The 72089-nt window shown below is 41.0% G+C and overlaps 2 protein-coding genes across 3 annotated transcripts; both read left to right on the forward strand.

Annotated features, from left to right (window-relative positions):
• The first annotated feature begins 5194 nt into the window (after positions 1-5194).
• Positions 5195-31396, forward strand: LOC510382 (guanylate-binding protein 6-like). The gene is given in 12 exon segments (XM_059885332.1): positions 5195-5252; positions 9620-9815; positions 13466-13593; positions 16288-16397; positions 16608-16804; positions 18979-19191; positions 19194-19223; positions 20238-20518; positions 24042-24254; positions 27945-28047; positions 28367-28560; positions 31056-31396. Coding segments are annotated over 11 exon segments (1755 nt in total). The 5' UTR covers positions 5195-5252; positions 9620-9646; the 3' UTR covers positions 31173-31396.
• A 10832-nt stretch (positions 31397-42228) lies between these two features.
• On the forward strand, positions 42229-64844 carry LOC100336669 (guanylate-binding protein 4). Of its 2 annotated transcripts, none has more exons than XM_002686267.7 (11): positions 42229-42659; positions 46550-46745; positions 50898-51025; positions 53177-53286; positions 53488-53684; positions 56766-57011; positions 57914-58194; positions 59656-59868; positions 61078-61180; positions 61506-61699; positions 62553-64844. In XM_002686267.7, exons 2-11 carry the CDS (start codon positions 46556-46558, stop codon positions 62784-62786), a joined length of 1896 nt encoding a protein of 631 aa, XP_002686313.3. In that variant the 5' UTR covers positions 42229-42659; positions 46550-46555; the 3' UTR covers positions 62787-64844. The 2 variants fall into 2 exon arrangements, with proteins under 2 accessions (XP_002686313.3, XP_005204413.2); XM_005204356.5 differs by lacking the exon at positions 42229-42659 and adding an exon at positions 42679-42914.
• Positions 64845-72089: the final 7245 nt, after the last annotated feature.

The following is a 72089-nucleotide window of genomic DNA, read 5'->3' on the forward strand; positions in this document are numbered from 1 at the left end:
TTCAAAAATGGTAAAAGGAACCTTAAGCCAGAAATAACCTTTTCCTTTAAAAATGAGATCTAAAGAGAGTTTAGCTTGAACACTATCAGCTATCCCTTTACCTCGTGTTGCAGATACACTGAGGCTGAATTTCCTCAGGTGATACACCTCCACTCCAGCTTGCAAGCAGAGTGACATACTTATTATAGCCAAATAAGCAATCAAGGTCTATCACCTTACAATTTTATAGTCCTGAATGCCTATTCTTTTCTCTTATTTATTTCAGTGCTCAGCAATATCCAAGGTGCTTTTAATTTTGCACATTTTTACAAATATTTTGTCTCAGTGGCTACTCTCTCCAATTCTACAGCTCCCCAAACCTAGGAATTTTATCCCCAAAGGCTATTATTCCTTTGAATCCACATTTTCCACACCTGATGAACTACACTCATATTTCAGAACTGAAAGTGTGTCAGGTTTGAACTATTTACAATGCAGGTCAATCCACAGCCCATGGTCTTTCATGAAACTCTGAGGATGTGAAAATGAGACTCTTCCTCTCAAAAGTTTCACTAGACACAAAGTTCAGTGCACTAGATGACAAACAAGCACAATTTCTAAAGCAAGATGCAAGACCACTTATTCTGGAGTTCAGTTCAGTTCAGTCGCTTAGTCGTGTCCAACTCTTTGTGACTCCATGAACCACAGCACGCCAGGCCTCCCTGTCCATCACCAACTCCCGGAGTCTACCAAATCCATGTCCATTGAGTTGGTGATGCCATTCAACCATCTCATCTTCTGTCGTCCCCTTCTTCTCCTGCTCTCAATCTTTCCCAGCATCAGGGTCTTTTCCAGTGAGTCAGCTCTTTGCATCAGGTGGCCAAAGTCTTCCATTTAGGAACACATTTTAATCATTCTTAAGTTCAGTTCAGTGGCTCAGCTTTGCGACCCCATGAATCTCAGCACGCCAGGCCTCCCTGTCCATCACCAACTACCGAAGTTCACTCAGATTCATGTCCATTAAGTTGGTGATGCCATTCTTACTTACTTAAGTAATTATTCTTACTTTTCCAAAATAGTATACTTTTGTCAATTATACCTATGGGATATAATTTTAAAAGGATTTTTCCTGAAGCAGTGACAAACCATGGAAACTGAAAATAAGACTCCAAATATATTTGTAAGTAGTAATATATATCATGTTTATAATATGTGTAATATATATTATGTTTCAGAGCCAAACATATCTAAGTGGCCTTATGGTCTTCATTTTGAAACATATATCTTTATACTCACATTGACAAAAACAAAGTTAATGAACACAGTCCCTTGGACTGAAAGGAGATCCAACCAGTCCATTCTGAAGGAGATCAGCCCTGGGATTTCTTTGCAGGGAATGATGCTGCTGAAACTCCAGTACTTTGGCCACCTCATGCAAAGAGTTGACTCATTGGAAAAGACTCTGATGCTGGGAGGGATTGGGGGCAGGAGGAGAAGGGGACGACAGAGGATGAGATGGCTGTGTGGCATCACTGACTCGATGGACATGAGTCTGAGTGAACTCCAGGAGTTGGTGATGGATGGGGAGGCCTGGCGTGCTGCAATTCATGGGGTCGCCATGAGTTGGACATGACTGAGTGACTGAACTGAACTGAACTGAATGAAAACAGAAGAGAATAGGTCAAGAGATCCAGAACAAGACCAAGAGTGAGGGAGGAAAAGAGAAAAATTTCTGGGATCCAGATAACTGAGAAAAGAAAAGTTAATTAATTTGGCTTTAGGTTACGTGCTCAATCTCCCCCTAAATCCATCTCAGTGGCTCAGGGATTGTAGAGCCACGGTAGTTTTCCCAGTTTGGGTTCAAGTCTTGAATCTACCAAGGGAAGTCTCAGAATTCTAGATATATCTGGCCCTGATATTGTAGTATACACATTTAGAGTCATATAACACGCTTTGCAGCTCCAAATATGGTCTCATTCTAATTTTACAAAATAAGCATACGGCAATCTGAACTATGGAATGAGGTTCGTGACATTGTACAAGAGACAGGGATCAAGACCATCCCCATGGAAAAGAAATGCAAAAAGCCAAAATGGCTGTTTGGGGAGGCCTTACAAATAGCTGTGAAAAGAAAAGAAATGAAAAGCAAAGGAGAAAAGGAAAGATATAAGCATCTGAATGCAGACTTCCAAAGAATAGCAAGAAGAGATAAGAAAGCCTTCCTCAGCGATCAATGCAAAGAAATAGAGGGAAACAACAGAAGGGGAAAGACTAGAGATGTCTTCAAGAAAATTAGAGATACCAAGGGAACATTTCATGCAAAGAGGGGCTCGATAAAGGACAGAAATGGTATGGACCTAACAGAAGCAGAAGATATTAAGAAGAGATGGCAAGAATACACAGAAGAACTGTACAAAAAAGATCTTCACGACCCAGATAATCATGATGGTGTGATCATTGACCTAGAGCCAGATATCCTGGAATGTGAAGTCAAGTGGGCCTTAGAAAGCATAACTAAGAACAAAGCTGTGGAGGTGATGGAATTTCAGTTGAGCTCTTTCAAATCCTGAAAGATGATGCTGTGAAAGTGCTGCACTCAATATGCCAGCAAATTTGGAAAACTCAGCAGTGGCCACAGGACTGGAAAAGGTCAGTGTTCATTCCAATCCCAAAGAAAGGCAATGCCAAAGAATGTTCAAACTACCACACAATTGCACTCATCTCACACGCTAGTAAAGTAATGCTCAAAATTCTCCAAGCCAGGCTTCAGCAATATGTGAACCATGAACTTCCTGATGTTCAAGCTGGTTTTAGAAAAGGCAGAGGAACCAGAGATCAAATTGCCAATATCCGCTGGATCATGGAAAAAGCAAGAGAGTTCCAGAAAAACATCTATTTCTGCTTTATTGACTATGCCAAAGCCTTTGACTGTGTGGATCACAATAAACTGTGGAAAATTCTGAAAGAGATGGGAATACCAGACCACCTGATCTGCCTCTTGAGAAATTTGAATGCAGGTCAGGAAGTAACAGTTAGAACTAGACATGGAACAACAGACTGGTTCCAAATAAAAAAAGGAATACGTCAAGGCTGTATATTGTCACCTGCTTATTTATCTTATATGCAGAGTACATCATCAGAAACGCTGGACTGGAAGAAGCACAAGCTGGAATCAAGATTGCCGGGAGAAATATCAATAACCTCAGATATGCAGATAACACCACCGTTATGGCAGAAAGTGAAGAGGAACGAAAAAGCCTCTTGATGAAAGTGAAAGTGGAGAGTGAAAAAGTTGGCTTAAAGCTCAACATTCAGAAAATGAAGATCATGGCATCTGGTCCCATCACTTCATGAGAAATAGATGGGGAAACAGTGTCAGACTTTATTTTTGGGGGTTCCAAAATCACTACAGATGGTGACTGCAGCCATGAAATTAAAAGACACTTACTCCTTGGAAGGAAAGTTATGACCAAACTAGATAGCATATTGAAAAGCAGAGACATTACTTTGCTAATAAAGGTTTGTCTAGTCAAGGCTATGGTTTTTCCAGTGTTCATGTATGGATATGAGAGTTGGACTGTGAAGAAGGCTGAGCGCCGAAGAATTGATGCTTTTGAACTGTGGTGTTGGAGAAGACTCTTGAGAGTCCCCTGGACTGCAAGGAGATCCAACCAGTCCATTCTGAAGGAGATCAGCCCTGGGATTTCTTTGGAAGGAATGGTGCTAAAGCTGAAACTCCAGTACTTTGGCCACCTCATGCGAAGAGTTGACTCATTGGAAAAGACTCTGATGCTGGGAGGGATTGGGGGCAGGAGGAGACGGGGATGACAGAGGATGAGATGGCTGGATGGCATCACTGACTCGATGGATGTGAGTCTGGGTGAACTCTGGGAGTTGGTGATGGACAGGGAGGCATGGCATCCTGCAATTCATGGGATTGCAAAGATTCGGACACGACTGAGTGACTGAACTGAACTGAACTGAATCTGGCTAAGGATTTTTATATTTTTCTAGCTGCTTTTCAACTTAAAGAAGTCTGCATAGGGAATATGTGCCAAAGCACTTCCTCTTGGGAACATTTGGCCATAGAACTTTGAGATTATATTCTGCCTGTCCTTCCTTTCCCTCACTTCCATCTGAAATACAAATGGGATAGTGAAACCCTGCTTCATAGGATAGAAACCTGACACAGAAACTGCAGACTAAGGGAAATTCTTGAGCTCATCTTACAGAATGAGCAGATAAGGGAACAGCTTGTTTGAAAACGCCTTCCTCTTGTAACACAGCAAAACTGTCTGAGGCCAGGTGAAACCAATATAGCTGATCAGAGTCAGAATAGACCCACCTGCCCCATAAGGGACCTAGTGTCATCACAGCCCCTGCAGCCTTACTGGGTTGCCTCACAAATCAACTCTCTGCTGCAAATCTCCTGCTCTCAGTGTTTTGGCTTGCAGCTCCTTGGGCAAAAGAACCTGGTTCCCTAACAGCAGCAGTCAGCCTTTTAACTTACAGGTTAGTACAATGCCTTAAAGGATACAGAAAAGAACGGAAGGAATCTGAATCAACCCCTAACCTCCAAATCTGGATCCACACTAGTAAAAGGAAAGAGGAAAATTCTAACAAAATAATAGTGAAGCTCAAGAGGGAGGGGAAATACATATAATTATGGCTGATTTGTGTTATTGTGTGGCAGAAACCAGCACAACAATGTAAAGCAATTGTTCTCCAATTAAAAAAATAGTGAATATGTCTGGGCTATAAAATTGAGGGTTTTATACACACATATTCATTTTGCTAATGAAAAAAAAAAATCGAGTTAAAACACTTTTTAAAAAGGAAAGAGAAAGGAAAAAATGAAACATTTTTCAAGTGAAGAAACATTAATAAACTCCCTCTCTGACAAACCACCCCTGAGAGACAGACTGTTGAACTCATCCTACCATTGCTTGTACCTCCTTCAAACCAACTGTGGAGGAGGGACAAAGTTGCCCTGACCCAGCCAGGCCTGGAGGAACACCTGTCTCCCTGTCTTTCCTGGAATTCATCCAGATTCCTGCCTCCATTAAAAAAAGAAACAAAGAATTATCCCTTTCGGTTTTGATTTCATTTCCCATAATCGCCACCCATTTTAATAACCAGCTGGCTTTTCAGCTTCCTCCCCCGCCCCCCCTGCCAGCTTCTGAGCATAAGAGTGGTTTCCAGAGGAGCCAGAAACAGGAAGAGCCCTAGGAGCCAGCCAGAGCAACTGACTTGACCCCCAGCTGCAGCTCCAGGTAAGTCTGCTCCTAAACTTGACCTTCCAAGCACACTTCGGTTAAATAACAATAAATCTCCCTGCGCAGACCCCACACTGGGGGAGGAGAGGAGCAGATGGAGGCGCGGGGCCAGCGGGTGGCGCCGGCCAGGCGCATTGTTCAGGCAGCTCCGAGTCTCCTTTTGGATCCCAGGCTGCTTTCAGGCTTGTCGCCCGGATGCGCCGCTGCTCCCGGAGCATCTAAGCAGGGCTGCAGCAAAAAGCAGGAGAGCAGGTATGTCTTCTGAGGAAAGGAAGCTGAAGTCATTTTTGAGATCGAAGACGCAAACTCACCCTCACTCCCCAGCCCGCCCTTCGCAGAGGCGATGGGTGCGGTCTCTTCTCCTAGCCCCCTCTTGCCCTCCTCAGGCACATCCTGACTGCACCCCGCTGGGCAGTGGTCAAACAAAAAAGATGGTCCTACACACAGAGCCAATTTAAATCCTAAAAGATGGACTCGGGATTATTTTTGTCTTAACATTTGATACTCTGAATACATACAGAACTGTTTTCTTTGGAATAATTCAATCTCACTCTTACTAAAAAAAAAAACTCTTAATAATAACTGTAAGATCTAATTATGTTTGTTGATCATGCATGATTTTTTAATGAGTGGCACATACATTAACAGCCTCAGAATAACCTCTGGTACTTGCTGAAAATCTCCAGTGTGGGGTATTCTTGACTATCAGATAATTCTGAACAGTCACCTTTGGAAACTTGTTGGTCATCTTCTGCCTTCTATTAGCACTGTTCTTTTCTATTTGTTTAGTTTATTTTTTATGGCTTTCTGTTGTTTTATATGTATTTATTTATGAGGCCATGCCATGCAGCACGTGGGGATCTTAGTTCCTGGACCAGGGAACCCCTGTCTCTTGCATTGGGAACAGGGAGTCTTACACTGGACTTCTGGGAAAGTCCCTCCAAGTGCTTAGTTTTGAAGTTAAAAGCTTCTTGGTTTTGGTCCCTCAGTATACTTTGAGTTAAAATACAAAATCTTTGTAGACTCATTGACTTACACAAAGCTTTATCAATATTTGGTCTAAGATATAAACTCCACAATTTCTCTTGCTTATAGCTATTCACCTTAAAAATAAGAGTTATTCCCACTGTGGGGAGGGAGGGACGCTGCAAACAAATAACACTGGGGTGTGCTGGCAGCGCCTCAACCACACTGGGCCTGCCCCTGCTCACGGTGCATGCGCCCTTCCTGCCCACACTGCTCAGGCTCTAGGTTGCTCCACCAGGAACCGCCAGGAACCGTCTGAGGCCGGCCTTGGGCTGCATGCACCTCCCAGGTCTAAGCCACTCAGGTTCAGGCACTTGGGTGGTTCTTAGAGGTGCAGACTCAGTGGGGCCTGGGTTTTGTGCCCTTCCCATGTCCGAGCAGCTCAGGTGATGAGGTGTTTGGCGAGCGTGGTCACTGGGACTTATCTCCTCCCCCATCCCTGCCACTCGGTTTTCTGGGTGTACAACCGGCACACCTTCTCAGGCGGATGTTGACTGTCCAGAACCCCAAGAAGTCTTAGTTAGCAAAGAAGCCTGCTTGCAGTTTGGTAGATAATGTCTCTCTGGGGCTGCAACTGCCCCATTCCGGCTCTGGCTGCCTGTCACAGGAGGGGGATGGTTGCAACTGGCTAGTTCTGTTCAGTCCTTTGTTCTGTGCGCAGGCCTGGGGTGTCTTAGGTTAGGGGTTTTCACGTGGTAGCTATCCCACAGTCTGGTTTGCTAGCCCAAGTTAGTTCGCTCAGATTGCCCTTGGGGCATCAGGGCCAGGTCCTTACTCTAAGCAATGCAGCCTGCGCCTCCCTGACCAGCCCCTGCTTGCTAGTGCTGGGTGCAGGCGTCTGCGCTGCTTCTCCGCTGGGGGAGTTACCATTGGGCTCGTAATCTGTGGGTTTTAATTATTTATTTATTTTTCCTCCCTGTTATGTTGCCCTCTGTGCTTCCAAGGCTCGCCACAGACTTGGCAGTGAGAGTGTTTCCTTGTGTTTGGAAACTTCTCTCTTTTTAAGACTCCCTTCCCGGGACAGAGCTCCATCCCTACCTCTTTTGTCTCTTTTTTTGTGTTTTATATTTTTCCTACCTCCTTTCGAAGACAATGGGCTGCTTTTCTGGGTGCCTGATGTCCTCTGCCGGCATTCAGAAGTGGTTTTGTGGAATTTGCTCAGCGTTTAAATGTTCTTCTGATGAATTTGTGGGGGAGAAAGTGGTCTCCCCGTCCTATTGCTCTGCCATCTTAGGACCACCCACCAATCTACTATAGGAAAAAAAAAAAAAGATACATGTTAGAGAGGAATTCTGCTGAAAAAATTCATGACTTTTTTTTTTAAAGGTTTTAGATACCTTGATTATGTACAACTTATTGGAAGCACTAATAGACTATTACATTTTCTAACATGTTCATTGTTAAAACAGTACATTAATGCAGGAAATTTTCTTAAAATTTTCTAAGAGCCTATATGTTATCACATGTACAGCAATGAATCAGGTAGGAATTATTCTTCTTCCTACAACATTGATAGAAAATGGAGGCTTCCAGAGTTAAGTTCCTTTTACAAGGTCTCAACAGCAAACATGTCACGTGAACCCTCTGACTGAACCCTGGCAGCCCAACTCCAGAACTTGTACTTGGACTTGGCCAGGCAGCTCTGAGCTCCTCCAGCCTGACTCTCCCCCATCACCGTCCTCCCTCTCAGCTGTTCCCACTGGATCTCCCCAGCCTGCTCATCTTCCTCTTGGGATGTGTCCTCCCACTTGCTTGCAACCAGGGAGGGAAGTGTCACTGTTCAGGCCAGAGCCAATCCTCCATTTTCATTCAGAAATTATCTTCCCCTTCTTCAGAGGACTCAACTGTAAAGCAATACTTACATAGGATTTACTATGAACCAGCATAATGTTAAGAATAGTTTAAGTATTATGAGGTATTTAATTCTCCTAATGACCCTAACAACAGACTGTTTTTTACTTTTAGTGTCACCAGTTTATAGCAGAGAAACATGAGGCACAGATAAATTAATCTTCCCAGTTGTCACATGGTTAATAAAGTATGGGAACATGTACATACTGCTTAACATAGTCTGAGAAAAAAACAATGGGACTGTCAAATCCCTCAGAGTGCCGTTTGTCTCTTGAGATCATGAAACACCTGATCATTGTGACAAAATCATTTTAAGTAGAGCCTGGCCCAAATGTGAGACTCTGACACACCTAGGCAGACCTTTAAACACCCTGGTTGCTTGCATCTCTTCCCTATCAGCTTAAATAATAAGAAAGTCTTATAATTTCAGCTAATAAATTAATTCGTACAAGCACAACTTTGAGTAGCCACATTAAAGGTCTATCCTTTTGTGTTTGAGAGAGAGCTATGTTCTTTATCTCAATTTTTTTCCCACACTCACTCTTCCAGCTTGTTCCAGATCCCACTGATTCCCTGCATCCATCTGTCTTCATCAAATCATTGATTACATTCGTTTTCCTTACTTGGCACGGTCTTCCCTGGCTACTGACTACATAAATTCAACCCCCAGTGCTCTATAGGCCATTCCTTTATCCTTTCCTTCTGATCTCTTCCCATCCCCTAATATACATATATATGTTTTTTTGGGGGTCGTGGTGGGGGGCGGTTTCCCTGGTAACTCAGTGGTAAAGAATCTGCCTGCCAAGCAGGAAATGTGGGTTTGATCCCTGGGTCAGGAAGTTTCCCCTGGAGAACAAAATGGCAACCCACTCCAGTATTCTTGCCTGGGAATCCTGTACATGGAAAAGCCTGGCAGGTTACTGTACATGGCGTTGGACAAGACTTAGCGACAAAACAACAACAACAGCAATTTTGGTTTTACTTTATTATCTGTCTCCTCTAGAATAGAGCTCCATGGTGCTGAGATTTGTCTCCATTTTGTTCACTATTTGCTTCTGAGCCCCTAGAACTGTGTCCAGCACATGAGAGTTTCTCAATAAATATTTGTGCAATTACTGAGTGACCAAATCATTCAGAATTCCAGAAATGGTGTCTGGTCACTCCTCATCCCCTTCATATCCCATCTGCCTCTAATACCCCCTAAATGCTTTTGTTCTCAAGGCTTCATCATCAGTGCTTTGTGTTCTCATTGTATTCACTGCATGCCTCCCATGGACAGGTTGCTTTCGGGTTCATTAAGGATCCATGAGGAAATGTACATAATTCACGTGTACAGGCCTTAGCACACTAAGCTGAATACTTACCTTTTAGAAACATACAAAGAATAGAGAATTGATGTACAGGTTCCACAAGCAGAAGCCTGGTGTGCACCATGAGAGATGACTTGCGGATCTTGTGTTTTACTGAACTGTTCCTCTGGGTTACAGTTTCGAGTGTCATCTGGGTCCAATATAATGGACCCCATCTGTCTGGTGGAAAACCGGAACAATCAGCTGCTGGTAAACCCCAGAGCACTGAAGATTCTTGAGCAGATATCTCAGCCTGTGGTGGTGGTGGCCATCGCAGGGCTCTATCGGACGGGGAAGTCCTACCTGATGAACCGCCTGGCCGGACAGAACCATGGTGAGTGTTGTTCAAGACCTTTTACTTGGAAGCAGTGATAACACAGTCTGCTGATCCTCCTCCTCTAGGGTCATGTTACTGAAGAGCCTAACTCCCTACTGAAGAAAACGCCTAATTCTCACCACCGAATTTATAACTTCAAACCCATCTCTCCACAATGTTAACTCTTTTATCCAGTAATCGAGAATTCCCAACCTCATCCAAAAATCTACCTCATTTGTCCTGATCCTATCCATTGCCAACGGCTCAGGAGCTCATCTTCAGCAATCATTCCATTCCCTTCTCCTTCACCACGTTTGCCCTAAACCATAGGGTCATTTCAGGTAGCATGTTGTTTTTTAAAAAGGATAGAAGGAAGTACAGGCAGATGAATCTCTGTAAAACTCATATCTCAATGGGGCTACCACCCACCTTTTTTACTTCATTTAATTTGCTTATTTCCAATTTGGTAAATTATACTTTTGTTTTCTCTTTTTCCTACTATCAGCTATAACACATACAGAATGGTGCATAAAATATACATATACAAATATTGTAAAATTGGTAAACATAATGTAATCATCTGTCTAATCACTATTCAGATCAAGAAATAATACTTCAACACCCAAAATCCCAAGTTATGTCCTCTCACACCTTCATTAGACTTCACCAGTGTTCTGATTTTCATGGGGTATTCTTTCACTCTTCCTTTTAAAAAATTGCTTCATATTATGTTTCTCCATTTGTAAAACATGAAGTGAAAGTTGCTCAGTCATGTCCACCTCTTTGTGACCCTGTGGACTATACAGTCTTTCCTTTCTCCAGGAGACTTTCCTAACCCAGGGATCAAACCCATGTCTCCCACATTGCAGGCGGATTCTTTACCAGCTGAGCCACACCCAGGTTGTAAAATATACCTTGAACTTAATACAAGGGGAACTAAAGTGTGCCAATCATTGGGGTCTTGCTTCTTTTGCTCAACAAGAAGTTTATAAGGTTCATCTAGTTTGTCATACTTGACTGTAATTTATTTTTGTTCACTACTTTATAGTATGCTATTGACAAAGGGTAGAAGAATTCACTCATTGTTAATGAACACTGTTATTATCTGTAGTTTACCTTTTATGGATGCTGCTGTCGTGAATATTCTTGTTTCTATCCTGGTGCACATGTACACTAGCTACCCCTGTGTGATATACTCAGAAATGTAGCTGCTGGATCATAGAGTCCATATATTTTCAGGCATTCAAGACAATATCAAACAGTTTTTGAAGTTTTATGTGCAATTTATGTGCTTATTAGAAGTAACTGGAATTCTCCACATCATTAAAAAAATCTGGTAAAAGGCTTATTTTAACTTTGGCTGATTTGGTGTCTATACAGTTGCATGTTATTTGCCTCACTACAAATAAACATCTGTACCTTTGAACATATTAATTTACTCTTTACATTTGCAATTTCATGGAATCTTTCTTTTTCTACCGAATTGCTTGCTTGGTTCTTATTGATTTTAGGGGCAATCTGCCGATGTCTTGGATATTGCTGTCTAAGAAAACTACACACTATTTCTTTCCTAATGCCTTCTTATGTGCCTCAGTGTCTCAGCATGATTAGAGAGTACAACCTCAGCCAACTAAAATCTAAGAATCTTAGCTATTTCTCAATGTCTCTCTCAGACTCTGTCTCTTATCTCTCTTACTCTATTTTCTCCTTTTCTTCCTCTTTTTGCTTTGCAATCTCCCATTGGCCTCAAAAATATTTTATATTTGCTTTTCTTTTAGAAAAACTCTTGACAACTAGTCAGGGGAGGACTGATTTCTCTGTCAGGCTGTATTACTTAATATGTCATTTTTGAGTGATTAGAGATTTGAAAACTGTGAGAAAAGTCATCAGTCAAAGTGTTTAAACAATTAAGGTGTTTAAACAACATTCTTTTTATTCTATTTGAGATAACATCAGGTAATAAGGAGGCGAATGGCATCACTGATACAATGGACATGAACTTGGGCAAACTCCAGGAGTTGGTGAGGGACAGGGAAGCCTGGCTTGCTGCCATCCATGATGTTGTGATGAGTCAGACTTGACTGAGCAACTGAACAACAAATTCTGTTACTAAGGAAATCCCTCACTTAGTTATGTTTTAAAGAACTTGAATTGTGATTCTACCACTCCAGTTGAATGACAAGGAGACAAAAACCAAAAATGAAACAAAATTGGTGCCCAGTCAAAGTCCACGAGCAGAAGCAAGTCACTGCACTCTGCCCTTGTGGTGACTTCTTTGTCTGTCCTTGACCTCACATAACTGACAGCGATGACCCGCAGTTATACCTCATCTTTTCTCCATGAAGGAAATGGGAGCTTATATTTCTCTGTATTAATCGGCAAACAGTGAAAAGCTATCACGATGTTGAAGAGTGCAGATCACCTCAGGTGTTATATCCTCTCTGAACAGAACACACAGGATATGATCATTGAACGGCCTGAGCCGTGCTGAACCATGCTCCACTAGGGATATCATCATATCCATTTCTAGTCTCATTGAAGAGACCATGGGCATCTGGTGGGCACTTAAAATCTTGCACTATGGATAAGATTCACTGCCTGCAGCTTTTAGGCATATACCTCACATAATCTCCCTCTGGGCCTCCCTGGTGTCTCAGCGGTAAACAATCTGCCTGCAATGCAGCAACCATGCGAGACTCAAGTTAGATCCCTGGGTGAGGAAGACGAAGGGAGGAAGAAATGCAGCCCCCTCCAATATTCCTGCCTGGGAAATCCATGGACAGAGGGAGCCTGGTGGGCTACAGACTGAGCACACACACAATCTCCCTCAGTTGTTTTAATACTCTAGAAAGAAGGGCAAACAATTCTCATGGGTCTTTTCTGATTCAGTGCTGTAATATCAGCAACCTTGAGTCAATGAACGAAGAATTCATCATTTCTTGAAGAGGAGAATAGAAATGAGGAAAATACAGGGAGGAAGGGAAGGAAAAATAAATCTATCAAGAGTTGATATATCAGTTCAGGACCTGGAAGAACATATGGAAGTCACTTAAGGGGTAAATCAAGATATTTAATGAAAAAATAATCAGAAAGGAACAAGCAGAGGAAAAGGAATCAATGAAGGATGCAGAAGCAGTCAGAGGGTGGCAGGAACAATGGCCATGTAGCCTTTGTATCTTCTGTAGTGTGAAGAAGCAAGCAATGAATGGATTCCAGAATGTGACAAACACCAGAGCTACTGGATGGAGCTAAACAAAAGGAGATGTGGTCAAGGTGGAGGAACAGAGCTGCTGGGACAACGTGGCTCACGAGGGTGGAAGCCAGCGGAACAGGAGGCTTACTCCTGATCTCCTACTGGTACTGGTGGGACTCCATCAGAAAGTGGAGGATATGGAAGCTCTTTAATATCAGATAACTAAAAGGTTAACAGAGTTTACACTGACCTCTTAATGTGATACAGTATGAGCCATTAATGTTAGAAGGTGAATAAGGGACATTAAATATTTCTTGGGAAGATCCTGAGTATGTGTAGCACTTGTCCTTGCTGAAATGGAAACACCTGTCCCCAACCCAGGCACTCACATTCCAACCATTTTACCCAAAGCAACCCCTGGGTAGCCTGAACTCTCTGGTCTTACTGTGCGTTGCTTCCTCCTCTTTCTGTGCAGGTTTCTGTCTGGGCTCCACAGTGCAGTCTGAAACCAAGGGAATCTGGATGTGGTGTGTGCCCCACCCCTCCAAGGAGAACCACACCCTGGTCCTTCTGGACACTGAGGGTCTGGGTGATGTGGAAAAGGTAAGGCAGGGAATCTTCTTTATTCCTTACTCTACTTACATTTCAATTTCCCACCTCAGTTCAATTTTTATGACATGTCCCAATCAAATAATGCAAAGCAAACTATGAATGATGAGGCTAAAAAAACCTTTGCTTGAACTTATTGTATAATAAATTCAACAGTTTGGTTATTATAGATAGATCTTCTTATTTTCAGCACTGAGACGAAAAATGTGATGTGCTGTTGCTTAGTTGCTCAGTTGTGACTGATTCCTTGCAACTGCATGGACTGTAGCCCACCAGGCTCCTCTGTCCATGGGGATTCTCCAGGCAAGAATACTGGAGTGGGTTGCCATGACCTCCTCCAGGGGAGACGAAAGATACAAGTTAATAAATATTTATTGGGCATCTGAATCCCAGGGCTTTGTGTTGAATGCAACAGGTATCAGAGTGATGGAGCTAAAGGCCCAGAGCTCAGTTGGGGAGGTAAGAAATGTGCAGTGTTATCAGCACACAGAACCATGTTTACACAAAGTGATAACCTATACCAGTTGTTAGTTTGGGAAGTCTGGTGAAAGCTAGACTGGTGGAAGTCTGGCTATAGTCAGAAGATGATAACCAGTCTTTCACCAGTTATAGTGGTTTTATATATATATATATATATATATATATATATATATATATATATAACTGGTTTCACCAGTTATAACTGGTGAAAGACTATAGTTATAGTCCAGTAGAAGCTATAACCCATGGGAACAATGGGCTCTACTAGTTGAGAGCTGTGGAGTTGATGGGGTTGTAAGTAGAAAACATGAAATAGTTTATCTGAATAAAAATCTATTTTAATAAAAAATATATTTAATAAAATAACATTTTTAAACATAAATAAAATTTAAAACTCTATTTAACAAAAATCTATTATATATATGTTTTTTAAATCTCCAGAAAAGCTCCTTCTGTACCCGGAACATTTTAGTCCAAGGCTCTGAGCATTGTCAGTGAACTCTTAACTAAAAAGCTTTGTAAATGGGAAAAATTTAGATATTTTGACTTTATAGTGTTAGTTACAATCAGTTTTTTTCTCCTATTTGTATTAATCTGCATCTAAATTAAATGTAGGAACACTGAATCTTGGGTTTCATCACTGCAGAAAAGAGCTGGGACATGAATTCTGAATTATAAATTAAAATTTAATTTATTCTTAATCACATCAGTGTCAACCCAAGATGGTCTATGATTCATAATAGGTTGTAGTTTGCATAATCTGCCGCCTTTATCTAACCTCATTTGCCATAAGCCAGTGCACAACAAACTGCACACTGATAGTAGCAGAACCACTTGCTGGTCTCACTATCTGTAACGTATCTGGGTGAAAAAAGTGAAAGTGTTAGTCACTCAGTCGTGTCCAACTCTTTGTAACCCCATAGACTGTATCCAGCCAGGCTCCCCTGTCCACGGAATTCTCCAGGCAGGAATACTGGAGTGGGTAGCCATTCCCTTTTCCAAGGGATCTTCTGGACCCAGGGATCAAACCCAGGTCTCCTGTATTGAAGGCAGATTCTTTACTGTCTGAGCCACCAGGGAAGCCCAAGAATTCTGGAGTGGGCAGTATACATATAAATCAGTTCCAAAGTCACTCATGACTTGTTCTGAATATCATTTTCCACCTCGTTATCTACTACTACATGGGTAACACCACTTCGGCCAAATAAAATAACCTGGTAATACCTCTATATAACCACAGTTTCTGGCAATCATGATCAGCTTCTGTGGGTCCTTCCACTTGCATGGTTCCTGAAGTGACTGATGTGAAAGACCTCAGTCGTGTCCAACTCTTTGTGACCCCATAGACTACAGAGTCCATGGAATTCTCCAGGCCAGCATACTGGACTGGGTAGCATTTCCCTTCTCCAGGGGATCTTCGAAACCCAGGGATCAAACCCAGGTCTCCCGCATTCTAGGAAGATTCTTGCCACATTGCAGGCAAATTCTTCACCAACTGAGCTATCAGGGAAGTTTCTGTCAATTCTTTAATGTCCAGTTCTTTTCAACTTCATGTCATCACATCACTGTAGACACAATCACCCTTTGCTCTGAATGCACAGAGTATTTTTTTTTTTTTTCTGTCTTTGTGGTATTACTCCTTTATCTATTACAGTAACACATTTGGTTCTACACTGAGTTGTTTATCATCTTGGATAAATAGGTATGTTCCCATATATATCTGACCCTCCAGAAAGCCATCTCTCTAGGGTAGGGATTATTATGTGGAACTTTATATTCAAGTAAGCAAATGAGTGTCTCCTATTATCTAGATGAACAGTTAGTAGTTGAATTTAATTGATTAGTATTTCTATTCCTAATATCCATCATGATCTAGAAAATGTTGCAAAGGAATCATTGTCCACTTTCTACTGGAAAACTTCTATGTTCCAAGTGCTCTAGTAAACATTCAAACATATATAAGATGTCATTCATTTCTGCTAATAGCTAATCACACAAAGGAGCTTAGATGGGTCAATATAAACACCAGAATGATTTGCATTTAGTCCATGGGGTCACAAAGAGTCGGACACGACTGAGCCACTGAACTGAACTGAGATGAAAATTTATGTTGCTTGCCTTCCTATCGAGTTAGAGTCTGCTGTTACAGCAAATGAACAATTGAATGAGAGCATGAGTAGTGTCCTCACCCTGTAATGTACTTTCTAGGGTGACTCCAAAAATGACTCATGGATCTTTGCCCTGGCTGTGCTCCTGAGCAGTACCTGTATCTACAACAGCATGGGCACCATCAACCACCAGGCCCTGGAACAGCTGCAGTATCCTTCCAGAGCTGAACTAGCACATTTCATTGAGTTTATGGGAATAGCAGCTGACACCGTTTCTCCTTTTCCATGACTCCATTCTGTTGATTGATGAGATGGTAAAATGGGGCAAATTTTAAAAGGGAATATTTGTAAAACTTGCTTTGGGGTAGGATCTGGAAATTTTGTTGGAGAGTGCTTCTTTTTCCTTACCTAAGATCCCAGCTATGTGACTGAATTAACAGAGCTGATCAGAATCAAATCATCTCCCATCTCTGATGATGTAGAGGACTCAGTCGAGTTTGTGAGATTCTTTCCAGACTTTGTCTGGACTGTGCGGGATTTCATGTTGGAGCTGAAGTTTAATGGAAACCCCATCACTGAAGATGAGTACCTGGAGAATGCCTTGAAGTTGATTCCAGGTATCAGAGCAGGGGCAAGGTGGTAGAAAGCTCAGTAGGAAGTGGGATCAAGAGCCCTGATATTCAGCACTTGATGTCACTCTTAATTTGGGGTTGGAATGAGGCTATGCTAATGGTGCCTGGTGAATGACTGGTGGGTGGCTTCAGTCATTGTTGTTACTGGAAGAACTTCAGAGACCAGAGCATAAGCTCACTGAGGAAATTTAGAATCTAGTATTAAACAAACAATTTTAGAAAAATTAATATGAAGAAAAAGTCTCACATATTGTATTACATATTAAGTGCTCTTCTTTTCTCTTTGAGAAAAATAACCCATCAAATTGAAATTGGTAGATGTAGAATCATAAAGTAAATAAAAGGATTAATTTGTGAAATATTGATACATTTCACAGAGTGTTTTTTATTGCCCTATATAGATATATTCTTAATAGACAAACTATTTATACTCTAATTCCTTCAAAAGAAAAACATTGCTACATCCTTCCATTGAGACTATCAGACTTCAAAGGCTTTCTCATAACATCATACTCTTCATTCTAGAAACTTACACCATATGTACATGCATGCTCGTGTGCTCAGTTGCTCAGTCATGTTTGACTCTTTTTGAATGTATGGACTGTAGCCCACCAGGCTCCTGTGTCCTTGAGATTTTCCAGGCAAAAATAGTGGAGTGGGTTGCCATTTCCTCCTCTGGGGATCTCCCCTACCCAGGGATTAAACTCACATCTCCCATGTCTCCTGCACTGGCGGATGAATTCTTTATGATTGAGCCACATATAACCTCTCTTACATGGTATATGTCATATTCATCCAGTAAGTTGTTTACTCAGATTATATTTAGCAGAGAGAATAATAGGTGGTACCTAGAAGCAATATTGACTTTGTTTAATCATATACTTAAACCTTTCAATAAATATTTATTGAACTGATGATATATGCCCCAAAATCCCTCTGTATGATACTGTCACATCCAATAGAAAGTGTTGCAGAGGACTGATGGAGTGTCCTCATTTCCTTTAAGCCAATCTAACCATGAGATTGGTATGCTAAAGTAATCTCAAAACATATTTATAGAATGTGCATTTTTATTCAATTTTATAAAGCATTTCTTTCCTGTATGTCATTTGTTCCCAATGTGATTTCTTTCCCAGATATATTGTGAATATCCTTATTTCCACCATTACTTTTCATGTCTGAAATGGAGATTGTAACATCAAACTAGTGTTTTTGACAGTTATTTGGATTGGCTTAACTTTCAAGAAACACCTTATAGATCCAGTGCATACTATGCAATGGCTGAGGAAAACAAAAGTTTCTTCAGTTGGTATAAATAGTTCTTTTTCCTCCCCAGAAGTATTTCCTTCAATCTTGGCTCAGTATAAAAATAGAGTTTCTATGGTAGATAACTTTAACTTATTTAACTTTATTTTGGGGGGCTCAAAAATCACTGTAGATGGTGATTGCAGCCATGAAATTAAAAGACGCTTATTCCTTGGAAGGAAAGTTATGACCAACCTAGATAGCATATTCAAAAGCAGAGACATTACTTTGCCAACAAAGGTCCGTCTAGTCAAGGCTATGGTTTTTCCTGTGGTCATGTAAGGATGCAAGAGTTGGACTGTGAAGAAAGCTGAGCACCGAAGAATTGATGCTTTTGAACTGTGGTGTTGGAGAAGACTCTTGAGAGTCCCCTGGACTGCAAGGAGATCCAACCAGTCCATTCTAAAGGAGATGGGTCCTGGGATTTCTTTGGAAGGAATGATGCTAAAGCTGAAACTCCAGTACTTTGGCCACGTCATGCGAAGAGTTGACTCATTGGAAAAGACTCTGATGCTGGGAAGGATTGGGGGCAGGAGGAGACGGGGACAACAGAGGATGAGATGGCGGGATGGCATCACCGACTGGATGGACATGAGTTTGAGCGAACTCTGGGAGTTGGTGTTGGACAAGGAGGCCTGACGTGTTGCAATTCATGGGGTCACAAAGAGTCCAACACAACTGAGCGACTGAACTGAACTGAACTAATGGTAGATTAGTGTAAGGTTGATTTTCAAATAGAAATGATTTATAGGCATAGGCATTAGAATGATTGTAAAAATTCCTGGAAATCAAAGTCCTCAGCACCCTTATCAAGAGTCTGTCTCTTCTTTGATTGTTTGTTTCCACTTTTGCAGGTGCAAATCACCAAATTCAAAATTCCAATTTACCCAGAGAGTGTATTAAGAAGTTCTTTCCCAGACGGAAGTGTTTCGTCTTTGACCGCCCTGCAAGTAACAGAAAACAATTACTCCATCTTGAGGAAATACCAGACAACGAACTGGATGTGAATTTCAAGAAGCAGTCAAAAGTTTTCTGCTCGTATATCTATACCCATGCAAAGACCAAGACTTAAAAGAGGGAATCACTATCACTGGGAAAAGTGAGCCTCCTTTGCTACAGCATGTCTCTCTGTGATTCACTGTGGTTGAGGAATGTCTGGTGGAGTTGAAGTTGTAAATGTACTCTGGGATTGTCGATAATGGTGCTTTCTTCTTTTTTTCTTCATTAACTGTGTTCTCTGTATAATTTGGAAAATCAGATATTCATCCCCACATAGAAATGCAGGCTTCTTCACTAAATTGCCCTGTATGAGGCTTTTTTGAAGCATACCAAATCTCATGAAACTATTGGGTTGGCCAGAATGTTCTTTCAGGTTTTTCAGTAAGATATTATGGAAAAAGCCAAACAAACATTTTGGCCAACCCAATATTACACTAAAGATATGTTAAGGATACACATATTCATGGTGATGAACCACTGAGTGGGTAAGTGTTTATAATGAGGATATACAAGGTATTCTGTGAATTCACATGAATCAATAATAAGTAGTAGGTCATGAATCCATGTAAGCTCATTGAGAGTCTGAGAAACAAGTCTAAATATAATCTTACGTAGTTCTGGCTTCATGCCCATGTCAATGGGGCAGTCACATAGTGCCCTGTGCTGAGATGGGGCTGCTTGCTTTAAAGTTTGTATCATGGTCTGGAAATTCTTGATGACATTTTTGCATGTGGCACTACATTTTCATTTGGAAATAGTGCTCACAAAATATGCAGTTTGCTCACATATATATAAGTTCTTTGTATTGTATTACAATGGGAAAAGTGTTACAGGAGAACCTTGAACATACTGTTTGAGATAATTCAGTTAATAATGAATTGTGATGAACTGAGAACTATAAAATAGTGTGAATGGGAGACACAGTGATGTTACTATAAGAAAGTTGTAGAAGGTGGAGGATACAATGATGAGGATAAGGATGAAGATGAGGAAAAGAAAGAGAAGAAAGAAAACCTCAAAGTCAATAAAACTTTAGTAATTTTAAGAGTATTGATCTAAAGTTCATAAAACAAGGGAGAATGTTCTGTTTATTTTCAAAATATGTGTCATTCAGGGTTGGGGACTCTGGTGGAGGCCTACGTAAATGCCATCAACAGTGGATCAGTTCCTTGTCTGGAGAACGCGGTGACAACTCTGGCCCAGCTAGAGAACTCAGCAGCCGTGCAGAAGGCAGCAGACCACTACAGTGAGCAGATGACCAAGAGACTGAGCCTCCCCACAGACACGCTCCAGGAGCTGCTGGAGGTGCATGCAGCCTGTGAGAAGGAAGCCATTGCAGTCTTCATGAAGCACTCCTTCAAGGATGAAAAGAAGGATTTCCAGAAGAAACTTCTGGTAATGTAGCCTAGAATATAGCCTTCCTGATACATTTTCTTCTAGAAATGTACTTAGGCTCCTTCTTTTTACCTGTGGTTCACATGCTTCTCACTTGTAAAAGGAGTTTGGATTCATGTGAAAGACAGGATTCTACAGGCTGCATTCCATCCCTTTTTCTAAAAACTGGCCTCTTTATTTTCTACTGTAAGCAAATTACCCTGTACTTAGCTGTTTAAAACAACACACATTTATTAGCTCAAAATTCTTCAGGTTAGATTCCAGCTCAAGGTGTACAGGTGATGTGCTCTGTGTACAACAAGATGGAGGGGGGAAAAGGCTCAAAGGGCTTAGTAATACTCCCAAGAATAAACAGCAAACAGTTTGTCATAGCATAAGAAGAATATGATTTGAGCCAAATGAGGACTAGAGCCTTGAAGATACACATACAAGAAGCATTTGAATTGTGCTCCACTGGACTCCAAAATGGGTGCAGGGAGGAGGGGCTGCAAAACCCTCAATATAGGCAAAACCCACAAAACTACCTGTAGTATTTGTTAAGAATTAAGACTGGAGTTGGAAAGAAGTAAGAGTGCTTGTTAAAGGATTGTTTGGAGTCTGAAACCATTGCCTATTTACAATGGGATCTTTGAGACCATAAGTTTTCACCTTCCAGTTGCTATTATAGCAGACACTGTTTTGGGAATGGATGGTGGCATCCTTGAGTGTGACAAAGTTCAGGAGATTCAAGTTCTCAGTGATGCAGAAACATGCCTGAAACCACATCCAGAATGGCCACCAAGGTCAGTTTTGAATTTCTGCACAAGTTATTCCATTTTGATTTTTAAATGTATTCCTTTAATGATTGAAGCAGATGTAAATGCATGCTTGATAGGCTACAAACAGATTACTGTATTTAGCATAAAGTTTAATTTAAATCATGTATAAGCCACACTGTCATCCCTGCATGTAAATATGTGAATGTATCTTTCTTCAGCACTCATATGGGCTCTGGATAACCACGCTGCTCCATCTTTGGGCCAGCAATGGTGCCCTGTATTCTTATTTTCTTTCTAATCTCTCTGAATGCGTCTTCTGCCACCAACAGGAGAAGACTACATGTGAAAGACTTAAGTGATTAGGTATTGTCCACTAGGGTCATCTCTACTTTTTAAAGTACCCTACGCTATACAACATAATCTAAAGGCTAATAGAGTTTTGCCAAGAGAATGCGCTGGTCATAGCAAACACCCTCTTCCAACAACACAAGCGACCATGCTATACATGAACATCACCAGATGGCCAACAGCCAAATCAGATTGATTATATTCTTTGCAGCCAAAGATGGAGAAGGTCTGTACAGTCAGCCAAACAAGACCAGGAGCTGACTGTGGCTCAGATTATGAACTTCCTATTGCCAATTTCAGACTTAAATTGAAGAAAGTGGGGAAAAACACTAAACCATTCAGTTCAGTTCAGTTCAGTCACTTAGTCGTGTACAACTCATTGAGAACCCAAGAACTGCAGCACACCAGGCCTCCCTGTCCATCACCAACACAGAGCCCACACAAACGCATGGCCATCGAGTCGATGATGCCATACAACCATCTCATCCTCTGTCGTCCCCTTCTCATACTGCCCTCAATCTTTCCCAGCATCAGGGTCTTTTCAAATGCATCAACTCTTCTCATCAGGTGACCAAAATATTGGAGTTTCAGCTCCAACATCCACTGGATCATCGAAAAAGAAAGAGAGTTCCAGCAAAACATCTATTTCTGCTTTATTGACTATACCAAAGCCAAAGCCTTTGACTGTGGAAAATTCTGAAAGAGATGGGAATACCAGACCACTTGACCTGCCTCTTGAGAAACCTGCATGCAGGTCAGGAAGGAACAGTTAGAACTGGACATGGAACAACGGACTGGTTCCAAATAGGAAAAGGAGTACATCAAGGCTGTATATTGTCACCCTGCATATTTAACTTCTATGCAGAGTACCTCATGAGAAACGCTGGGCTGGATGAAGCACAAGCTGGAATCAAGATTACCGGGAGAAATATCAATAACCTCAGATAGGCCGATAACACCACCCTTATAACAGAAAGTAAAGAAGAACTAAAGAGCCTCATGATGAAAGTGAAAGAGGAGAGTGAAAAAGTTGGCTTAAAGCTCAACATTCAGAAAACGAAGATAATGGTATCCAGTCCCATCACCTCATGGCAGATAGATGGGGAAACAGTGGAAAGAGTGACAGACTATTTTTCTGGGCTCCAAAATCACTGCAGATGGTGATTGCAGCCATGAAATTAAAAGGCGCTTGCTCCTTGGAAGGAAAGTTATGACCAACCTAGACAGCATATTAAAATTCAGAGCCATTACTTTGCTGACAAAGGTGCATCTAGTCAAGGCTATGGTTTTTCCTGTGGTCATGTATGGATGTATGAGTTGGACTATAAAGAAACCTGAGCGTCGAAGAATTGATGCTTTTGAACTGTGGTATTGGAGAAAACTTTTGAGAGTCGCTTGGACTGCAAGGAGATCCAACCAGTCCATTCTAAAGGAGATCAGTCCTGGGTGTTCATTAGAGGCTCTGATGTTGAAGCTGAAACTCCAATACTTTGGCCACCTGATGCGAAGAGCTGACTCATTGGAAAAGACCCTGATGCTGGGAAAGATCGAGGGCAGGAGGAAAAGGGGATGACAGAGAATGAGATGGTTGGATGGTATCACTGACTCAATGACATGAGTCTGGGTAGGCTCCAGGGTTGGTGTTGGACAGGGAGGCCTGGCGTGCTGCAATTCATGGGGTCTCAAGAGTCGGACACGACTGAGCAACTCAACTGAACAGAAACATATGATCAACGTTCAACTTTCTCAGAAGTCCAGGAATGTGCATACCAGGGAGAAAATTCTTGGTGATCATAATTCTGCTTACCATTGGCATATTCACAGAAACTTTGTCTTTTAGTCTACCTTTGTCCATCCTCCCAGTTAAAAAATCTCTTAGAGAAAAATCAGATCAATTATAGTTTACAAGTACAAAAGTGACAAATAAAATTCCTATATTTTCATACACTCAACCCCTCAATGAAGCAACAATTCAGAAAGAGTTCAAAATTCTGTTGTGTATACTTAACTCATTAAGTTAGGCAATTGATTAGCTATGTATTAATATATATCTTTATCTATAGCACGTAGGTTGCATAGGAAGCCCTACTTCAAGTCATAATTGAGCTTTCCATTTTTCTTGGTTGATGGGTGGATCACAATTAATCCTATTACTGTTAAAGAACAATGGAATTCACAGCTGCCAATCCATCAGTTCACAGATATTGAGACTAAGCCAACAGAGTTTAGAGACTTCCTATAAGTCACATAAAAAGTTGGTCAGATCTAGAACTAAAACTAGTCTCGTGACTCTGTATCTATTATTCTGTTTCTCATGTGCCCTGATGTTGTGCGACTGCTTCCTTCAAGAGGATCACAGTTGGACCTTCTCTTCTAACAGCTTCTTTCTACTGAATTTCTCTTCATTTCCTTGACAGGTCATGATCAAGAAAAAGAAAGAAGATTTCTTGCTGCAAGATGAAGAAGCATCTGTCAAGTATTGTCAGGCTGAGCTTAAGAAGCTTTCAGACCCCTTGATGAAGAGTATTTCAGAAGGAACTTTCTCTTTCCCTGGCGGACACCGTCGCTACTTAGAAGCAAGGAACAGGTTTGAAGAGAACTATAAACTCATTCCCAGGAAAGGAGTTAAGGTGAGGAGTAAGGGGATTGGGAAAGAACAGAAGATTGGAGTCAAAGGGTCTTTGCTGGTTCTTTTAAAATTCTAAGACCATAGCACCATTTTTGTAGAGAAAGCAGAGCATGGTGGTATTGCTACACTTTTAGCTTTTATATCCACAATTTTGCAGCTGCTTGGAGATCCTGGTACAATTCCAAGGTTGGGAAGATCCCCTGGTGGAGGGAATGGCAACCCACTCCAGTATTTTTGCCTGGATAAATCCATGGATACAGGAGCCTCATAGGATACATACAGTCCATGGGCACACAAGGAATCGGACATGACTGCGTGACTAACACTTTAATTTTCTTTAAATAAACTAGAAATACTTCTTCTCAAAGACAGGATCTATTATCAAGAATCTAGATGGAAGAGAACATTCCTTTCAATTAGCAAACACTGTAATAAGTTTTGAAAAAACACTAAATCAAAAAGATACCTGCATCCCAATGTTCATAGCAGCATTACTTACAATAGCCAAGACATGGAAGCAACATAAGTGTCCATCAACAGATGAATGGATAAAGGAGATGTGGAATTTGCATATACTGGGATGCTACTCAGTTATCAAAAAGAATGAAATTTTGCCATTTGTGGCAACCTGGATGGACTTGGAGGGCATTATTCTCAAAGCAATGTCAGACAGAGAAAGACAAATGCTGTATGATATCACTTACATGTGAAATCCAAAAAATACAACAAACTAGTTAGTATAACTGAAAAGAAGAAGACTCACAGATATAGAGAACAAATTAGTGGTTACTAACGTGGAGTGGGGGCAATATAGGAGTGAGGGTGGGAGGTACAAGTGACTGGGTGTAAGACAGGCTACAAAGATATAGTGTAAAATACAGGAAATATAGCCAATATTTTGTGTTAACTATAAATAGAGTATAACCTTTAAAAATTGTGTAAAAAATGATTAATAATAAAAAATTTAAATTAGTACCCCAAAATGGACTTTCTGCAAAGTGTAGGGAAAATTAAAGAAAAGTTGTTGTTCTCAAGAAGTTTATAATCTTACCTGAGGACACATAAATAGCCATTGGATATGGTGGCACAATGGTTATCATACAGGTACACACTGATAGAGATAGTGACAGGGACGATGTAGTGGTAGTGATGATGACTGACGTATGTTGAGCCCTCACTACTTCAAGTGTACTTCAGGTGTTTTGGTTAGATCATCGATTTAGTCCTCAGAATAATATAGATTAGATGCTGCTATCATCTTCATTACAAAATTGATAAGTATGACATAAGGAAAAGGAACTCAGTTACCTAATGTCACATATCTATCAAGTGGTAGTGCTGATAGGGTAGCTGTTAGGTTCTTGGCAGCCATTCAGAACTCAGAATAACACTTAAGAAAGCTTCCTGGAGAAGGGGGCAAAAGCTACACATTGAAATGTCAATAAACGATAACTTAATAAAGAAAGGGTAGGTGAGCATGAGTCAGAAGGAAAGCAATGTGCAGCTAGAGCAGTTGCAAACAGTGGAGGATGGGTGATTTTACAGCTGCACATAATTCCAGCATCTACAACCACTGTGGGGTCTGAAGAAAGGTGAAAAATTTACACGGTCGAACCTGGAGGGTCGATGCTGTTGTTCAGTCACTAAGTCATGTCTGACTCTGTAATCACATGGACTGCAGCATGCCAGGCTTCTCTGTCCACCATATCCTTGAGTTTGCACAAATTTATGTCCACTGAGTCAGCAATGCTACCTAAACATCTCATTCTCTGTTGCCCGCTTCTCCTCCTGCCTTCAGTCTTTCCCAGCATCAGGGTCCCACTGAAAAGTGGGTCAGCTCTCTACATCAAGTTGCCAAAGTATTAGAGCTTCAGCTGCAGCATCAGTGCTTCCAATGAATATTCAGGGCTGATTTCCTTTAGGATTGACTAGTTTGATCTCCTGCTGTCCAACGGACTCTCAAGAGTCTTCTGCAGTATCATAGTTCGAAAGAATCAGTTCTTCGGTGCTTAGCCTTCTTTAGGGTCCAAATCTCACATCTGTACTTGACTACTGGAAAAACCATAGCTTTGACTATATGTACCTTTTTTTGCAAAGTGATGTCTCTGCTTTTTAATACAGTGTCTAGGTGGGTCATAGCTTTCTTTCCAAGGAATAAGCATATTTAATTTCATTTTTGATCTCACCATCCACAGTGATTCTAGAGCCCAGGAAAATAAAATCTGTCTGCTTCCACTTTTTCCCCTTCTATTTGCCATGAAGCAATGGGACTGGATGCCATGACCGTAGTTTTTTTTTTTTTTTAATGTTAGATTTTAAGCCAGCTTTTTCCACTCTCCTCTTTCACCCTCATGAGGCTCTTTAGTTCCTCTTCACTTTCTGCCATTAGAGTGGTATCACAGGCATATCTGAGGTTGTTGATATTTTGCCCAGCAATCTTGATTTCAGCTTGTACTTCATCCAGTCCAACATTTGACACAATGTGCTCTGCATGTAAGTTAAAAAAGCAGAGACACAATATACAGCCTTCACATACTCTTTTCCCAACTTTGAACCAGTTTGTTTCAAACTAACTGTTGCTTCTTGATTTGAATACACGTTTCTCAAGGGACAGATAAGGTGGACTGGTAATCCCACCTCTTGAAGAATTTTCCACACTTTGTTGTGATCCTAACAGTCAAAGGCTTTAGCAGAAGCAGAAGTAGATTATTTTCTGCAATGCCTTTGCTTTCTCCGTGATCCAACAAATGTTGGCAATTTGACCTCTTTGAAACCCTACTTATACATCTGTAAGTTCTTGGTCCATGTAATGCTGAAGCCTAGCTTGAAGGATTTTGAGCATTTGCTAGCATCTGAAATGAGCACAATTGTATGGTAGTTTGAACCTTCTTTGACATTGCCCTTCTTTGGGGTTCGAATCAAAACTGACCTTTTCCAGTCCTGTGGCCACTGTTCTTTTCCAAATTTGCTGATGTAGTGAGATGCTGATTTAACAGCATCATCTTTTAGGATTTTAAATAGCTCAGCTGGAATCTGTCACCTCCACTAATTTGTAGTAATGCTTCCTAAGGCCCATTTGACTTCACACTACAGGATGTCTGGCTTTAGGTGAGTGAGCACACCACTGTATTATCCAGGTCATTGAAACCTTTCTTGTGTAGTTCTTCTGTGTATTCTTGTCACCTCTTCTTAATCTCTTCTGCTTCTGATTAGGTCCTTATCGCTTTTGTCCTTTATCATGCCCATTCCTTGCATGAAATGTTGCCTTGATATCTCCCATTTTATTGAAGAGATTTCTAGTCTTGCCCATTCTACTGTTTTCCTCTATTTCTCTGCATTGTCCATGTCAGAAAACCTTTTTATCTCTCCTTGCTATTCTCTGGAACTCTGCATTCAGTTGGGTATATACTTACCTTTCTCCCTTGCAGAGGGAAAACTACTAGACCATTGAGCTATGACCTAAATCAAATCCCTGATGATTATACAGTGGAGGTGACAAATAGATTCAAGAGATTAGATTCTGTTAGACAGAGTGCCTGAAGAGCTATGGATGGAGGTGTGTAACATTGAACAGGAGGCGGTGACCAAAACCATCCCAAAGAAATCTGTAGGTTCACTGAACAATAATTTCCCCAGGAAGATACTATATTGAGGTTGCCTGACAAGTCTTTGCTCTTTGTTTTTTCCTCAGGCAAACCACGTCCTCCAGAGCTTCCTGCAGTCACAGGCAGGAGTACAGGCAGCCATCCTGCAGGCAGACCAGGCCCTCGCTGATGTGGACAAAGCCATGAAAGGTACAGGGAGGACTGAGCTCTCAGAGGGGAAGGTGGCTTCTGTGCTGCCCTTTAGCAGGATTGGGAGGAAACACTTTCTGACACTAGAGCTTCCTCTTCTTCTGTGGATCCTCTCTGCTACACGTGGAAATAAACAAGGGAGTTTGGGTTGAATGTACATCTAATCAGTGTGTCTACATCATGTACCAAAGCACATTGTCTGATGTGATAGCAGGAACAGTCAGACTCCTTCCCACCACTTTAATGTCATTTTAGTCTTTGAGCTCAGGAAGGTATAGCTCAGCATAACTGTTTTTTGTTTAAAACTCTTGTGAAACAGAGGAATATACCAAAAGACAAGCAGCAGAGATGAAAAAGGATCTGCTAATACAGAAACTGAATGATAAGATGCAAAAAATGGAGGCACAAGGGAGAAGCCACAAGGAAAGTATAGCCAAACTGAAAGAGAAGTTCATGTTGGAAAGAGAAAACCTTCTTAGAGAGCAGGAAGAACTGCTTGAGTACAAGCTGAAGGTAAGTCTAGATGGGCGTGGGCAGAGTCTGATGGACAAAATGCTAGTTTCTCAGTAATAAAGGGACAGAAATATGACCTATATTCAGATCCCAGAGAGAAATCCAAAGACAGGTTTCATGTAACATCAGTGTGGATTGTGCTGAAGAATTAACCTCTGTAAGACTCAGCATCTTCTGTAGTGCTAAGGCTTGGAAGGAACAAATAAAGGTCCAGGCTCCTGGACTGAGGGTCAAACTTCCCCTAAGTGAACAGGATCCCAGTCTTAGAGTACTTAGGACTTGCAGTACAACCATCGAAGACCTGTAATATTTCCATCTGCTCTCAAAAGTATCAATTGTGCTTCTACCAAATACAGGATGTTGAAAACTTAAAATGGCTACATTATTTCCAGATCTGTCTGATTCACTTTATACACCTAGAGTAAATGAATTCTTTGTCCAAACCTGGAGTTTCAGTGTTCTAAAGAGAGTCAGCAGACCTCATTATTTATGACATGTGCGTGGTCACCCTACCTCAAGGGAACTGAGAAATATTTAGAATTCACCTACAGTTTAGTTCAGTTCAGTTCAGTTGCCCAGTCGGGTCCGACTCTTTGCAACCCCATGAATCGTAGCACGCCAGGCCTCCCTGTCCATCACCAGCTCCTGGAGTTCACTGAGACTCATGTCCATCGAGTTGGTGATGCCATCCAGCCATCTCATCCTCTGTCATCCCCTTTTCCTCCTGCCCCCAATCCCTCCCAGCATCAGAGTCTTTTCCAATGAGTCAACTCTTCGCATGAGGTGGCCAAAGTACTGGAGTTTCAGCTTTAGCATCATTCCTTCCAAAGAAATCCCAGGGCTGATGTCCTTCAGAATGGACTGGTTGGATCTCCTTGCAGTCCAAGGGACTCTCAAGAGTCTTCTCCAACACCACATTCAAAAATATCAATTCTTCGGCACTCAGCCTTCTTCACAGTCCAACTCTCACATCCATACATGTCTACTGGAAAAACCATAGCCTTGACTAGACGAACTTTTGTTGGCAAAGTAATGTCTCTGCTTTTCAATATGCTATCTAGGTTGGTCATAACTTTTGTTCCAAGGAGCAAGCGTCTTTTAATTTCATGGCTGCAGTCACCATCTGCAGTGATTTTAGAGCCCCCTAAAATAAAGTCTGACACTGTTTCCACTGTTTCCCCATCTGTTTCCCATGAAGTGATGGGACCAGATGCCATGATCTTTGTTTTCTGAATGTTGAGCTTTAAGCCAACTTTTTCACTCTCCACTTTCACTTTCATCAAGAGGCTTTTTAGTTCCTCTCCACTTTCTGCCATAAGGGTGGTGTCATCTGCATATCTGAGGTTATTGATATTTCTCCCGGCAATCTTGATTCCAGCTTGTGCTTCTTCCAGCCCAGCGTTTCTCATGATGTACTCTGCATATAAGGTAAATAAGCAGGGTGACAATATACAGCCTCGATGTACTCCTTTTCCTATTTGAAACCAGTCTGTTGTTCCATGTCCAGTTCTAACTGTTCCTACAGTCCCTCCCAAAGTGCAATCTTAGGGCTGGAACACATTAGTGGGGTAGTTTTAAGTCCTGACTTAGGCCTAACTGCTCCTTGCCCAGGGAGATGGTGTTGAGGGATCCTGGGAAGCTAAACCAGGGATGCTTTCACTCCCCACCATGTTCAAACATTTGGAAATACTGGACAAACTCATCAAAGAGCATCTAAAGTAGTAGGGAAATAGACACATGTGCTGAGCTGCTGAGGTTGTTAGATACTGTTCTTTCAGTTCAGTTCAGTTGCTCAGTCGTGTCTGACTCTTTGCCACCACATGAATTGCAGCACGCCAGGCCTCCCTGTCCATCACCAATTCCTTGAGTTCACCCAGACTCATGTCCATCGAGTCAGTGATGCCATCCAGCCATCTCATCCTCTGTCATCCCCTTCTCCTCCTGCCCCCAATCCCTCCCAGCATCAGAGTCTTTTCCAATGAGTCAACTCTTCTCATGAGGTAGCCAAAGTACTGGAGTTTCAGTTTTAGCATCATTCCTTCCAGAGAAATCCCAGGGCTGATCTCCTTCAGAATGGACTGGTTGGATCTCTTTGCAGTCCAAAGGACTCTCAAGAGTCTTCTCCAACACCACAGTTCAAAGGCATCAATTCTTTGGTGCTCAGCCTTCTTCACAGTCCAACTCTCACATCCATACATGAACACTGGAAAAACCATAGCCTTGACTAGACAAACCTTTATTAGCAAAGTAATATCTCTGCTTTTCAATATGCTATTTAGGTTGGTCATAACTTTTCTTCCAGGGAGTAAGCATCTTTTAATTTCATGATCGCAGTCACCATCTGCAGTGATTTTGGAGCCCCCCAAAATAAAATCTGACACTGTTTCCACTGTTTCCTCATCTGTTTCCCATGAAGTGATGGGACCGGATGCCATGTTAGATACAAATAAATGACAATTGGATATTTCCAACAGGGTACTGTCTTCTTTCTACAGGTGCAAAGGGAACTACTCAATGTGGACTTTCAAAAAAAATCTGATGAATTATGTATTGAGATAATTAGACTACGACAAGTAACTACAAGAAATGAAAATACATGCTTACTACTTTAAGGATCCTGGCAGGTTTTACCTTTGTCTTAATGTCCTTATGAAGTGACTTTCTTTAACAATGTGCATAGGGATGATGTATCTCATGTGCATTAAAGATCTAAACATAAGACAGAAACTATAAAAATCTTAGAGGACAACATAGGCAAAACACTCTCCAACATACATCACAGCAGGATCCTCTATGACCCACCTCCCTGAATATTGGAAATAAAAGCAAAAATAAACAAATAGGATCTAATTAAAATTAAAAGCTTCTGCACAACAACAGAAACTATAAACAAGGTGAAAAGACAACCTTCAGAATGGGAGAAAATAATAGCAAATGAAGCACCTGACAAGCAACTAATCTCAAAAATATTCAAGCAACTCCTGCAGCTCAATTCTAGAAAAATAAACGACCCAGTCAAAAAATGGGCCAAAGAATTAAATAGACATTTATCCAAAGAAGACATACAGATGGCTAACAAACACATGAAAAGATGCTCAACATCACTCATTAGCAGAGAAATGCAAATCAAAACCACAATGAGGTACCATTTCATGCCAGTCAGAATGGCTGTGATCCAAAAGTCGACAAGCAATAAATGCTGGGGAGGATGTGGAGAAACAGGAACCCTCTTACACTGTTGGTGGGAATGCAAACTAGTACAGCCACTATGGAGAACAGTGTGGAGATTCCTTAAAAAAACTGGAAATAGAAGTGCCATATGACCCAGCAATCCCACTGCTGGGCATACACACTGAGGAAACCAGAATCGAAAGAGACACGTGTACCCCAATGTTCATCGCAGCACTGTTTATAATAGCCAGGACATGGAAGCAACCTAGATGTCCATCATCAGATGAATGGATAAGAAAGCTGTGGTACATATACCCAATGGAGTATTACTCAGCCATTAAAAAGAATACATTTGAATCAGTTCTAATGAGGTGGATGAAACTGGAGCCTATTATACAGAGTGAAGTAAGCCAGAAAGAAAAACACCAATACAGTATACTAATGCATATATATGGAATTTAGAAAGATGGTAACGACAACCCTGTATGCGAGACAGCAAAAGAGACACAGATGTACAGAACAGTCTTTTGGACTCTGTGGGAGAGGGAGAGAGGGATCATTTGGGAGAATGGCATTAAAACATGTATAATATCATATAAGAAATGCATCACCAGTCCAGGTTTGATGCAGGATACAGGAAGATTGGGGCTGGTGCACTGAGATGACCCAGAGGGATGGTAAGGGGAGGGCGGTGGGAGGGGGGTTCAGGATGGGGAACACGTGTACACCCTTGGCAGATGCATGTTGATGTATGGCAAAACCAATACAATATTGTAAAGTAAAAAAAAAAAATAATAATAAATAAATAAATAAACTAAATATCTAGAAAAATAAATAAATAAAAGAATTGACAATTCCACTTAAGTACATTATAAAGGGTTTCATATAATAGTTGCTAACCTTTGAAATATGCCACTGTAGTTTCAAAACAGAAAAGTTTAAAAGTAAAAAAGATGTTATTACTGAAGAATCAGGGCCTGATATCCAAATATCTAAGTAATTTTGATTGAAAGTGAAAGTGAACTCGCTCAGTTGACTCTTTGCGACCCCATGGACTGTAGCCTACCAATCTTCTCCATCCATGGGATTTTCCAGGCAAGAGTACTAGAGTGGATTGCCATTTCTTTCTCCAGGGGATCTTCCTGACCCAGGGACTGAACCCAGGTCTCCCGCATTGTAGGCTGATGCTTTACCATCTGAGCCACCAGGGAAGTCCTAATTTTGATTGAATTAATTTAAATAAATGGCGAAGAAGTTATTGGGTAATGGTTGATTCATAGAAAAGTTTTAAGAAAAGTATAAAAAGAAATCATAAGAGGAAAAGTCTCCATGGAACAGGCATGGAGATGATTTCTTTAAGCCATAATGAGCCCTTATACGTCAGTGAGGGAAGAGCAACAATCACATTTTTCAAATGGGTAAAAACATGAGAATATAAATGTCTAATTATACTGATAATAAAAGACATGAGGGGTAAAATTAGGAGGGACCTGTGTCACCTCTCAGCTGGACCAGAAAGTAGTTTAGACAGGACATAGGCCAGCAAGGGTGACAGGAAACTGGCAATCTCTGATATATGCTAGGAAGAGTGAAGATTAATGCAAATATATACCAAACCTTAAGTGAAAATACTGTTGATACAGCAAGTTCTCATTTAGGAATTTATCTTAAACATTTATGTACCCAAGTTGAAAATGGAATGTGTGGTAGTATATTTATTGAGGGGATTGTTGTAATCCCAAAAGACTGGAAACATCTCTAAAGTCCCTCTGTCACATACTAGTGAGATAAATCCTGGGACACACTTACACAGGAGTACTCTACAGTCACTGAAATGAAAAGGGAGATTCTATTTGTGCTAAGGTGAGACAGTCTCCAAGATGTTGTTGCTCAGCTGCACAGTTGCGTCTAACTCTTTGCAACACCACGGACTGCAGCATGCCAGGCTTCCCTGTCCTTCACTATCTCCCAGAGTTTGCTCAGACTCATGTCCATTGAGTTGATAATGCCATCCAACCATCTCATCCTCTGTCACCCCCTTCACCTCCTGCCCTCAATCTTTCCAAGCATCAGGGTCTTTTCCAGTGAGTCGGCTGTTTGCATCAAGTGGCCAAAGTATTGGTGCTTCAGCTTCAGCATCAGTCCTTCCAGGGAATATTCAGGGTTGATTTCCTTTAGGATTGACTGGTTTGATCTCCTTGCTGCCCAAGGGACTCTCAACAGTAGTCCTCTTCAACACCACAGTTTGAAAGCATCAATTCTTCAGCATTCAGCCTTCTTTATGGTATAACTTTCACGTCCATACATAACTAGTGGAAAAACCATGGCTTTGACTATATGGACCTCTGTCGGCAAAGTGATGTCTCTGCTTTTAAACATGCTGTCTAGGTTTGTTGTAGCTTTTCTTCCAAGGAGTGAGTATCTTTTCATTTCAAGGGTGAAGTCACCATCTGCTGTGATTTTTGGAGCCCAAGAAAATAAAGTCTGTCACTGTTGCCATTTTTTTCCCCATCTATTTGCCATGAAGTGATGAGACTGGATGCCATGATCTTTGTTTTTTTGAAGTTTGAGTTTTAAGACAGCTTTTTCACTCTCCTCTTTCACCTTCATCAAGAGGCCAAGATATATCATGAGTGAAAAAAAATAAAGATAAAGAAAGTGTGTAAGTTGCATTACTGATTTAACACATAATCAGCATATACACACATTTTCCTCTATTTCTGGAAATAGGAAAGAAACTGGTATCCCTGAGCACAACAGGAATGGACCTGTATATTTGAGATAAAAAACAAGAGGAGAAATAGGTCCATTTGACATATTCCTCTGTGGGTTTTATATTTTGCATGAATTATTACCTACTCAAAAATAAAAAGATATAATTAATGAAATAAAAATAACAATATATGGAATGGAATGGTTCTCATGACAGGATGAAAGTATCAAACACTATGAGAAATAAAAAGTCAGCTCCAGAGGAGGAATCTGCTTACTACAGCAGGAAACAGTACTAGATCTGCATCCTGACATTGTTGTCATCAAGGCTTTGAAGCCCTAGTCCCTAAGCTACTCTCAGGTGTAAAATCTATTGGAATGTAGGCTGGAATGGCCTCAAAGTTCCTGCACATTTATAAAGATCATGTATTCAAAGGAGACTCATTCCATTTCAACTCAACATTTTATGTATTCTTGTCAGCTGTTCAATGCTAGACTCGTGTACTCGGAATGAACTGAGTGTGGTGTCCCTCCTGTGTGCTGCCATCATACTATGTTTCACTCTGACCACAGGATTTTTATATAATTTTGATATTGAAATAACCTGTTGATATTCTGTCTCCCCTACTGCCTGATGATCTCTTCTACTTGATGATCTTCACTGTATATTTATCTCCCCTGCAAAGCCCAGGTTTTCATAATCCCCAGGTGTTCAAACAATGTATGTGGATAAATACATGACCTTCCACTCATCAGAACCACAGACTGCCATTTCCTTACTCTACTAACTGCTGCCCAGGACACTCAAAATCAAGAACAGTTTTATGAACTAGTACTAGAAGGATGGACTTCCCTGGTAAAGAACTCATCTACCAATGCAGGAGACAAGGGTTCAATCCCTGGGTCAGGAAGATTCCCTGGAGAAGAAAATGGAAACCCATTTTAAGTATTCTCTTTTTTTTTTTTTCTAATATTCTTGCCTGGGAAATCCATGGACAGAGGAGTCTAGTGGTCTACAGTCAAAGGGGTTGCAAAGAGTTGGAAACCATTCCACAATTAAAACAACAACAACCGAAAGGAGTTGGTTGGAAAGCACATGCACACCCATCTGAACCTGCTGCTTTTCTCTGGAAGGGACTGGACACCCCACGTGCTCTGGGTTCCTTGAACTTCTCTGCAAGAAAACGATCCGGCAATGAAGCCATCACCTTTGACCCATGAACAATGATATTGTAATTGGAAATACTCCAGTTGTCATCATAATTGCAGCTGTTCAAGGAGCTTCTGTTGAAATAAAACTATACTTTTGATGCTGCTGCTGCTTCTGCTAAGTTGCTTCCATCGTGACCGACTCTGTGCAACCCCATAGACAGCAGCCCACCAGGTTCCCCCATCCCTGGGATTCTCAAGGCAAGAACACTGGAGTGGGTTGTCATTTCCTTCTCCAATGCATGAAAGTGAAGAGTGAAAGTGAAGTCGCTCAGTCATGTCATGTCCGATTCCTAGCTACCCCAAGGACTGCAGCCTACCAGGCTCCTCCATCCATGGGATTTTCCAGGCAAAAGTACTGGAGTGGGGTGCCATTGCCTTTCTCACTGAATATGACACCCACACGCTGACAGACCGGGGCATCTGGCAGATGACTCTGCTTTCTTAAGGAATGTGAGTTAACACTCAGTTGCCACTTCTGTAACCAAACTCTCTGGAATAAGTCCTGCAGCTTGTCTAGTCCCCAAAGACACTCTGGTGTCACCAGAAGAATGCCCTGAATACTGGAAGTCTGGATGGTCTGGTAAAGGGGTCAGTGAGGAGTTCTGCTTCCCCATCAAGTCTCTCCGACACACATAGCAAGTAATGCAAACAAGAAACAGGCACACATGCTTCCACCATGAAGTGATCATGGTTTAGAGAAACAAAGGGGTCAAGAGTAAGGGACTGGACAATTACAGCAGAGTGAAAGGAACCTGCATTGCTCTGATGATCAGTCCTAAGTGGTCGTCTATTGGAATAAAGTTATACTCATCTCAAGACAAAGCTCCAGGTGAAAGGCCTCTTCCAGACTTTATAACTAATAAATATATGCTAGCTGCTAATGGAATTAAAGATCTAGACAAGTATTTGTTGAACAATTCTGTAGGAAGGCAGCATCACAATCATTCTCTCACACAACATTTGGTATAGGAAAAGTGAGCTACTCTGGACATCTCTACATTCCTTACTGCTTCTCCTCAGACTTGTTTACAGCATGCTCACAAGGGTCTCTTGCCTGTTGACTGGGTATTACACAGTCCTCACAGAATATATTTATTAAGAAAATTCTTTAGTGTTACAGATGGATTGTCAGAACTCAGTAGAAATGCAAATAGAAAATCCAACTCTTTGAGACCCTATGGACTGTAGCCTGCCACACTCCTCTGTCCATGGGATTCTCCAGGCAAGAGTACTGGACACAACTTTGTGACTGAATAACAACAACAACAGTGTTTTTATTCTGCTCCCAAGAAAACAAGGTCTGCAAAAACACATATATGCCCTTAGGACTTGTAGGCTAGTATTTTCACCAAAATATTCCTCCCTGCTCCCATCACATGGTAGCAATAATACCTCTTCATGAGGATCAAAGTCAATTGTCATGATAAACTTCTCCTGTGCCTGCTGCTTTATTGGCAAAAGATGCCCAGAGAAAACAGGCAGCATTTAAGCTTTAAGTTTAAGGTACTGTTAGTGTGCCCCCTCAATGAAACACTCCCTCTCTAGAACCACAGGCCTAGATTTTCAAGGTCAAGGAGCACAAATTTCCCCAAAGAAGTCCCTGTGAGTGATACTGTGTGCCACTGCCTCCAAACCCATGCATTATGTCTATTGGGTACACAGCATCCTATAATGACTTTGGGCATAAGTTATTGACCACATCCAGAACAATGGTGTCCCATCCTCTCAAGAGTTCTGGTCAAATAGGCATCTCAATTGCCTCCTGAGAGTGTTCCACAATGCTACTGGGCAAGCTAGTTCTGAACTGTGTGATTGTGGTGGAACCAGTAGAATTCATATCACATGATTTTAAGCTCATTCTGTATATGTGAGTGGCCAAACACATCCCAAACACAACATCTGAAAAAAGGCTCATCTTTGAAAGGACACTCAAGTCCTACTGTGATCAGAGCCAGCATAACAAGAAGTAACTACAAAGCTATAGCTTTAAAAAGAGATTCACATGTTTTCCTCCAAATTTGTCTGCATTAGCTTCCCTTTGTTTGCTTATCATTTAAGGCACATTTAAAGGGCACAAAAGATGGAGTGGAATTCAGCTGGGTATATTGAACACTTGGGAATACTTTGAAAAAGAAAATGTTTGTGCCTAACTAGAGTTTGTCCTTGTTGGGTAATGGCTGCAGTTTCTATTCCCCTCATTCGAAGTAAGAACCAAGACAAAAAGAGTAGCAGTTTAATTGATAGATGTCCACACCACTTCTTATGCAAGAATTAGACAGACTAGTTTAAGATACACAGTTTAAGATAATTAGATATATAGTTTAAGATGTTCACTATAGTAATAAAATTGTGACATGACTATTGGCTCCAATATTCTTAAAAAGTAGTGGAGATGAGTGAGAAGGTAACCATCCTGGTGACATACATGTGGATCCTAAAAATTTAAAACAACGGACAACACAGAATGAGACTAACGGTGGATGAGTGCACAGACACTTGGGGCTTTCGGTTTGTATTAGATCCTGCTTTCTGTTTCTGTATAGCGCTAATAGACTCCGTCCCCTGAAACTCCTGCTGCTGTTGCTGCTGCTGCTAAGTCTTGTCAGTCGTGTCCAACTATGTGCGACCCCACAGACGGGCAGCCCACCAGGCTCCCCTGTCCCTGGGATTCTCCAGGCAAGAACACTGGAGCAGGGTGCCATTGCCTTCTCCCTGAAACTCCTACCCAACTATATTAAAGTCTGTGGACTTTGATCATGAGAACTCTCTGACACTTCAAAAATGGTAAAAGGAACCTTAAGCCAGAAATAACTTTTTCCTTTACAAATGAGATCTAAGGAGAGTTTAGCTTGAACACTGTCAGTTATCCCTTTACCTCATGTTGCAGATACACTGAGGCTGAACTTCCTCAGGTGACACACCTCCACTCCAGCTTGCAAGCAGAGTGACATACTTATTATAGCCAAATAAACAATAAAGGTCTATCACCTTACAATTTTATAGTCCTGAATGCCTATTCTTTTATCTTATTTATTTCTGTGCTCAGCAATATCCAAGGTGCTTTTAATTTTGCACATTTTTACAAATATTTTGTCTCAGTGGCTACTCTCTCCAATTCTACAGCTCCCCAAACCAAGGAATTTTATCCCCAAAGGCTATTATTCCTTTGAATCCACATTTTCCACACCTGATGAACTGCACTCATATTTCAGACCTGAAAGTGCTTCAGGTTTGAACTGTTTACAGTGCTGGTCAATCCACAGCCCATGGTCTTTCACGAAACTCTGAGGATGTGAAAAAGAGACTCTTCCTCTCAAAAGTTTCACTAGACACAAAGTTCAGTGCACTAGATGATAAACAAGCACAATTTCTAAAGCAAGATGCAAGACCACTTATTCTGGAATTCAGTTCAGTTCAGTCACTTAGTCGTGTCTGACTCTTTGTGACTCCATGAACCCCAGAACGCTAGGCCTCCCTGTCCATCACCAACTCCTGGAGTCTACCCAAACCCATGTCCATTGAGTCAGTGATGCCAACCAACCATCTTATCCTCTGTCATCCCCTTCTTCTCCTGCCCTCAATCTTTCCCAGCATCAGGGGCTTTTCAAAGGAGTCAGCTCTTCGCATCAGGTGGCCAAAATCTTCCATTTAGGAACACATTTTAATCATTCTTCAGTTCAGTCTAGTGGCTCAGCTGTGTCCGACTCTTTGCGACCCCATGAACCACAGCACGCCAGGCCTCCCTGTCCCTCACCAACTACCGACATTCACTCAAATTCATGTCCATTGAGTTGGTGATGCCATTCTTACTTACTTAAGTAATTATTCTTAGTTTTCCAAAATAGTATACTTTTGTCAATTATACCTATGGGATATAATTTTAAAAGGATTTTTCCTGAAGCAGTGACAAACCATGGAAACTGAAGATAAAACTCCAAATATATTTGTAAGTAATAATATATATCATGTTTATAATATGTATAATATATATCATGTTTCAGAGCCAAATAAATCTAAGTGGCCTTAGGGTCTTCATTTTGAAACATATATCTTTATACTCACATTGACAAAAACAAAAAGTTCATGAAAACAGAAGAGAATAAATCAAGAGATACAGAACAAGACCAAGAGTGAGGGAGGAAAAGAGAGAAATTTCTGGGATCCAGGTAACTGAGAAAAGATTAACATTATTTGGCTTTAGGTTATGTGCCCAATCTCCCCCTAAATCCATCTCAGTGGCTCAGGGATTATAGAGCCATGGTAGTTTTCCCAGTTTGGGTTCAAGTCTTGAATCTACCAAGGGAAGTCTCAGAATTCTAGAAAAATCTGACCCTGATATTATAGCATATACCTTTAGAGTTATATAACACGCTTTGCAGCTCCAAATATGGTCTCATTCTAATTTTACAAAATAAGCATACGGCAATCTAGCTGCTTTTTCTACTTTTATAGCTGCTTTTTCAGCTAAAGAAGTCTGCATAGGGAAGTGCCAAAGCACTTCCTCTTGGGAACATTTGGCCATAGAACTTTGAGATTATATTCTGCCTGTCCTTCCTTTCCCTCACTTCCATCTGAAATACAAATGGGATAGTGAAACCCTGCTTCATAGGGTAAAAACTTGACACAGAAACTGCAGACTAAGGGAAATTCTTGAGCTCATCTTACAGAATGAGCAGATAAGGGAAGAGCTTGTTTGAAAACTCCTTCCTCTTGTAACACAACAAACTGTCTGAGGCCAGGTGAAACTAACATAGCTGATCAGAGTCAGAATAGACCTGCCTGTCCCATAGAGGACCTAGTGTCATCACAGCCCCTGCAGCCTTACTGGGTTGCCTCACAAATCAACTCTCTGCTGCAAATCTCCTGCTCTCAGTGTTTTGGCTTGCAGTTCCTTGGGCAAAAGAACCTGGTTCCCTAACAGCAGCAGTCAAGCTTTTAACTTACAGGTTAGTACAACACCTTAAAGGATACAGAAAAGAATGGAAGGAATCTGAATCAACCCCTAACCTCCAAATCTGGATCCACACTACTAAAAGAAAAGAGGAAAACTCTAACAAAATAATAGTGAAGCTCAAGAGGAAGGGGATATACATATAATTATGGCTGATTTGTGTGTTATTGTGTGGCAGAAACCAGCACAACAATGTAAAGCAATTATTCTCCAATAAAAAAAAAATAGTGAATATGTCTGGGCTATAAAATTGAGGGTTTTATACACACATATTTATTTTACTAATAAAAAAAAGACCGAGTTAAAACACTTTTTTTTTTTTTTTATTCTTCCAATTTTATTTTTAAACTTTACATAATTGTATTAGTTTTGCCAAATATCAAAATGAATCCGCCACAGGTATACATGTGTTCCCCATCCCGAACCCTCCTCCCTCCTCCCTCCCCATACCATCCGTCTGGGCCGTCCCAGTGCACCAGCCCCAAGCATCCAGCATCATGCATCGAACCTGGACTGGCAACTCGTTTCTTACATGATATTTTACATGTTTCATTGCCATTCTCCCACATCTTCCCACCCTCTCCCTCTCCCACAGAGTCCATAAGACTGTTCTATACATCAGTGTCTCTTTTGCTGTCTCGTACACCGGGTTATTGTTACCATCTTTCTAAATTCCATATATATGCGTTAGTATACTGTATTTATGTTTTTCCTTCTGGCTTACTTCACTCTGTATAATAGGCTCCAGTTTCATCCACCTCATTAGAACTGATTCAAATGTATTCTTTTTAATGGCTGAGTAATACTCCATTGTGTATATGTACCACGGCTTTCTTATCCATTCATCTGCTGATGGACATCTAGGTTGCTTCCATGTCTTGGCTATTATAAACAGTGCTGCGATGAACATTGGGGTACACGTGTCTCTTTCCCTTCTGGTTTCCTCAGTGTGTATGCCCAGCAGTGGGGTTGCTGGATCATAAGGCAGTTCTATTTCCAGTTTTTTAAGGAATCTCCACACTGTTCTCCATAGTGGCTGTACTAGTTTGCATTCCCACCAACAGTGTAAGAGGGTTCCCTTTTCTCCACACCCTCTCCAGCATTTATTATTTGTAGACTTTTGGATCGCAGCCATTCTGACTGGTGTGAAATGGTACCTCATAGTGGTTTTGATTTGCATTTCTCTGATAATGAGTGATGTTGAGCATCTTCTCATGTGTTTGTTAGCCATCTGTATGTCTTTTTTGGAGAAATGTCTATTTAGTTCTTTGGCCCATTTTTTGATTGGGTCGTTTATTTTTCTGGAGTTGAGCTGTAGGAGTTGCTTGTATATTTTTGAGATTAGTTGTTTGTCGGTTGCTTCATTTGCTATTATTTTCTCCCATTCTGAAGGCTGTCTTTTCACCTTGCTAATAGTTTCCTTTGATGTGCATAAGCTTTTAAGGTTAATTAGGTCCCATTTGTTTATTTTTGCTTTTATTTACAATATTCTGGGAGGTGGGTCATAGAGGATCCTGCTGTGATGTATGTCGGAGAGTGTTTTGCCTATGTTCTCCTCTAGGAGTTTTATAGTTTCTGGTCTTACGTTTAGATCTTTAACACTTTTTAAAAAGGAAAGAGAAAGGAAAAAATGAAACATTTTTCAAGTGAAGAAACATTAATAAACTCCCTCTCTGACAAACCACCCCTGAGAGACAGACTGTTGAACTCATCCTACCATTACTTGTACTTCCTTCAAGCCAACTGTGGAGGAGGGACAAAGTTGCCCTGACCCAGCCAGGCCTGGAGGAACACCTGTCTCCCTGTCTTTCCTGGAATTCATCCGGATTTCTGCGTCCATTAAAAAAAGAAACAAAGAATTATCCCTTTCGGTTTTGATTTCGTTTCCCATAAGCCCCACCACTTTTAATAACCAGCTGGCTTTTCAGCTTTTTTTTTTTTTTTTTTTCCTCCAGCTTCTGAGCATACGAGTCCGTTTCCAGAGGGGCCAGAAGCAGGAAGAGCCCTAGGAGCCAGCCAGAGCAACTGACTTGACCCCCAGCTGCAGCTCCAGGTAAGTCTGCTCCTAAACTTGACCTTCCAAGCACACTTCGGTTAAATAACAATAAATCTCCCTGCGCAGACCCCACACTGGGGGAGGAGAGGAGCAGATGGAGGCGCGGGGCCAGCGGGTGGCGCCGGCCAGGCGCATTGTTCAGGCAGCTCCGAGTCTCCTTTTGGATCCCAGGCTGCTTTCAGGCTTGTCGCCCGGATGCGCCGCTGCTCCCGGAGCATCTAAGCAGGGCTGCAGCAAAAAGCAGGAGAGCAGGTATGTCTTCTGAGGAAAGGAAGCTGAAGTCATTTTTGAGATCGAAGACGCAAACTCACCCTCACTCCCCAGCCCGCCCTTCGCAGAGGCGATGGGTGCGGTCTCTTCTCCTAGCCCCCTCTTGCCCTCCTCAGGCACATCCTGACTGCACCCCGCTGGGCAGTGGTCAAACAAAAAAGATGGTCCTACACACAGAGCCAATTTAAATCCTAAATAATGGACTCAGGATTATTTTTGTCTTAACATTTGATACTCTGAATACATACAGAACTGTTTTCTTTGGAATAATTCAATCTCACTCTTACTAAAAAAAGCTATTAATAATAACTGTAAGATCTAATCATGTTTGTTGATCACGTATTGTTTTTAATGAGTGGCACATACAGCCTCAGAATAACTTCTGGTACTTGCTGAAAATCTCCAGTGTGGGGTATTCTTGACTATCAGATAATTCTGAACAGTCACCTTTGGAAACTTGTTGGTCATCTTCTGCCTTCTATTAGCACTGTTCTTTTCTATTTGTTTAGTTTCTTTTTATGACTTTTTGTTGTTATATTTATTTATTTATTTATGAGGCCATGCCATGCAGCACGTGGAGATCTTAGTTCCTGGACCAGGGAACCCCTGTCTCTTGCATTGGGAACAGGGAGTCTTAACCACTGGACTGCTGGGAAAGTCCCTCCAAGTGCTTAGTTTTGAAGTTAAAAGCTTCTTGGTTTTGGTCCCTCAGTATACTTTGAGTTAAAATACAAAATCTTTGTAGACTCATTGACTTACACAAAGCTTTATCAATATTTGGTCTAAGAAATAAACTCCACAATTTCTCTTGCTTATAGCTATTCACCTTAAAAATAAAAGTTATTTTACAAGCCAAAGTGAATTTATTCAGAAATAGTCGAGTTATTGCAATTTGGGACAAGCGAGCTATTAAAAAAAAAAAAGCCATAAGGAAGTCCAACAAAGAAAAAGAACATTATAGAGAAAAGTAAGGGGCTGGGAGTTTGGTTTGGAAAGAAAAGTCAGAGTTCAAGAGTGATCACCAATTCTCATTGACTGAGTTGCTGGGGTAGTCAATTCTTGTAGCAGATGCAGTGTACACCTTTTCCTCTTGAGCGTTGTCATTGGAAACTCTTTCCTTATTGAAAATTTTTCCCTTGGGGTCCATAATTGACAATTCTTCCGTAACTGACCTCCAGTCTGTAGTTCTGCAACAAGCCCCCTTCTGGCTTGCTGACTCCATTTGAGTGAAGTTCATTTTAGGTGTGGGGGGGTGGGGTTGGGGACACATGAAACCCAGTTGGCTCAGAATCCGCCTGCCAGTGCAGGATATGCAGGAGACACCAGAAACATGGGTTTGATCCCTGGATCAGGATACCTTGGAAGAGAAAATGGCAACAGGCTCCACTATTCTTGCCTGGAGCACACAGCACATACATGATGGGGGAGGGGACACAGGCCTTCAAGTGAGATCTTACTTCCCAGACCAGGGATGGAACCGGCACCCTTGTCAGTGAAAGCACAGAGTCCCAACTACTGTCAGGGAATTCTCCAGGTTTTCCTTTATTAATTTTGACATAACGCAGCAGTAAAAGGTCATGTTTTATTCTCCCATTTCTGCTCCAAATCCACTATAGAAAAAGAAAAGAAATCGTTCTGAAGAAATCTGTTAAATAAATAAATGTTTTTTTCTGATAAAAAAGATTTTAGATACCTTATAATTCTTGGCAATTTGCAGCTTACAGAGCTCACTGACACATTATAACACACTGTCTAATTAAAATAGTACATGAATCAAGAAAAAATTTTTTTCATGATTTAGAGCCTGTTATCAGCTGTACTGTAATGAATCAAGAATTGTTGCTTTACATATAAACCGCTAAGAAAAAAGAAGGTGTTGGAGTTAAGTTCCTTTTTCAAGGCATCAACAGATAATAAGCGCTATAAACCTTCAGGTTTGAACCCTGGCAGCCCGACTCCAGAACCTGTACTTGGACATCCCAGGGCAGCTCTGAACTCCTCCAGCCTGACTCTTCCTACATCACTGCTATTCCCTCTCAGCTATTACCACTGGATCTCCCCAGCCTGATCATCTTCCTCTTGGGCTGTGTCCTCCTACTTTCTTGCAACAGGGAGGGAAGTGTCGGAGCCAATCCTCCACTTTCATTCAGTAATTCCTGTCCCTGTATTCAGACATTCCGTTGTAAAGCAATACTTATATAGAATTTACTATGTACCAGCATAATTTTAAGACTATTGTAAGCATCATGAGATTTTAATCCTCCAAATAACCCTAATGACAGATTGATTTTATGTCTAATGCTGCCATTGTATAGAAGAAAAAACTGAGGCACAAAGAAATTAATCTTCTCCGTCGTCACACAGCCAGTAACATATGGAAACATGTGGATGCTGCTTAGTATTGTTTTTGAGAAAATAAAGGAACAGTCAAAGCCTTCTGACTTCTGTCTGTCTCCTAAGATCATGAAACATCTAGTCATGGTGATGAAATCATTTAGAGTAGAGCCTGGCCCAGATGTGAAACCCTGGCATATCTAGCCAGACTCTATAACACCCAAGTTGCTTGCATCTCTTCCCTATCTGCTTAAATAATAAGAAATACCCTTTAATTTCAGTTAGTAAATTAATTGTTACATGTGCAACTTTGTTAGGTACCTTAAAGATCTGTGCTGTTTTAAGAGAGAGCAGCATCTTTATCTCAACTTCTCTCTCTCACAATCACTCTTCCTCCAGCCTGTCCTACTCCAGTGATTCCTTCATCTGGTCACCAGTCACATTCATTTTTCCTTTGTTGGCAAGGTTTTCCCTGATTAATCTCCATGTAAATTCAAGTCCCATTCCCTGCTCATTTCCTTCTGAGCATTTACCACCCTCTAATATCCATATATGTGGATACTTTATTTCTTCACTTTCTATATTATTTGTCTCCTTTACTAGAATAGAGATCCATGAAGTAAGAATTTGTATCTGTCTTGTTCACTGTTTGATCCTAAGCTCCTAGAACAGTGTCCAGCACATGGAAGGTTCTCAATAAATATTTGTGCAATTAGTGAGTGATCAAATCATTCTGGAACTCAAGAAATCATCTCTGGTCCCTCCTCATCCCGTTCATGTCCCATCTGTCTCTACTTACCCCCAAAATGTTAGTGTTCTCAAAGCTCTATCATCAGTGCTTTGTGTTCTCAGTCTGTTCACTGTATGCCTCATGTGGGGAAGGTTGCATTAGGGTTCATTTAAGGATCAATAAGATAATATACATACTGTACCTGTATAGACCTTGGCACACTAAGCTAAATACTTAACTTTTTGAAATATACAAAGCAAAGAGAATTGATATCTAAGTTCCACAAGCAGAAGACTAATGTGCATATGACTTTGGTAACCATGAGGGATGACCTCAGGACCCTGTAGGGGTTTTTTGTTTTTTTTTTTCCATATTTCATTATTTTTTAATTGAAATATAATTTCTTTACAATGTTGTGTTAGTTTCTGCTGTACAACAATATGAATCAGCTATATGTATACATATATCCTTTCCCTCTTGAGCCTCCCTCCTGCCCCCCATCCCACCCCTCTGGGGACCTTGTGTTCTACTGAGTTGTTTCTCTGGGTTACAGCTTCCCATGGCATCTGGATCCACCATAATGGACCCCATCTGTCTGGTAAGAAACCAGAACAATCAGCTGACAGTCAACCCTAGAGCACTAAAGATTCTCGAGCAGATATCTCAGCCTGTGGTGGTGGTGGCCATCGCAGGGCTGTATAGGACCGGAAAATCCTACCTGATGAACCGCCTGGCAGGACAAAACCACGGTGAGTTTTGTTAAGTGTCGTTCAGGACATTTGCTTGAAAGCATGGTAATGCAGGCTGCTGATCCTCCTCCTCTAGGGTCATGTTAAGGAAGAGCCTAACTCCCCCACCCGCGTCGTTGAAAAAACTTCTAATTCTCACCACTGAGTTTATAACTTCAAACCCATCCCTCCACAATGTTCACTCTTCTGTCCAGTAATCGAGAGTTCCCAATCCCATCAGAACATCTACCTCTTTCATTCTGATTCCATCCACTGCCATCTTCTCGGGCTCATCTTCAACAATTACTGCCTTCCTTTCTCCTTCACCACATTTGCCCTAAACCACAGAGTCATTCCAAGCAGCACAGAAATATTTTTTAATATGTCTTATTTTTAGAAAACAATAGAAGGGAGCACCGACAGCAAAATCCCCATATCCTATACCTCAACGAGACTACCATGCATTCCTTTTGGTTTAATTTCACAGTAAAACTTTAATAACTATACATATTCTCTTTCTCTAACTAGTCTTTTCTAATATGTGAACTCTAAGGCACATAGATGGGGCTTCCCTAGGGGCTAATATGGTAAAGACTCTGCCTGCAAAGCAGGAGACCTGGTTTCAATCCCTGGGTCAGGAAGATTCCCTGGAGAAGGGAATGGCAGCCCACTCCAGTATTCTTGCCTAGAGAATTCCATGGAGAGAGGAGCCTGGCAGCTATGGGCTACTGTCACTGGGGTTGAAAGAGTCAGGCAGGACTGAGCGACCAACACTTCCAGGTTTCCCAGGTAGTGCCATGGTAAAGAATCTGCCTACCAGCGCAGGAGATGCAGGAGACTCAGGTTTAATCTCTGGGTTGGGAAGATTCTGCGGAGAAGGAAATGGCAAGCCACTCCAGTATTCTTGCCTGGAAAATGCCATGGACAGAGGAGCATGGTGGACTATAGTCCATGGAGTCACAAAGAGTCAGTCAAGACTGAGCACACACATGTAATAACACTTATGGAAGAATACATAAAAATATATATATACATATTAAAAAGTTGATAAGTATGAAGTGATCAACTGTTCAGTTGCTGCCCAGAGTAAGAAATAAAACATCACCAACACCCAAAAGCCCAAATCACACCCTCTTACACCCTCACTGGAGCTCACCGATGTTTTGATTTTCATGGTGCCTTCTTTCATTCTTTGTATTTAAATATTGTTTTACAATCTATGCAACTATATCTTAAAAATAGCTTAAACTTTATAGAGGAAAGTACATTCTGGTATTCATTGGGATCTTGATTCATATTCTCAATAAGAAGTTTATGAGGTTCATCTAGTTTGTCATGGGTGTGTCTGTAAGTACTTTCGCTATTTTGTACTTTTAAACTGACAGAGGATACCACAATTTACTGATCCATTTGTTGTTGATGAACACTGGCATTATTTGCAACTTTTATCTTTGATGAATGGTGCTCTCATGATTATTCTTCATCTATATCCTGGTGTGTGTATATACTAACTTATGTTTTACCTAGAAATGGAATTGCTGCATCAAGAAGTATTTGTCTTCAGCCTTTCTGGATAACATCAAACAGCCTTTTTAGCTTTATGTTCAGTTTATGTGCTTATTAGCAGCAATTTAGATTTTCCACATTTTCACAAAATTTCAGTAAAAACATTTTTAAACTTTTGTCGATCTGGTGTCTGTATGGTTGCTTGTTATATACCTCACTACTAATAGGTTTGAGCACTTTTTCATATATTTGCCTTTTGCCTTTCCTATTTCAAGAGGGTTTTTTTCTACCAAGTTGCCTGACTTGTTTCTGATTTTTAGGATAATACACTCATGTCCTGTTGGACATTTCTAAGAAGACACACCATTTCTTTCTAATGCCTTCCTCTGTGGCCCAGCAGCTTAGTGCAATTAGGGAATAGAACCTCAGTTCACTAAACTCTAAGGGTCCCTAGGAATATCTCAGTGTCTCACTCAAATTCTCTGTTTTCGTGTCTGTCTCTCTCTCTCTCTCTTCCCCCATCTCTCTTTGTTCTTCCTTTCTCCCACTCTCATTTTTCCTTTGCAATCTCTTACTGACTTAAAACAAGACATTTTAAGTTTGTCTTTCTTTGAAAGGAAATTGATCACCAATCAGGGGAGGATGCTTTTGCTTGCCAGTGTAAATTAATAAATAGGTCATTTTGGGAGAGATTTAAGATTTCAGAACTCTAAGAAAGAGATACATACAAGGAGTTTGAGGAACATTCTTTCTTTTCCTACTTGAGATAACATCTGGTAATAAAGAGGTGATTTTCCTACTGAGGAAACCTTTAACCTAGTCATGTTTTAGGGCTTCCCTGGTGTCTCAGTTGGTAAAGAATCCACCTGCAATGCTAGAAGCCTGGGTTTGATCCTGGTTTGGGATGATCCCTTGGATGAGGGCATGACAACCCACTCTAATATTCTTACCTGGACAATCCCCATGAACAGAGAAGCCTGGCAGGCTACTGCCTGTGGGACCACAGAGTCGGACACAACTGAGCAACTAGGCAGTCATGTTTTAACACATCTGAATTGTGACTTACCACATGAGTCATATCACAGGAAGAAGAAAGCACAAATTAGCACCCAGTCAGGGTTGACTAGCAGAAGCAAGTCAGTATTTTCTCTCCTGTGGTAATACCGTTGTCTGTTCTTTACATCTCATAACTGGCTGTGATGACCTCCACTTATAGCTTGTCTTTTCTCCCTGGAGGAACTGATAGTTCACATTTCTCTGTATTAATCAACACACAATCCAATGCCATCATGATGTAGAAGAGTGAAGATCATCTCAGGTCCTATACCCACTTGGAGCAGAAGACACAAGATACGGCACTGAATGGCCTGAGCCATGTTGAACCATGCTCCCTTAGGTATTGCGTCATATCCATTTCTATTCTCAGTTGAAGGGAGCACTGGCATCTGACCAAGGTCAAAATCTTGGACTGTTGGGTGAGATATCTTACCTGCAGCTTCTTAGGCATGTACCTCACATCCTCTCCCATCTCTGGGCTTAAGCCTTGAGAAAGAAGGGCAAGCAAGTCTTACAGGTCTGTTTTGCTTTCCCTTCTGTTATATCTCCGTGTGAGTCAGTAAACAAAGAATTCATCATTTTTGAAGAGGAGAAGAGAAATGAGGAAAATACGAGGAGGAAGAAGAGGAATAAAACTAACAAAAGTTGATGTATCAATGCAGGTTGTGAAAGGACACAGAGAATCCACTTAGAGGGGACCTGAAGATGTTTATTGGAGGGACGATTACAAGGGCATGAGCTGAGCAAAGGGAACCAATGAAGTAATGCAGAAACACTCAGAGGGTGGCAGGAACAATGTCAAGTAGCTTTGATATCTCCTACAGCATGAAGAGACAAGCAGTGAGTGGATTCCAGATGTGGTAAAGATCAAGGTCTTGTGCTTAGTTGCTCAGTCATGTCCGACTCTTTGCGATCCCAGGGACTGTGACTCACCAGGCTACTCTGTCCGTGGGATTCTCCAGGCAAGAATACTGGAGTGGGTTGCCATGTCCTCCTCCAGGGGATCTTCCCAACTCAGGGATTGAACCCAGATCTCCCCCATTGTGGGTGGATTCTTTACCATCTGAACCACCAGGGAAGCCCAAGCATTCTGGAGTAGGTAGCCTATCCCTTCGCCAGGAGATCTTCCTGATCCAGGAATCAAACAGGGTCTCCTGCATTGCAGGCCAATTCTTTACCAAAAAGGAGATGTGACTAAATATGGGAACAGAGGCACCGGGACACCATGGTTCATCAGGGTGGAAGCCAGGGCAACAAGTGCCTGCCTTCTAATCTCCTACTGTTACCTCTCACTAGTAAAAGTCCATCAGAAAGTGGAGGATAAGGGAGCTCTTCAGTGTCAGACAAATGTAGAGAGGTTAATAGAGCTAACATTATTTAAGAATGTGACATAGTTTGAGTTATTAATGCTAAGAGATGAATAGGGGACACAAAGTGTTTCTTGAGAAGGTTCTGAATATGTGTAGAGGTTGGATCTTCTGTACTTGTTGAAGTGAAAGCATCCTCCCCACAGGCAGGCACTCATATGCACACAAGTTCACCCAAAGTAACCTGTGGGCGGCCTGGACTATCTGCTCTTACTTTGCATTGCTTCCTCCTCTTTCTGCGCAGGTTTCCGTCTGGGCTCCACAGTGAGGTCTGAAACCAAGGGCATCTGGATGTGGTATGTGCCCCACCCCTCCAAGGAGAACCACACCCTGGTCCTTCTGGACACTGAGGGTCTCGGTGATGTGGAGAAGGTAAGGCAGGGAATCTTCTTTACTCCTGACACTCCACTTACAAATTCAATTTCTCACCTCAATTCAACTTTTACAACATATTCCTCTAAACTGCAAATCCAGTTATAAATAATGAGGTTAAATTCTCTTTCCTTGAATTTTCTCTTTAATAAGATCAATACTTTGGTTACTGGGGACACATCTCCTTATTTTTAACACTGGGGTGAAAGATGGAAGTTAACAAATATGTATTGGGTTCAAATCTAAGGCTCTGTGTTAAGTGCAACTGTGAGTGAAGTATAACCCAGAGCTGAGTTGGGGAGATAAAAAATAAGCAGACCCATGAAAAAAAGAGTGAGGCCTTACCCCAGGTTTTAGGTTTGGGAAGAAATCTTAGTGAAAGCTGTAATTCATGCAGTCAATTGGATCTACAGGTTCAGATGTGTAGAGTTAATCAAGCTGGAAGTAGGAATCATGAAAGTAGATTCAGCAAATAAACTATTTTTTAAATCTGCAGAAAAGCTTCCAACATACCAGGAGCATTTTATTCCATGTTTTGGATCTCTGAAGAGGAATTCTTCAATAAATTCTATAAAAACTTGAGCTAGACTCATGAACTAGAGAATGTAAATGGGATAATATTAGGTATTTTGTCTTCACAGTGTTACTTGCAATCAAATTTTCTCCTTATTTATATTAATCTGCTTCTAAATTAAAAGTAGTAGCATTGAATCTTTGACTTTCATCACTGCAGAAAAGGATTTAGGGCATGAATTCAGAAATTCTGAGTTTAAAAATCCAGATTTAAAGTATTCAATAATCATCTCAGTGTCAACCCAAGATGGTCTACTAACTCCTGCTAGATTCTAGCTTGCATGACCTTCTTCTTTTTGTCTAATTGTATTTGTTAAGAAACCAAAGCACACCAGACTGCACACTGATAGCAGCAGAACTTGCTGCCCTCCCTACCTGTAGTGTGTCTCAGCAATATATACTCTGTTCCAAAGTCACTCGACTTCTGAATCTCATTTTCAGCCTCATCATCTATGACCACATAGGTAACCACTACTTCAGTCAAATAAAATGAGCATGTAATACGCTTTCTGATCATGCTCTCTGACAACTGAGATTGGTTTCTGTGGGCCCTCCATGTGCATGGTCCCTGTAACTGCACAAGTCCATGTTCGGTCATTTCTTTAAAGCCCAGCTCTTTTTAACCTAATGCCATATTGCTGTCAGACACAATCATGTCTGGCTCTGAAAGCACAGAGTACATTTTCTGGTTCATTTGAAATCATCCCCTTTGTCTTTTATAGTATAGTATTAGGTTTCATGCCTGGCATCTTGGGTGTATTTACATGTTGCCAGATAATCTGCCCCTCTATCTCTCTAAGGAGGGACTGTCATAGGAAACTTTATATCCATATAAGCAGATGTTGTATCCACTGTTTTCTAAATGCACAATGAATAGTTGATGAATTTAATTGAATAACACTAGTTCCTAACATAGCCTATGATCAAGAAAAGAAGTGCAAAGGAATCATGGCCCATTTATTATTGCATAACTTACGTGTTCCAGGCACTGTACTAAACATTTGACATTAAAAAAAATAATTGTTTATTTATTTATTTTTGACTTCACTAGGTCTTTGTTGTTGTGAGGGCTTTTCTCTAGTTGCAGACAGTGGGGGCCACTCTCTAGCTGCAGTGCTTAGGCTTCTCACTCCTGGGTCTTCTCTTGTTGCAGAGCACAGGCTCTAGGGCGCGTGGGCTTCAGTAGTTCCAGTGCATGGGCTCAGTAGTTGCAGCTCTCGGGTACTACAGCACAGGCTCAATAGTTGTGGTGCACGGGCTATGCCTCCACAGCATGTGTGATCTTCCCAGTTTAGGGATCTAACCCACGTCTCCTGCATTGGCAGGTGGGTTCTTTACCACTGAGCCACGAGACAAGCCTGATGCACATTTATGATGTCATTCACTTCTGTTAATAGCTAACCACACCAAAGTGCTTAGAGGGATCAGTGTCAATACCAAAAAGGTTTGCGTTTAGCATTGTCTTGAAAATTTATATTACTTGTCTTACTATTTAATTACAATACAACTGTTATAGTAAATGAACAACCATATAGGAGAAGGAGGAGTAGCATCCTCACGCTGTAATATACTTTTTAGGGGGACTCCAAGAATGACTCGTGGATCTTTGCCCTGGCCGTGCTCCTGAGCAGCACCTTTGTCTACAACAGCATGAGCACCATCAACCACCAGGCCCTGGAGCAGCTGCAGTATCCTTCCAGGAACTGAACCAGCACATTTCATTGAGTTTATGGGACTAGCGACTGAGACTGTTTCTTCTTTCCCATGATTCCATTCTCATGGCTGACATAGAGGAAAATGGGGCAAAAGAGAAGGTTGATATAATGTGTTTTGGGGCCAAATCTGGAAATTGTGTTGGAGGGTGCTTCTTATTCCTTAGCTAATCACAGCTATGTGACTGAACTAACAGAGTTAATCAGAACCAAATCATCTCCCAGCTCCAATGAGGAAGAAGGCTCAGCAGAGTTTCTGAGTTTCTTTCCAGACTTCATCTGGACTGTGCGGGATTTCATATTGGAACTGGAGTTAGATGGATACCCCATCACTGAAGATGAGTACCTGGAGAATGCCTTGAAGTTGATTCCAGGTATCAGAGCAGGGCCAGAGTGTTGGATGGTTCAGTAGGAGGTAGTAGGGTCAACAGAGCTCTGACATTCAGCACTTGCTGTCAGTCTTGATTTGAGGTTGAGTTGAGGCCATGCTAATGGTGCCTGGTGAATGACAGATGGTGGCTTCAGTCATTATTGTTACTGGGAAAACTCTAGTGACCAGAGCTTAAGCTCACAGAGGAAATGTGGAATCCAATATTAGACCAAATGATTTTAGAGAAATAAATACCACGAAAAAAAAAGGCTCACATAAACTTATATTACATAGTAAATCTAAGTGCTTCTCCTTTTCTATTTGAGAAAGATAATCCATCAAACCAGAATTAAAAGGTAAACAAAAGAACAAATTTTCAAAGTACCTTTAACACAGTGCATCTTACCAGCATAGGTAGCTGTATTCTTCATATTGATAGATAGGCTATTTATACACTACAGAGTTCAGGAAAAAAGCACTTCCATGTCCTTCCAGTAAGACTGTCAGATCCTTTATATGCTCTTCCTCATAATATCACACTCTTCATCCTAGAACCTGACATAGTATATGTCAGCTAATATAATAAGTTAGTTATTCAGATTATTTTAGCAGAGTGGTACCTGGAAGCAATATTCATTTTTGTTCCCTTAATCATTTACTTCCCTGGTGGCTCAACTGGTAAAGAATCTGCCTGCAATGCAGGAGACCTGTGTTCAATCCCTGGGTTGGAAAGATCTCCCAGAGAAGAAAATGGCTACCCACTCCAGTATTCTTGCCTGGAGAATTCCATGGACAGAGGAGCCTGGCAAGCTACAGTCCATGAGGTTGCAAAGAGTTGTTCACTTTCAATGACTTGTTCATTCTTTCAATAAATAAGTATTGTTGAACTACCGGTAGATGCCCAGAATCCTTCTATATAATAACCACATCCAGTGTAAAATTATGCAAAGAAGAGATGAGGTCTCTTGGTTTCAGTTAAATTCAGTTCAGTTCATTTCAGTCGCTCAGTCATGTCCAATTCTTTGTGACCCCATGGATGGTAGCACGTCAGGCTTCCCTGTCCATTACCAACTCTCTGAGCTTGCTCAAACTAATGTCCATCAAGTCGGTGATGCCATCCAACCATGTCATCCTCTGTTGTCCCCTTCTCGTCCTGCCTTTGATCTTTCCCAACATTAGGGACTTTTCAAATGAGTCTGTTCTTTGCATCAAGTGGCCAGAGTATTGGAGTTTCAGTTTCAGCATCAGTCTTTCCAATGAATATTCAGGATTGATTTTCTTTAGGATGGACAGGTTGGATCTCCTTGCAGTCCAAAGAATTCTCAAGAGTCTTCTCCAAAACCACAGTTCAAAAGTATCAATTCTTTGGTGCTCAGCTTTTTTTATAGTCCAACTCTCACATTCATACATGACTACTGGAAAAACCATAGCTTAGACTAGATGGACCTTTGTTGGCAAAGTAATGTCTCTGCTTTTTAATATGCTGTCTAGGTTGTCATAACTTTTCTTCCAGTTGGCAAGCGTCTTAAAATTTCATGCCTTCAGTCACCATCTGCAGTGACTTCAGAGCCCCCCAAAATAAAGTCTGTCACTGTTTCCATTGTTTTCCCATCTATTTGCATCAGGTAATGGGACCAGATGCCGTGATCTTGGTTTTTTAAATGTTGAGTTTTAAGCCAACTTTTTCCACTCTCTTCTTTCACTTTCATCAAGAGGCTCTTTATTTCTTCTTCACTTTCTGCTATAAGGATGGTGTCATCTGCGTATCTGAGGTTATCGATATTTCTCCCAGCAATCTTGATTCCAGCTTGTGCTTCATCCAGCCCAGCATGTCTCATGATGTACTCTGCATATAAGTTAAATAAGCAGGGTGACAATATACAGCCTTGACGTACTCCTTTCCCAATTTGGAACCAGTCTGTTGTTTCATGTCCAGTTCGAAATGTTGCTTCGTGACCTGGATACAGATTTCTCAGAAGGAAGGTAAGGTGGCCTGGTATTCCCATCTCTTGAAGAATTTTTCACAGTTTGTGGTGATCCATATAGTCAAAGGCTTTAGCATAGTCAATAAAGCAGAAGTAGATGTTTTTCTATAACTCTGTTGCTTTTTTGTTGATCCAATGGATGTTGGCAATTTGAGCTTTTGTTCCTCTGCCTTTTCTAAATCCAGCTTGAACATCTGGAAGTTCATGGTTCACATACTGTTGAAGCCTGGCTTGGAGAATTTTGAGCATTACTTTGGTAGCATGTGAGATGGGTGCAATTGTGTGGTAGTTTGAACATTCTTTGGCATTGTCTTTCTTTGGGATTGGTCTCATTTAGGCTACACTAACATGAAATGGTGTGTGCTAAAGTAATCGCCAATCATATCTACAATGTGTGTACTTTTTTTCTCTGATTTATGAAGCGTTTCTTCACATCATGAGTATCATTTGTCTTCCACAGGTTATTTTACCAGCAATATCATAAATATATAATAAATATCTTTATTTCTACCATCACATTACTATAGAGCCCATATGTCATTTCTCAAGTGGGAACTCTAATATCAGAAAAATATTTCTGACAATTTCTTGGATTAATCTATTACTCAAGAAACATCTAATAAGTAGTTGATCCACTGCACAGCATGGAAAGTTAAGGAAAAGAATCAGAAGTTTGTCACTACGAATGGATTCCTCCCCCGCCTCCTCAGAAGTACTTCCTTTGTTCTTAGAGATATACAAAAAAAAAGGGGGCGAGGGGAATTTCCACCCCTGGGTAGATTAGTGTAAGATTGATTTTCATAATTCAATAATAGGAGATACACGAGTCATCTGCGTATCTGAGGTTATTGATATTTCTCCCGGCAATCTTGATTCCAGCTTGTGCTTCATCCAGCCCAGCATTTCACATGATGTACTCTGTATATAAGTTAAATAAGCAGGGTGACAATATACAGCTTTGACGTACTCCTTTCCCAATTTGGAACCAGTCTGTTGTTATTCTTGAGAATAACAAGAGTTATAGTGATGCAAAGATCCTTGGAACTGAAAGTCCTCAGGCCTCTATTCCTTTCATGATTGCTCTTTTTCCAATTCTGCAGGCAAGGATCCCAAAATCCAAAATTCCAACATGACCAGAGAGTGTATCAGGAAATTTTTTCCAAAAAGAAAGTGCTTTGTCTTTGACCGGCCTACAAATGACAGAAAGCTATTACTCCGTGTTATGGAACTATCAGATAACCAATTGGATGTGAATTTCCAGAAGCAGTCAGAAGATTTTTGCTCATATATCTTTACCCATGCAAAGCCCAAGACCCTAAGAGAAGGAATCACTGTCACTGGGGGAGGTGAGTCTCCTTCGCTACCTCATGTCTCTCTGTGCTTCAGGGTGTGGTAAACTTGTGATTACACTCTGGATTTCTCTTGGTTTCTCTGTAGTTGCGTTTTCTTCTCCATGTGACTTGGAAAATGGATGTTCACACCACTCATGAAAATGCATGTTTATTCATTTAAAGAAGCATATATAAGTGCTTTGCAGTCTACCAAATCTCATGAAACTATTACATTAATGATATAAATTAAAGATAGAAATCTTCATGGTGATGAGATGTCTGAAGGGATAAGTGTTTCGAGTGAGAATGGGCAAGATATTTTGTGAATTTACATGAATCAGGAAATAAATAGTAGTTATGAATCTGTGTAAGTTCATTGAGAGTCTGAGAAACAAATGTAAATACAATCTTACGTATGGGGCTGGCTTCACGGACATGCCACCTGCGCAGTCATGCTGCAATGAGCCCTGCTTGGTTTCATGTTTGTTTCAACTGTCCTGAAATTCTTGATGACATTTCAACAAGACATTTTCATTTACAAATAATGCCCACAAACTATGTAATGTACTTATATCTATAATAAGTTCTTTTTATTTTATTACAATGGGGAAAGTGATCTAGGAGAATCTTGGGCATATTGTTTGAGATCATTTGTTCGATATTGTAATATGATGAATTTGAGAACCATAAAAGATAGAGTGAATAGTAGACATAGTGATGTTATTATAAACAAGTAGATTCATAGATCAAACAGGAGAGGGATACAAGAATGAGTAAAGAGAATGAGGAGAAGAATAGAGGAAAAGGAAACTTCCACTTCCATAAAATTTTAGTGATTTTTTTAAGGTGCTAATCTCTAAACCTATGAAACAGGTAAGAATTCTCTCTGCATTTAATAAATATTATGTATCTTTCAGGGTTGGGGACTCTGGTGGAGGCCTACGTAGATGCCATCAACAGTGGAGGAGTTCCCTGTTTGGAGAATGCAGTAATAACTCTGGCTGAGCGTGAGAACTCAGCAGCCGTGCAGAAGGCAGCTGATCACTACAGTGAGCAGATGACCCAGCGACTGAACCTTCCCACAGACACACTCCAGGAGCTGCTGGAGGTGCATGCAGCCTGTGAGAAGGAGGCCATTGCCATCTTCATGGAGCGCTCCTTCAAGGATGACAAGCGGATGTTCCAGAAGAAGCTCGTGGTAATGTGTCCTAGAATATATGCTTCCTTATTCCTTTCTTCTGGAATGATACTGAGACTCCCCCTTTTTGACAAAATGGTCCCTGTGCTTCTTATCATAAAAGGAGTTTAGATTCTAATGAGTGATAGGGCTCTACAGGCTACAGGTCATCACTTTTTTAAAAATTGGGCTTCTTATTTTCTGTTGTGGCAAAACAAATTACTCTGCTCTTAGCAGCTTGAAACAACACACATCGATTAGCTTATCGTTCCTTAGGTAAGATCCCACCCAGGGTCTGTGGGTATTCTGCTTGGTGTACCATAGCTAAAAACAAGGTTCACATTGACTTGGTATCCACATGGACGTTCTGGGGAACTCCCCTCCGTCTTCAACGCAGCAATGGTGCACTGTTTTCCTCTTCTATTTCTAATCTCTCAGACTACCACTTCTGCTACCAACTAGAGAAGAATAACATGTAAAGTGCAAGTGTGACCAGGAAATATCCACCTGAGTAATCTCCATTTTATAAAGTCAACATGTTCCATGCAATATAGTCTGTACACAGAATAATTGTTCATCATATTCACAAGTCCAGGGACTAGGTAGAGTGTGGACCCTGGGAAAGAGAATTCTTAGAGATCACAATTCTGCTTACCATTAGCACCTTCACTGAAAGTCTGACTTTCAGTCTTGCTTTACCATTATGTTACAAAAATCTCTTACTTCGTATTGAGAAAACAAGCCTGATTGGAATTTATAAGTACAAGCAAAAATTTCTTTTCCTATATTTTCACACACTCAAATTCTCAATGAAATGAGAGTATAAGAAAAGTTGAAAACTCTAATTGGTGTGGTGTTGTTTCACTAAGTCACGTCTCACTCTGAGATCCCATGGATTATAGCCCCCCAGGCACCTTTGTCCACAGAATTTTCCAGGCAAGAATACTGGAGTGAGCTGCCATTTCCTACTTCAAGGGTTCTTCCCAACCCGAGGACTGAACCAGCATCTGTTGCGTGTCCTGCACTGGCATGTGGATTCTTTACCACTGTGTCACCTGGGAAGCCCTGCTCAGTGTATAGTTAATTCATTAGTAGGAACTTGATTTCCTATGTATGTACGTTTTATCCTTACCACCCAAGTTGGCAGAAGAAGCCCTACTTTCAGTCATGATTGTCTTTTCGTTGTTCATTGGTGATGGATAGATCACTATTAATGCTAATGCTGTTAAAATAGTACTTTGCTTCTGCCAACCCGTTCATTGCACAGATATTGACACTGAGCCCAGGGAATTTAGGGGACTTCATACAAGTCACACAAAGAGTTGGTCAGAACTGGGACTACAACTGAGGCCTGACTCCATGTCTATTATTCTGAGTCTCATGTGCCCTGATGCTGTCAGACTGCTTCTTCCAAGGGAGCACAGCTGGACCATCCTGTCTAACAACTTCTTTCTATCGAATTTGCCCTTATTTCCTTGGCAGGACATCATGGAGAAAATGAAGGACAGTTTCATGATCCAGAATGAAGAGGCTTCTGTCAAATATTATGAGGCTGAGCTTAAACAGCTTTCAGAATCTCTGATGAAAAGTATTTCAGGAGGCACATTCTTTGTCCCTGGAGGACACAGTCTCTATTTAGAAGCAAGGAACAAGTTTGAACAAGATTATAAACTGGTTCCCAGGAAAGGAGTTAAGGTGAGGAGTAATGGGATTGGGAAAGAGCAGCAGATTAGAGTCAAAGGGTCTTTGTTGGTTCATTTGGTTGCCAGATCCTGATTTGCACAGAGGCAGCTGGTCATGAGGAGGCTGACTTGGAACCCCAGGAGGGTTCTGAGTCTAGTGCTGTTTTTCTGATGAGTTGAGTAAGAGTCCAGGAGATCCCAGGTCTGTTGGCTGCCCACTGGTGGGTGAGCCAGGTCCTAGGCCTAGTAACACCCTACTAGAGGAGAGAGCCACGTCCCGGGGATGGGTGCAGGGTCCAGGAGTTCCAGAGCATGTGTTGACAATGGTAGAGCTGTTAGGCTCCTGGATCTGGGGGATTTTGAAGATTCTGTTGGCCTGATATTGGTCCAGGTGGTCTTGAACCCAGCTGATCCCAGGAATGACATGGCCTGCTAGTGAGTGGACTGGCCCTGCAGACTGAGAAACTGAGGTCTTTTGCACCTGGTATCTTTCCCTGATGTGTCCCAGGGTCTCTGGCTGGAGGGTGCTGGGGTTTCAGGTCTCGTGCTTGTGTCCTAGTGAATGGGACTGGGTCCCTGGACCTCTGGTAGACATAGCCATGTCCAGAGGCAGCTGTGGGCTCAGGAGATCTGCTGGTGGATGGAGCTGCATGCATGTCTAGTCCGTTGCTTGGCCTGAGGCCTCCCAGTACTGGCATCTGCAGACCATTGCATTAGGGCAGGGCTGGGTCTTGGGGCTAATAAGATTGGGGGAAGATTCCAAAATGGTGCTCGCCAAAACCACTGTCCAAGTGGTGGAAGGAGCTTCCCAGAATGTCTTCTGCCAGTGTCTATGTCCCCAAGAGAAGCTCCAGTTGCCTCCAGCCAATCTGGGAGACTCTGCAGGGTCAGCAGGTAGGTCTGACCCAGGCTCCTATCAAGTTACTGTTTATTCTCTGGGTCCTGGGACACGTGAGATTTAGTGTGCACTGTGTAAGGGCTAGACTCTTATTTACCCAGGCCCTCTGGGACTCCTGAAAATCAGCTCCACTGGCCTTCCAAGCAAATGCTCATGGGTGTTTGTAGACATGCACATAATTCTCAGGTCTGTAACCATTTGGGGAGCCTACAAAGGATGGAGAATTTATAGGATACAGTCTACACTTTACTGAACAATAATTTCCACAGCAGGACACTACGCCTCTTCTACCTGACAAGTCTTCACTCCTTGTTGTTTCCTCAGGCAAACCAGGTCCTCCAGAGCTTCCTGCAGTCACAGGCAGGAGTAGAGGAAGCCATCCTGCAGGCAGACCAGGCCCTCACGGATGCGGACAAAGCCATGGCAGGTACAGGGGTGGACTGAGCTTTCAGAGGAGAAGATGGCTCTTGTGCTGCCGTTTGGCAGGTGTGGGAACAAACACTTTCTAACATCAGAGCTTCCTCTTCTTCCATGGAAGCTCTCTGCTACATGTGGAAGTACACGGGGGAGTTTGGGTTATATGTCCATCCAATCAGTGCTTCTACATCATATGCTGAAGCATGTTGTCTGATGTGGTAGCAGGAACAGTCAGACTCCCTCCCACAATATTAAAGGCACCTTATCTCTGAGCAAAGGAGGTGACAGCTCAGCATAAGTCATGTTCTCCCCTCTTTAAAATTCTTGTGAAACAGCTGAGTGTGCCAAGAAGGATGCAGCTAAGAGGAAACAGGAGCTGCTAAGAGAGAAACAGAATGAAGAGAAACAAAAAATGGAGGCACAAGAGAGAAGCTTCAAAGAAAACCTGGCCCAACTGCAAGAGAAGATGGATAGGGAAAGAGAAAATCTTCTGAGAGAGCAGCAAACGATGCTGGAGCACAAGCTGAAGGTAAGTCTAGATGGGCCTGGGTGGCACCTTGGGGAAACCCTAACTCCTCAGGAATAAAGGGACAGGAATTTGACCTTAAGTCAGGTCCCGGAGGGAAATACAAAAACACAGGACTCACTGTGACATCAAAGAGATGTGAATCGGTTTATGTCTGTAAGACTTGGCACCTTCTGTAGTGTTAGGGTTTGAATGGGACCAACCAGGCTCCTGGACTGCTGTTCATGGTGATTATAGCATCACATGTGTTCCCAAGTGAATAGGACCTCAGTCTTAGAGTCCTTAGAATTTGGGATACAACCGTCAGAGACCTGGAATAGTTCCATCTGCTCCTGAAAATATCAGATTGTGCTGGTATGAAATACTGGATGCTGAAAGCTGTAAAATTTGCTACATTTGTTTCCATGTCTCCTGATCCATTTTATACACCTAAACTTAAATGCATTCTTTGTCCCAGCCTGGAGTTTGATAGCTAGAGTTCTAAGTGAGTCAGCAGTGCCATCTTGGTGACATGTGTGTGGTCATTCTACCTCAGTGAAACTGACAAATATTTAGAACTCACCTACATGTTCTCCTGAAGTGTATTTATGAGGCTGGAACCTCTCCCTGGGGCAGTTTTCAGACCTGACCTATACCCAACTTCTCTGTACCCAAGAAGATGGTGTTGAAGGAACATGGGAAACTCTAAACCCTGGATGCTCTCCCTTCTGTGTTGCAAATGTTTGCAAATATTAGAATAATATTAAAAAAAAATCTAAAGTGTTAGAGAAGTAGACACACATGCATATCAACTGTAGTAGTTTGACACAAAATGCTGATTTGGGGTATTTTCAAAAAGGGACTCTTCTTTTTACAGATGCAAAAAGAGTTACTCACAGAAGGATTCAAAAAGGAAGCTGAGGTGTTAAGTAAAGAGATAAATCAACTAGAAGAAGGTATTCAAACAACTGAAAAGTCCTTCAATATTTCACATGTCCTTGATATGATGAGCATGGCATTGATTGCAGTACTCCCTGGGGCTTATAAAGTACTTGGTATGGGACTGAAACTTCTCAGTGATCGTATGAAAGGGGCTGAGAAACCCTACTAAGTATATTTTGAAAGGCTTCTTATGTTTTAGTAGTGTAACACTACAGTTCATTTTTAAAATATGTATGTCATGATAGTTTTGTTCAAGAGGAGCTTAAAAACTGATTACCAAAGAACTACTAATGTTATTACAAAAGTGATTACCAGTGCTTGATATGCAAAAAATCCCACACAATTTTGAATGAATTAGTTAATTTTAAAAAATGGAAACAAGTTGGGAGATAATGACTAATTATAGATAAGTGTTAAGAAAAGCAAGAAACAAATGAGAAGAGGAAGAACAGTCGCAGTCTCTAATAAAGTCTTGGAGATCAACTCTTTAAGTTATAATGAGCCCTTATAAATCAATGAGGAAAGAACAACCAACGGATTTTTAAATGGGCAAAAATATACCAACAGAATAAATATGTTTAACTTTATTGATTATAAATGATGTACAAGGTAAAATTAGGAGGGACATGTGTCACCTCCCAGATGGGCCAGAAAGAAGAGTTTGGAAGAGACACTGGCTGGCAAGGGTACCAGGAAATTGGGGGTCTCTGATAAACGCTAGAGAGAGTACAAACTGGTGCAAATATGCGTCCAAGATTTAAATGCAAGTACTGCTGATACAGAAGTCCATGTTTAGCCATTTATCTTACAGGTTTTTTACCCAAGTTGCAAATGACATATGTAGCAGTTTATTTGTCACAAAATTGTTGTAATTCCAGAAGACTGGAAACTTCAAAGTCCCTCTGTCACATACTAGTGAGATAAATCCTGAGACACACTTACACAGGAAAACTCTACAGTCACTGAAATGAAAAGGGAAATGCTATTTGTTCTAAGGTGAAAAAATCTCAAGATGCAGAAAGTGTGTATAGTTGTACTACTGATTGAAAAAAATAATGAATATGTGCACATATTATCATCTATCTTGGAAATTAAAAAAGAAATTGGTATCCGTGAGCACAATGAGATAAATATGATAACATGAGAAGATAACTAACTTTGCCTGGCACATTCCTAGGTGACTTTTATACTTTGTAAGAATTCTTACTTCTTGAAACATAAACTAAGTTATTAAAATTAAAAACAGAAGCAGTAATGCACAGATTGGAAAAGAGACTTCTCTTTAAGAATATGCGAAATAACTTCTTAAGGAAGCAGGACTAGTAAAGTGTCTTGAGCTCCTTTGATCTCTTGAACATTTGTGTGAACATTGAGTGTAACACAGGCAAGAACATTTAAACAACCAATCTGCAGTCTGGGGATGTCCTGCTCTGAAGCAAAGGCCTGGTCCATGGTGAGCAGCTGTGGCAAGTCCTCTGGGCTTGAGGTTCTCTCAGGGCCTGGGTTCCCTCTGGAGTGGGGAGAAGTGGGGCAACAGGAGTGAACCTTGGAACATGCACAGCAAGCAGAGCCATGACCTCTCCCTACGTTATGTCCTGTTCATACAAGGAGGTTGGGATCTGTTCAGTTCTCTGGACATATCACATGTTTTACGCCACACTGACTTCATTGTTAATTCTTATGCCACTTAACAAACTCCTTGCTGTTAATTCAGATAAGAAGACCTCCTGTACAAAATCACCTTAACATGTTTCATTCTAGATTTGGTCAGTTCACGTTCTATTAATCACCCTATGGGCATTAATTGGAGTCAGCATCTAAACATAAAGAGCACACTTATTATTCGGAAATATTTTAGTGTTAATTACCACTTGGAAAAAATAACTTTTTCCAGTTCCAACCTCCTTGTGTTCTGAATCTTGGTTTCCTACTTGCTCACTAGAATAAAACACCTTTATTGCACCCCAAAACTATATCATTTACCCCTGGTTTCTGTCTAAACCAAGAGGACTAGTAAAATCTCTTATGCAGTCTCATTTCTATGTAAGCATCTCTATTAAGATAATTCATCTGTGTACATCAAACACTCTGTATGACAGATATTATGTAATGTCATTCATTGCTTAATACTCACCTAACAAATGTATGACAATGGATTTCAATACCTATCACCTAGCAGGAAATTTTCTCTTGAAAATAAATATTTCTCTTTTTCAAAGGAAAAGTATTTTCCTGTTGTACATGTGTTATTCTATGATTATAAAAGAATTCAAAATCATTTAAAAAAATTCACTATTCACAGAAAAGTATAAAAGTAATAAGCTACAATCCTAACAATGAGATAGAAATGCTGTTTATAATGGAATACATAATGTTCAAGGCTCTGATGTATTTATTATTGCTGTACAAATGTTTTTATAAAGAGATCAGTTATGTACCTATTATTAATTGATTTATTCACAATGAACATGCCCAAATTTATCTACAGACAGTAACTTTGGTCATCTGGAAAGGGGTGTGAAATGTAGGCAAAAAATTCAATCCTTCATATTATTGGTAAATTAAAAGTCTTAAAGAAATTCCTCTTCTTAATGATGTATAAAGAGGATATTTTTTATATTATTCAATAAACTATACCTAGCCCATGCCTATCGGAGAAGGCGATGGCACCCCACTCCAGTACTCTTGCCTGGACAATCCCATGGACGGAGGAGCCTGGTAGGCAAAGAGTTGGACGTGACTGAGCAACTTCACTTTCACTTTTCACTTTCATGCACTGGAGAAGGAAATCGCAATCCATTCCAGTGTCTTTCCTGGAGAATCCCAGGGACGGCGGAGCCTGGTGGGCTGCCGTCTAAGGGGTTGCACAGAGTTGGACACGACAAGCGACTTAGCAGCAGCAGCAGCACATGCCTATGGGGCTTACCTGGTGGCTCAGAGGTAAAGAAACCGCCTGCAATGCAGGCACCATGGATTTGATCCCTGGGTCAGGAAGATACCCTGGAGGAGGAAATGGCAAGCTACTCCAGTATTCTTGCCTGCACAATCCCATGAACAGAGGAGCCTAGCAGGTTATGGTCCATGGAGTCGCAGAGTCAGACACAGCTGAGCACACATGCATGACAGTACATGCGTATAGGTAGACTATAATGACTAGAAAGGATAAAATCATGTCATTTATAAATCTAAGCAAATGAGCCCTTTCTATGGCAGTTTTTAGCCAATATAGAGGAGGACTTGGGTGGAAAGCACTTACACGCCCATCTGAACCTGCTGTTTTTCTCTGGAAGGAACTGGATACCCCATGTGCTCTGGGTTCCTTGAGTTTCTATGTCAGAAAACTATACAGCAATGAAGTAACCACCTTTGGCCAACAGAACAATGATGCTGTTTAAAATAGTGAAGAAAGAGCCTGTAATTGGCAATACTTCGGTTGTCACCATAATTGTCAGTTGCCTAAGGAGCTTCTGTTGAAATAAAACTGTGCTTTTGATACGAGGATCCATTTCTCACTGAACATGACAGTCACAGGCTGACAGACTGTGGCATCTACAGCATGACTCTGCTTTCTTAAGGATTGTGAGTTAAGGTTCAGTTGCCACTTCTCTGACCAAAGTCTCTGGAATAAGTTCCACAGCTGGTCCAGTCCCCAAAGACCCTCTGGTGTCACCAGAGGAATGCCCTGAATACCGGAAGTCTGGATGGTCTGGTAAGGGGGGAGAGGGGGCAGTGAGGAGTTCTACTTCCCCATCAAGTCTCTCTGACACACATAACAAGTAATGCAAACAAGAAACAGGCACACCCATTTGTGCCAGGAAGTGATCATGGTTTAGAGAAACGAAGCGGTTAAGAGTGAGGGACTGGACAATTACAGCAGAGTGAAAGCAATCTGCCTGACTCTGATGTTCAGTCCTAAGTGGTTTTCTGATGGAATAAAGTTATACATATCTCAAGACAAAGCTCCAGTTGAAAGGCCTTTTCCATACTTCATAATAATAAACATATGTTAAATTACTGATGGAATCAAAAATCTATACAAGCACTTGTTGAGCAATTCTGTAGGAAGGCAACATCATAATCATTCTTTCAACACAACATTTGGTAGAAGTGAGCTTCCCAATGTTCTACCAACATTGGGAAGAAGTGAGCTACTCTGGACATTTCTACATTCCTTACCCCTTCTCCTCAGACTTGTGTATGGCCTGCCTCACAAAGGTCTCTCATCTGTTGACTGGGTATTACATAGTCCTCACAGGATGTATTTATTAAGGCAATTCTTCAGTGCTACAGATGGGTTGCAGGAACTCATTAGAATTGCAAACAAGAGACTTCTCTTCAAGAATACAAGATATGACTTTTTAAAGAAGCAGGACTGAAAAGACAGTGTCAAGGGGTTTCCTTTGGTCTCCTCAGGCTCATGTTCAATTCTGCTAGTTGTGTGAACATTGAGTATAACACAGGCAAGAACATTTAAGCAATCAGTCTGCAGCCTGGGAAAGTCCTGCTCTGTGAAGCAAAGGCCCGGTCCATGGTGAGCAGCTGTGAACAAATGTGGCAGGTCCTCTGGACTTGAAGTTCTCTCAGGGCCTGGTCCTCCCTGGGGTGGGGAGAGGCAGGGCAACAGGAGTGAAACTTAGAACATGCAAAGCTGGCAGGAGCCTCGGCTTCCTACTTTACTTCCTGTTCAGAAAAGGGGCTGGGACTTGCTCAGTTCTCCTAACCTATCACATGTTTTAAGCCACACAGATGTCATTGTCATTACTATTGTTGACTCTTATGCCATTTCACATCTCCAGGGGATCTTCCACACCCAGGAATCAAACCCAGGTCTCCTGCATTGCAGGTGGATTTTTTACCAGCTGAACCACAAGGGAAGCCCAAGAACATTGGGTAGCCTATCCCATGTCCAGGGGATCTTCCCCATCCAGGAACTGAACCAGGGTCTCCTGCAATACAGGCCTATTCTTTACCAAGTGAGCTATAAGGAAAGCCCATCACCAACTCGATGGACATCAGTTTGATGGCATCACCAACTTGATGGACATGAGTTTGAGCAAGCTCCAGGAGTTAGTGATGAACAAGGAAGCCTGGCCTGCTGCAGTCCATGGGGTCACAAAGAGTCAGATATGACTGACCACGGAACTGAACTGAACTGAACTGATGCCACTTAGCAAACTCCATGTTGTTAATTCAGAGGACTTCCTGTACAAAACCAACTTATCTTAAAATGTTTTACTCTAGATTTGTCAAGTCACATTCTGTTAACCACCCTATGAGAATAAATTGGAGTCTACATTTAAACATACACAACGCACTATTATTTGGAAATATTTTGATGTTAATTACATGGAAAATAATTTTTTCCAGCCCAACCTACTATTGTTCTGAATCTTTGTCTCCTACTTACACATGGACAGAGGAGCCTGGTGGGATACAGTCCATGGTGGGGTCGCAGAGAGTCAGACACAACTTAGTGACTAAGCATGCACATGTGAACTTACTAGGATAAAACACCTTCACTGTACCCTGCAACTTCATCAGTTGCTCCTGCTTTCAAGCCAAACCTAGAGGAGTAAAATCCCTCATGATTTCAATCCAAACCAAGAGAAGTAAAATCCCTCATGGTGACCACATTTCCTATGTAACCTAACCTACCTAAGATAACTCATCTGTGTACATTGAACACTATATAAGACTGACTTGGCACAATGTCACTGATTATTAAGTACTTGTATATAAAAAATGGCAGATGAATTTCAATACCAAGCACCTAGCAGAAATTTTTTTCTTAAAAGATTTTTTCAAAAGATAATTATTTTACTATTATGTATATGTTCATCCGCCATGACTGTAAAATAATTCAAAGTCATTTAAAAAATTCATTAGTCACAGAAAGAATAAAAATGATAAACTAAAATCCCAACCATGAACTAGAAATTCTAAGAATGACACATATAGTAATTAAGGTTTTTATTATTAGTTTATAAATGTTTCCATAAGTAGAATAATTTTGTACCTATTATGAATTGAATATCCACAAGCAACATGCCCAAATTTATCTATGGACAATAACTTTGGTCATCTGGAAAGGGATATGTAGTGTAGGCAGGAAATTCATTGTTTCATATTATTGGTGAATTAAAAGTCTTAACAATGAAAATTCTCTCCATAACCAATACAACAGAAGGAAATTTGTTATTTTACTGAATAAGCAGTACGTAGTACATGCATAGGCTTCCCAGGCCACACTAGTGGTAAAGAACCTGCCTGCCAATGCAAGAGATATAGAAGACTCAGGTTTGATCCCTGGGTGGGGAAGATCCCCTGGAGAAGGGCATGGCAACCCACTCCAGGATTCTTACCTGGAGAATCCCATGGACAGAGGAGCCTAGCAGGCTACAGTCCATAGGGTCACAAAGAGTCGTACATGACTGAAGCAACTTAGCACTCATGCACGCACATAGTACATGCATATAGATAGACTGAAATGACTAGAAAGAATAAAATCATGTTACTTATGTATGCAAGCAGTTGAATCTTTTTGCATTGCACAATTTTTAATATATAACATATTTTCTTAGAATCAATTGTATCCCATTTTCCCATTAGTAGACTGAACAGCACATTTTGCTGTCATATGCTGAACTTTCTGTACCTTCCTTTATAGAGTTCAACCTATGCTAACATGGGAACTGAGGTATTCATTGTTTGGTTAATTGCCCTCATCTAAAAGAATATTCTAACTTCTCTCATCTCCCTAAAGAGAAATGTTTACAGCCAGGATTGAGCCTAGTTTAAACTCTCAAGGTGTCAGGGAGCCTGGGGCTCTAACTTTCTGGCTATTCACATTTCAAAAGGAATGGAGCTGAAACACTTGGAGACCTCTCAAGGTTATACAGCTGCCAGTCCCTGGGAAGTTTTATTGGCATTCAAAATTTTAGAGAAAATATAGAGATTGGTCCAGCAACTATGGAAAACAGTATGACGTTTCCTCCAAAAAAACCTGGAACTACAATATGACCCAGCTGTTCCAATTCTGAATATTTACCCAAAGAACACAAAAACTAATTTGAAAGGATATATGCATAGCCATGGGCTTCCCTAGTAGCTGAGGCAAAGAATCTGCCTGCAATACAGGAGACCAGGGTTTGATCCCTGGGTCAGGAAGATTCCCTGGAGGAGGAAATGGCAACCTACTCCAGTATTCTTGCCTGGGAAATCCATGGATAGAGAAGCCTGGTGGGCTAGAGTCCACGAGGTAGAGAAGAGTCCAGCACGACTAAGCAACTAAGCTTATACACACACATGACACCTATGTTTATAGCATTATGTGTAATAGCTAAGAAATGGAAACAACCTAAGTGCCTGTCAATAGATGAATGGATAAAGAAGATGAATGGTTTACGCATAAAATAAATACTACTTGGCCATTAAACAGAATGAAATTCTGCCATTTCCAACAACATAGATGGACCTTGAAGGTGTTATCCAAAGTGAAATAACTCAAGCAGGGAAAAGCAAATGCCATATTATTTCACTCGTATGTGGAATCGTAAAAAAAGCAAATGAACAAACAAATAGAACAAAGCACACTCATAGATACTGTAAACTGTTGTCATTTGAGAATCTGACACTATCTTCTTGAAACCTTTGGTAAGAAATTAACTCTAGATCAAGTTGATATTGTCCAGTGATTCTGCAAAGGAGTCTAAGTTCTTGACCTGACTGTGACATAGAAAAACAAGCAGTTCAGGGATGTTTAATTTTCCTTTGTTTTTGATAAAAAACACTGATAATTGGAGGCCTCAACTGACCTTTTTCTTAGTGTTAAAAACTTCTCCCAAAAGATCTTTAAACATTTTAAATTAAAGCAGGACAAAAGAACACAAAAATGCTCAGTTCAAAAGTACATAATAGGTGAAATATTACAAAATGAACACACGCCAGTAATTATTTCTGAGGTCAAAAATAAGAACACTCCCAAGTCCAGATGTTTTCTTGTACCCCTTTTAAATTTTAACCCAAACCCTGCCACTCCAATGCATAGCTATTAGGTTGGTTTAAAAGTAATGGCGGTTTTGCGTTGTAGAAATTTGCCATTTAATATTGGAATATATCCTCAAATAAATGTAGTTATGTCATATATCATTTTAATGTGCATTTCTTGCTTTATATGTTTTTGCTAATGACTTATTACTTGCTGCTTATTTTATATTTATTTTAGACTGTGACATGTTAGACGAAAAGCAAATTTGAGCAATTTTTTTATTTGAGTTCAAAATGGGTTGTAAATCAGCAGAGATAACTTGCAATATCAACAATGGATTTAGCTGAGGAACTGCTAATGAAAGAACAGTACAGTAGTTGTTCAAGAAGTTTTGTAAAGGAGATTAGAGCCTGAAGATGAGGAGTGTATCAGCTGGCCATTGAAAGTTGACAGTGACCAATTGAGAGCAATCATTGAAGTCGATCCTCTTACAACTACATGAGAAGTTGTTGAACTCAATGTTGACCATTCTATGATTGTTCAGTCTTTGAAGCAAATTGGAAAGGTGAAAAAGCTTGATAAGTGGGTGCCTGGCAAGCTGATCGTAAGTCAAAAAACGTCACCGTTTTGAAGTGTCTTATCTTACTGCATGCAACAACAACCAACCAATTCTCAATTGGATTGTGACATGTGATGAAAAGTGGCTTTTATACAACAACCATAAATGTCCAGCTCAGTGGTTGGACCAAAAAGAAGCTCCAAAGCACTTTCCAAAGCCATACTCGCATCAAAAAAAAAGCTCATGACCTTTTGGTGATCTGCTGCTGGTCTGATGCCCTACAGCTTTCTGAATCCTGGCAAAACCATTACATCTGAGAAGTATGCTCAGCTAATTGATGAGATACACTGAAAATTGCAGTGCCTGCATCTGGCATTGGTCAAAAGAAAAGATCCAGCTCTTCTCCATGACAGTGCCTGACCTGTCTGACCACACAAGGTCACATAACCAATGCTTTGAAAGTTGAGCAAATTGGGCTACAAACTTTTGCCTCATCTGCCATATTGCTAACTGACTACCACTTCTTCAATCATCTCGACAACTTTTTGTAGTGAAAATGCTTCCACAACCAGCAGGAGGCAGAAAATGCTTTCCAACAGTTCATTGAATCCTGAAGCACAGATTTTTATGCTACAGGAATAAGCAAACATTTCTTCTTGGCAAAAATGTGTTGATTTTTATGGTTCCTATTTTGATGAATAAAGATGTATTTGAGCCTAGTTATAATGATTTGAAATTCACAGTCCAAAACCGAATTACATTTGCACCAATCTTGCAAGAGAGTTCCAGAAAAACATCTATTTATACTTTATTGACTATGCCAAAGCCTTTGACTGTGTGGATCACAATAAACTGTGGAAAATTCTGAAAGAGATGGGAATACCAGACCACCTGACCTGCCTCTTGAGAAACCTATATGCAGGTCA

Source organism: Bos taurus, chromosome 3 (genome assembly GCF_002263795.3).
Source record: "Bos taurus isolate L1 Dominette 01449 registration number 42190680 breed Hereford chromosome 3, ARS-UCD2.0, whole genome shotgun sequence".
In the NCBI taxonomy this organism is placed as follows: domain Eukaryota; kingdom Metazoa; phylum Chordata; class Mammalia; order Artiodactyla; family Bovidae; genus Bos; species Bos taurus.

Excerpts from the sequence above, each read along its gene's own strand:
- LOC100336669 (XM_002686267.7), top strand. The coding sequence starts at position 46,556 with ATGGCATCTGGATCCACCATAATGGACCCCATCTGTCTGGTAAGAAAC. Across the intron at positions 57,012-57,913 it reads AATCACTGTCACTGGGGGAG|GGTTGGGGACTCTGGTGGAG; the intron begins GTGAGTCTCCTT and ends TGTATCTTTCAG. Across the intron at positions 61,181-61,505 it reads TGCGGACAAAGCCATGGCAG|CTGAGTGTGCCAAGAAGGAT; the intron begins GTACAGGGGTGG and ends CTTGTGAAACAG.